Consider the following 54711-nt stretch of genomic DNA (forward strand, 5'->3'; position numbering starts at 1 on the left):
CCATGTCCCTCACAGCCCCGCGGGGGTCAGCGCTCCCTGTGTGGGGGTGTCCCAGCATGCAGAGGCTGGGAAGCAGTGATGGAGGCAGCAGAGGAGTCTGTGGGGTCCCTCATGGCTAATGCCACGTGCCGGCGGTGTGTGCCACAGCCCTCTGCTCGGCATCAGCAACAGCTGGGATCCCACCAGCGGTTCAGGCTGCATCCCACCTCAGCTCAGAGCACGCCAGCCTGATTCTGTACCCACCATGGCCACGATTCCCCACCGGAGCGGTCTGGGCACAGGGAACTCACCCACCACCAGCAGCCATCTGTCCCTGGCTCTTGGAGCAGGAGGGACATGATGGAAGAGGCTCCTCTTGCAAGAGCAGGTGCTGGGGCTGCGCTGGACCACGAGCCCACATGGGGACACAGGAATGGCTCCAGCAGGACAGAAGCAGCACCAGATCCCAGAAGCATCCGCCAGAAAATGCCTCTGAAGCACCAGAAGCCACACATGGACATTGCATGTGCCCCAGGAACCATCAGCTCCTGTTAACAGGGATGCTAAGAAATCCTCTCATACACGAGCTACACCTTTTTCTTTTTTTCTTTTTTTGTGAGGTCTGTTTGTATTTAATTATCAAATTGCAAAGTATTTACACCAACATCAGAGTTTCAAAGCATCTCCACCCCCCCACCACCACCACCCACAAAGCTGGACCTTCTCAGGTTTTTTTTCCCAAAGTTTTATTATTATCCAAAAAAAAAAAAAAAAGCTAAATATTTTACTTTGACACTGAAAAAGGCAGGTGGGGGGCGGAGAGGGGAGCTGGGGAGAGAGACACAGATCCACACGTTCTCTGCATAGTCGGTTGGAGATCTTACAAAACACTGTTTAAAAAAATGATAACAGCAGAGGAGAATAATTTGTAGGGCGTTATTGACCCCGGGAAGCCAAAGAGCATCCTTAGGTGGGGGCTCCCCCTCTGGAGTTTATTGGCTTAAAAAATAAATTGGCAGATGACAACGGTGATGGAGGAGGGGTTCTCGGTCCCCGGGGCCTCCGGGTCATGATGGCTGCAGCGGTGAATCTGGAGATGCTGGGTCCCACCAGCACTGCTGCATGGACACAGGGATGGACACACGGCGGACACGCGGACACACAGCCCCAGCCCCGTGCAGGGAGGTTCCTCCGGGATCACTTCGCCATCTTCTGCCCTGAAATGTCCCCAGCACGTCTCCTTTGTCAGTGCTTGCCAAAAGCCATGGGGAATTAAGCCAGCCTGGGGTGTTCCTTGTGCCAAGGCTGTGTTCCTGCTCCGCTGCTTGCCCGAAAGAGCCAGAAACCGCCGGGTTAAGCCCGTTCCCGTCCCGCTGCGCTCATGCAAGACCCTCTACGTGCTGCAGAAAACCAAAGGCCAAACCTCAACATGTGCTCTTGCCTTCTCTCTCCCCAGCTTTTGGATCAAATCTGGCTTCCACACGTTACAGTTTTAAGAGGTTTCTCCTGGGGGGGTTGTGGGGATTTTGTATAATTTAGGCAGAGCTATGGCACAGGCCACCCCTCGGACCGGCTGCTGCAGGACGGGGCTTCTCTGGCAGCACCGACGGGGACATGGCAGCCACCCATCCCAGGGATGCAAACATGGAAAGACCCAAAACATCGAGGTTTGGAGAGTCCCTGTCCCCTGCAGGCACAGCAAATCTGCTAGGAACAGGGGTGGGGGGGAAGAAAAGGCTCCGAGTCCCAAAATGATTTAAAAAAAAAAATCCATTAAACCAATCGCTGTTCTCCAAGCCAGCAAAGGCAGGATCTCTCCATATCACTGAAGAGCCCGTTCAAGATGATTTTGAAGGTTTTACTCATTAAAAAGGAGCCACCGACCAACCAAGTGAGCACTCGGTTCATAAATAAGCAGCCAGGGAGCTGCGGCAGCGAGTGGGAGGCAGCAGCGTGCCCGGGCCCTGCTCCGATGGGGATTTGGGTAGGAAAGGGGGTTTTGGCCACCCCCCTGCCCCTGTTCAGCTCCCACCCAGCTTTGACAGGACACCAGCACCACGGCGGGGGCTGGGGAGAGGTGGTTTGGGTCTGCTGCCTGCAGGGAGGCTGTGCCGGAGGGAAACCCCATCCCACAAGCCATAGGGAGGCCAAGAAAAACCACAGCCTGAGGACCGAGAGGTGGGCAAAGCCGCTGGCTCCCCTTCTCCAGGTCCTTCCTGAAGGCACCCTTGCACTGCCGCATCACTGCCCCACAGCATTCTCCAGTCTCATCCCACCCCTGGTCCAGGAGAGCATCCAAAGAGCCCCCAGGTCGTGGCTGGGACCCGAGAGGTGAGGGAGTGAAGCCTCGTAAACCACCACGGCGAAGGTTTTCCAGCTGGGTACAGCCTCAGGGGGGGAGAAAAACAGCACATGCAACTAATTCAACGTTTGGGAGGGTGCAGGGGCCGCTCGAGGGCTATGTACAAGGCAGGCGCCGGGCGGGAGAGTGCAGAGGCTGGGCACAGATAACCCCCACCGCCGAAACGTGGCTGAGAGCTTTGGGAGCCAGCAAGGGGGGAGATGAGAATTCAAGTGTCTCCCGTGTGGCACAGTGCTTCCCAGGACTCTCCTTCAGGACGACAGTCCATGGCTGGGGATGCTCCCACCACGTGGGGAACACAGCCCGGCAGCCGAGACGTGAGGGAGAGGGGGGGAAGGCAGCTAAAAACGTACCTGGTGGACAAAAGCATCTGTGAAAGACGAGTATGTCCCCCAAAATGCTCCCACACCCTGAACAACCACCCGTGCCATTCTCCTGAGCCCTGTGGTGCCACCAGATTTGGTGGCAGGGCTATCCCATGGGACTCTGCTGGTGGGAAAGCTGGTGGTAGAGCTGCTGGGGGGGTGGCTGGGGGGATCTGTGGTGCACTTTCAGGGGGCCAGCTGGAAGACCAGGACTGGCCACAGGCAGGGCGAGGGCTCTGCTGGCACCCCTGGGTGCCGCTCTCAGGAGAGACAGGACTGGTCCCCTGGAGGGACAGACGCAGCTGGAAGACTCGAATGTGCACCTACGGGATGGTGACGGCCACCGGAGCCAGGAGCAGCCACGTTTCATGCTCCTGGCGCCCACTAGCACGGCTCAGAGCCCTGCCACGGCGAGGCTGGAGGGATGCCCGAGGAAGGGGCACCGCCAGCATCCTGTCATCACCCCACGCTGGCACCACCACCCAGCACATCGTCCCATCTGAACCAGCCAAGGCTTGGTGAAATGTCTCTGCCAGCACCTTCGGGAGAACCGGAGCCGAGGGGGACAGCGGGGAGGGCGAAGGGGCAGGGAAATTTGTGCTGATTTAGAGACGGGGTGTAGAAGGCCAGGGCCACGTGTTCGAGGTGGGGGGTGCTGCCCTCCAATTCCTCTGAGCTCACCCCAGAGCTGCTGGGTGGGGGGGGAAAGGTATCCCAAAAGCCAAGTCTCTTGTCGGGAGATGCTCCGCTCGCCCTCCTGAGACGGCTCCGCTGGTGCCCGCAGGCTCCTCTTGCCAACGGGACGGTGCCGCTTCATTAAACACAGGCCAGAAGTCTTAATGAGTGATGGGGGGACCCAGCACCTCCCCTGGCCGCATCTGGAGGCAATGCCCCATCCTGCTCCGGGGCTGCTCCGCAAAAACCGGCCCCTCGGTGGGGAGGCCAGCCCTCGGCGTCCCGCGGCGAGGACGGCGGCGTCCCTGGTGCCAGGAGCAGCTCCGGGTCTATAGGTTCTCGCCGGGCTGGTACTGGGGCTCTGTCGAGGTGAAGTAGTCCTCCAGGAAAGCCTGCAGGTACTCGAAGGTGGGTCGCTCCTCCGGGTCCTTCCGCCAGCACTGGCACATGAGGTCGTGCAGGGACTCGGGGCACTCGGGCGGGCAGGGCATGCGGTATCCCCGCTCCACCTGGTCCAGCACCTCCCGGTTCACCATCCCTGTGTGCGGGCAGAGACACAGCGCCGAGTGAGAGATAGGCCAGATCCTGCACCCTGCCTTTCCCGGACGGGAGACCGAGGGCATCACCCTGGGACGAGCCTTACAGGCAACCCCAGTGACTTGACGCAGGGAAAGAGGGACCCCCCAGCCCAACAGCACTCGTCCCCGCCATCCCATCACCTTACTTGGAGACCAAAGTGGGACAGGGTGGCTGTGACCTTGCATCCCAGCCAGGCTCTGCTCGCCCTGGGAGGGCAGGACTCAAACTGGGCAGCGGCAGCTCACTCCTGAGCCCACCCTCTCTGCCCAAATAGCAGGAGAAACTTTGCACCAGTTTGCTCCTCCACAAAGATGGCTCTGGGGGCCACAGAGTGCCAGGAGTGAGGGCTGGGCGAGGGTGGCTGGCCCTGGGGCACCGTGATGGGGTATCTGCTGTCAGGTGCCAGCTCTTACCTGGGTACGGCACTCTGCCCTTGGTGGTCAGCTCGGTCAAGAGGATGCCGAAGGACCAGACATCAGACTTGATGGTAAACCTGCCGTACAGAGCAGCTTCGGGGGCCGTCCACTTGATGGGGAACTTCGCACCTGGATGGAGAGGGAGGGTGAGGGGCTGCTCCTGGCCCCAGGGTACCCGAGGGCACATGGGCTGTGAGTGCCTCCAGGACCCCCATGTGCTGGCTCCAGATGCAACGCACGCCCCTGGGGACCGGGGACCACGGAGTGGCCATTGCTCTGGTGCCACCTGCCTGGGCACGGTGCCGGCAGCCCCGGGCACGCACCTTGCCGAGCGGTGTACTCGTTGTCCTCGATGAGCCGTGCCAAGCCGAAGTCAGCCACTTTGCACACCAGGTTCTCCCCCACGAGGATGTTGGCTGCCCGCAGGTCCCGGTGGACATAGTTCATCCTTTCCACATAAGCCATGCCAGATGCGATCTGTGGGGACCGGGACATGGGGCATTGAGGCTGGCGGGGTGACACAAGGGTCCCCCAGGAGTGCCTGGCACCACTGAGAGGAATGGCTCCGCAGTGGGACCTAACCCGGGATGTGGGAGCAGCTGGTTGCTCAGGAAAACCCAAGGAGATGCAGGTTTGCTGGCCAGGGAGAGCGGGCAGCAACAGGAATGGGCGAAATGATGGTCCCTGACTGCAACCCAGCTCCAGCTGAGCACCCAGCGGGGACGGCAGCACCTAACCCAAGCCAAGCGAGGCTGTGGAGCACCCCACCACCCTGCCACCCGACAGCCACGACAGCCCAGCGAGGTGCTCGGGCAGCCTGTGCCCTTGCAGGGGGATGCAGGAGGCCCGGGGATGCGCAAACCCACCTGAGCTGCCATATCCACGAGCTGGGGCAGCCGCAGGTACTTGCCCATCTCACCCTTCAGGAAGTCCAGGAGGCTCCCTGCGAGGAAGACCATGGTCATGGCAATCCGGAGGAGCAGAGTCCCTCAGCCGCCCCCCCAGTATCCCTCCTGCGCTCACCCTTGCTCATGTACTCGGTGACGATATAAATGGGCTCCTCCGAAACCACAGCGTAGAGCTGAACCAACTTCTCATGCCGGAGCTTCTTCATGACTTGGGCTTCCTGCAGGAAGGCCTCCGGGGACATGGTGCCGGGCTTCAGCGTCTTGATTGCCACCCGGGTGGTGCCATTCCAGGTCCCTGTGGCACAGGACGCATTTATGGAGCACATGGCCGTGTCCCTCACCTGCTCCCCTACCCCACTGCAGGTTCCGGGCAACTGCAGATGGCTGGGGAGAGGAGGCAGGTGGTGACACCGGGGGGACAGCAGGGTGGGAGCAGTCCTTACCCATCCACACCTCTCCGAAGCAGCCCTGTCCCAGCTTGACCTCCAGCCGCAGCGATTCCCGGGGGATCTCCCAGGCATCCTTGGCAAGACCTTGGGTCTGGGGCTTGGACGTGGGGCAGACATTGGTGAGACGGTGGCACAAGCCGTCGGCGTGTTCTAGTGCAGGAGGGGACACCACCAGGGTGACACTTGGGCATTTCGGCACGTGATGTCTTTACCCCACATCTTCCCAGCAAAACACCTCGGGGACCCGTACCCAAACCCTCACCCTCTTCCCTAAAACCAGCTTTTCACCAGGGTCCCCCCCAACTGGTTTGCAGCCCGCCCAGCAGCAAGGGCAGGCACAGCACCCAGGGTGTCACCCAGACCCCAAGGGGACCCCAAGTGGCTACCCACTGGAGTAATAGGCCACCAGCTGCTGCAGGCTGTTGAACTGGGTGCGGGAGGTGATGTAGAAGCCGCCACTGTCCAACTTGCGGATCTTGTAGTGCTTCACGTTGAGCCCCTTGGCGTTGTCGAAGTCCGAGACGGAGAGGCAGTAGGCACCTGCGGGCAGGACAGAGGGGTTGTGGGGGAGATGCACCGCAGATGGGTGCTCCCCACAGCGTCCCCACGGACTGTGTCCCCCCCGCAGGCTGGCACCGAGGAAGAGACCCCGCTGGGTTTGGCGGGTCCCAGCAGGCAGGAAGGTGAGCAGCCCCCGGGGCAAAGGGATGAACATGGCAAAGAGGGGATGCTGAAGCAGGGGAGAGGACCAGACAGGAGGCAGGCTGGGCCACAACTCCAACATCTCGGCATCTCAGAGGGGAGCCAAGGGGCTGGTGGGCCCAGTTCCCTCCTCGACAAATCCCACCGTGGGCATCACTTCGGGTGCGTGTCTCTGCTCGGCCCACACGAGAGCAACACCGCGCTGCTGGGGCCCCAAATAACCAAAGGGAAGATTTACGCCACTGCTTCAACGAGCTGTTTCCACCAGAATAAAATAAACAGTGACATCAAAACAGAAAGGAACATCAAGGATCTTTTCCCAAAGGTGCATTTGGAGCCAAACTAAACCACGTTTCCAGGTAAGAAATAGCATCCTCAGGCAGCCAAACCGCGAAGATCACAACTTGCACTTTCAGGAGGTACACAACAGGCATCGAGTTGTTAGACTTGAAAGAAGAACCTAAAGATTCATCAGTGCCTCTGCCTGGTTGCCCAGGAAGCACGTGTTCAAGATTTTGCCACTATATAGGGACCAGGAAAAAACAAAAGACGTCTACCTGGGGGTGTAAAAGAAAACCCCAAACCAGGCAAATAGAGCATCCTGCTTGGTGGTCCTGCCAGAGCTGGTGGGGCACCCGGCTCCCACCCTGCCATGAGCTGAACCATCTCTTGGAAGGGCCGTGTCTCTCCAGCCCTGTGGGCTCACTGCTGTAACGGTGCGTTCGGCACAGAGATGTCACCAGGGATTTAACTGGTGCATCAGCTCCTGCTCCCTGGGGACCAGCACTGGCAGGGGAGACCCCAGGATGCTCCCCGTGCCGAGGCGCATCGCTCATCGACCCCAAACATCGGCTCCTGCCTACAAGGGACGAACGACTCTTTTCTCTTTCTTCCTCCCCGTGCACCTAAGCTGGGGGAACCGGGACCACGCAGAATGACCGAGGGGACCGGGGTCCCTGTGCGGATGCCCCCCCACCCCCCACTCACCTTTCGTGGTCTCACTCTCCCGGACCAAGAAGGTTCCTCGGGGGTTTTCGGGGTTGAGCAGCAGCCGCTCGGATTCCCGGCGGGTGATCTTCCCAAAATACCACCTGCAAGAGCAAGTCAGCGGCTCAGCACCCAGCACTCGCCCCCCTGACTCCATTGCCTGTCCAAGCTGGGAGCTCAGCCCCAGCCCCCCTCTGCTGCAGGTTTTGGAGACCACGGGCTGCGTCTCCAGGCTCAGGCACCCCCGGGTGCACCATGTCCCTGTACACCCCGGGCTGGGCATCACGCGAGGAGCAACCATGGACTACATAACACTTTCACTCCAAAAACCTCCCCAAATGAGAGGCTCTGGGGACCCCTGAAGCCCCCCGAGCTCTTGCTGGGGGTGGATGCCATGCCACTGGCTGGGGACAGGCTGTGGGGACGTGGCTGGCACCTCCTGCTCTTGGACTTATGGCCAGCTTTGCCCCTGCCTGCTCTCCCTGTGTGACAGCCGCCTCCGTGCTCAGCCTGATCTGCAGAGGCGGAACCGGCAGCATCCTCAGGCATGGATGTGTGTCCGTGCAGAGGAGTAAAAACCAGACCCAAAGCATCAGCTCCTGCTACGCCACCGCTCATCCCTCCACCGCGCAAGCACGCCGCACCTCCGCGCTTTATGGGCCTTATAGAAAGGCTGGAAAACGCTTATGGGGTGTGCAAATTCAAAAGGGAAAAATAACAAAAAGGAAAAAACCCGGAGGCCTTGCGAGTTTTGCCCGGGAGAGGGGCAGGGGGAGGGTGGAGCGCTCGGGGTGCATTTGCTATCGCTCGTCTTTAAACTGTCTCAAAGATGGCAATTACTCTTCAGCCTGGATGGAGTCTGAGGGCGCGACATAGTTACTGGGGATGTAGCCCGTCTGTCCTGTAGTGAGGGAATGAGCCAGCCACCAGTCACCTTCCCTGCAAGAGAACCAAAACACACTCAGTGTGAAGCCAGGAGCCCCCTGGCCGGACCCTCTCCTGTCCGCAGAGCCCGGCCAGGAAGGGGTGCAGCCCCCACAGCCCCCAGCCCCGCAGCCCCCAGGACTCCTGCTGCCAGCTCCTGCCAGTGGCTCCCTCTGGGCAAGCTCTCGGTATTGGGGCCACCCATCCATCCGCATATGGGATGCTTTAAACTTAAATGGGGCAGGGCAGCCGGCGAGCCAAAACACCTTCGGAGCCACCTGAATGCGAACGGGGTCTGGCTGGAGCTGGAGGGGTACTGGGGATCCGAGGGCAGCGGGGAGCGACAGGCGAGGGGGAGGAAACGGGGAAAAGCCACAGCATGATGGTAGTGATGAAAAAAAAGCACCAGGAAAACCCAAGAGAAAGCATTTGTTAAATACAGGCTGCAGAAAAGCAACAGGACAAGGCTGAGATTTGAGGGCAGAGGGGGAGTGATGCCCAGCCTGGATGCAGCGGGCTCCATCCAGCCTGGGCACATCACCTCCAGCCCCGGGATGGGCACCCTGCACGGCCACAGCCCCTGACCACCAGCTTCCCCCAGTCCCAGCAAGGGCTACGACTGCTCGCACAGAGCCACGCACACCCGCTGCGCTGGCCCCACGGCCCTGAGCACGGCTCTGCCCTGCAGGAGCCCCCACGCTGTCCCCAGAAACCCAGGGCTGACCTGCTGTCCCTCCTTCCCTGGGCACGGCGGCCACAAGGATGTCCCCAGGAGCTGGCAGGGTGCGGGCGCCTTCTCACTGCTCTGCCCCCTCCCCGCAGGGTCCCGCACAGGATGGGGCAGGAAGGGACAATAAATAGAGAAGAACAAGGGGACGGTGGGAGGTGGCTTCCCCTTCCCCGCAGACAGCAGGACTTCCTCCTGCCACCTGCATCTTCTCGCCCATCAAAGACGAAGTCACCTAATTTATCCTGACCACGAGGGAGACGAGGCTACAGGAAAACTGCAGATCCGTGGGAACAGCCCTGCAAGGACGCAAGAACTTGGCAGGATGACCTCCACAAACACTTTACAGAAATACCTTAATAACCTCAATCACCACTGCAAGATCCAACAGACCACATCCAGACCCCTGCAGACCTGTAAACTTCCATCCTCGCTCCAGACACACCAGCAGCTTGTGACTTTTTGCCTGTCCCAGCTAAACCAGTGATGCTTCGAAGCGCCTGGGAGAAGCCGGACACAGCCCCTGGCTCCTCATGCTGGTGCCAGCAGGGCTGGGGAAGGCGAGGACCCTCTGGTCATCTTCTCCCAACCACACAGCCAGGCCCTGCTGCCTGCCCAGAGCCAGTCCCCAGCTTCACAGTAGCCCCAGTTTGTATTCTAACTTCTCCCAGTCCCGCTGCATCTTGTGTCAGGTAGCTTGGGCTCCCCAGCCGGAGCTGCTGCCCCAGTCACCTTTACTGGGGCGGCTCCGAAGGGGACGGGAGGATGGTTGGGCTCCTTTCCCACGGGACCGGAGAAAACATCCGCTTGAGAAATGCCCAGCTTTTGACTTGTGGCTTTATTCCAGCTTGGGCTGCAAGCTGGGAATTCGGCAAAAACAAACTATTCCAAAAATGTCTCAGCGGGGGAAAAAAAAAAAAAATAATCACCATCATCAAAACAAAGCATTTCAACAATTCCCTGCACAATCTTACCCAAAATACCCCACCGCATCCCTGCTGGCTGCCAGCTGGCTGGGAGGAGACCTCCTCCTGCTGGAAATGGTACCACGGGAGCCCTTCTGCACTGGGGTGGGTGGATTTGGCCCCATCTGGGAGGCCGAGGGTCCCTGGAGACAGCTGGAGCTTTACTGGGATGCGGGAGCAGGGAGGTGAGTGATGCGGGGGCTTCTCCTCTCGCCCTGCGCAACCCCAGCCCCGTTAGAGCAGCCGAAACCCGAAGCCACCCTGCAAAGCCACTGGTGGCCGGTCATCCTCATGTCCATGTGCTCCTGCTGCGCCTGGGCTGACCCCAAACACCCTCCCCACAGCCCCAGGGCACCAACTGTGCCCCCTCTGGGAGCCAGAGGAAGGGGACATCGCTGCCTGCCTTTTGTCGTTCCCAAAGCGCGGCAGCCCGAGCTGCTCCCGGACCGTCCGAGCACCTCTGGGCATTCAGCAAGAAGAGAGATTTACCCCCCTGAGCACCACACAAACTGCACAGATTTCTCCACCACCCCCCTCCCTGTGGATATCCCCCCCATGCAGCTGCAGCAGTCACCGGGAAGGTCAGCAGCTAGATCCTGCACCCTCCACCGATGGACCGCCATCGCCAAAAAAAAGGCCTTTTGCTCCCCAGGATGCTGCAGAGCCCATCACACCCTGACCCTTCCCTCTGACCAAGCCTTTGCCAAACAACAGCAGAAGAGGAAAAGAAGTGTGGAAACCCCAGAAGGGGCTTAGAATCACAGAATCATAGAATTGCTGAGGTTGGAAGGGACCTTTAAGATCATCGAGTCCAACCTTTAACCTACCCTGACAAAAGCCACTTCTAAACCATGTCCCTAAGTGCCCCATCTACCCTTTTTTTAAACACCTCCAGGGATGGTGAATCCACCACCTCCCTGGGCAGCCTATTCCAATGTTTAATAACCCTTTCAGTGAAAAAATGTTTCCTAATATCCAATCTAAACCTCCCCTGACGTAACTTGAACCCGTTTCCTCTCGTCCTATCACTTGTCACCAGGGAGAAGAGGTCAGCCCCCATCTCTCTACAACCTCCTTTCAGGTAGTTGTAGAGGGTGATAAGGTCTCCCCTTAGCCCCCTCTTCTCCAGGCTAAACAACCCCAGCTCCCTCAGTCGTTCTTCATAGGGTTTGTCCTCCAGACCCCTCACCAGCTTAGGCTTAAGGCATAAAGAAACAAACCCTCATACATGGACACAATCTGGACCCGCAACGGGCAGAGCTCACTTTGTAACAGCCCAAACCAGAACCCAAGCCTGGGGCTAGTACGCTGCCAAGGCTGTGAAAGCAAGAAGCACCAAACTCCCCAAATTCAGGCTTTTCCTGCAGTGCTGAAGCCCTGCGCATCCTGGACTTCATTGATTAAATGAATCGCCATTAGCAAACAGTGTTGGAACAAGAGGAACACGGATCAGACCAAAAACATGTTTGTGCAACGTTGCCTGACCGCTGCAGGAGAAATATCAGCCCTGGGATGTTCCCTCATCGTTCCACCCTTTGACTTTGCAAAGCTGTTTTGGGTGCCCAGGTTGGAGGCAGCAGCGGAGGGGCCAGCGGGAGCTGCGGACCCCAGGGACCTCATGGCAGCGCTGGGGACAGCCGAAGGATGCTGCAGACCATGCGTGCCAGCACAGACCACACGTGGGTTTAATACAGGACCATGTTCAGTAGCATTTTCCAGCTGGTCACACTGCCCTGCTCTACGCAGCAAGCCATGGGGGTGCTGCTACGACCAGGATGGAGAGCAAACACGCGGGAGGCAGGCTCCTAAAGGAAGTGCTTAAGCACCCTGAGCCACTCACAAAAAATATAAAAATAAAATTAAAAAATGCAACAATCAATGCAAAAAAGGCCAGGAGGGAGAAGACAGACAACTGAAAAGGGACTGCAGAGGGGTGGCAGGTGCAGACAAGGAAAGCGGGCCAGGTTCAGAGCTCCTGGGTGGAGACACAGCTCTGGATGGAGCAGCTCCCCATCACGGGAAGGGGCTCCCTGCTCTGCCCCCGTTGAACAGGAGGACAAACCCAACCGACCACAAAAACATCGAGCAACCATCTCTTCCCAGCCCCCGCTCCACCCAACCTTGCCCTAGTGTGGGCAGCAGACAGGCTTTTATCGGGTAAGATTGTTAATAATAATAAAAGTAGTAAAAATCTGCCATACACACCTGACATCCACTTTTCTCCTAAACGACAGCGTGGCACAGAGGAGAGAAAAAAAGAGTCAAGAGAGAAGCTGAGATCAGAGACACCGTGCAAGCCCAGGGGAAAGCACCCGTGAAGTTGAGGAGGTGTGTCCAGGCAAACGAGAGGGAGCTGAGGCTCATGGCGACAGGAGACCGGCGGGGACACAGCCCCACACTGGAGGGCATGGACTGGCCAGCAAGCAGAGGTGGCTTGGTGACAAGGCTGCAAGGCAACGGTGACCAGGAACAGGGCCAGGAGGACGCGGGAGAAGGCAAATGATTGTCTCCAGCACTGATGTCCTCGGACAAGTCATTGCGTCCATGTGAGTTTTGGCACATTCCTCTTTGAGCACCCGTCCCCGGGGAGAGCTGGCCCTGCCGGGGCCGGGCTCGGGGGCTCCGCGGGAGGGAGGAAGGTGGCAGCTCACCCATGTGGGCTTGGCTGCAGGGACAGGGACACTCACGTGTTGTTGACAATCTGCAGGCGCTCTCCCTTCTTGAAGGACAAGTCTGTTTCGGTCCGAGACTCATAGTCGTAGAGGGCCACGAAGGTGGTGACTCCACCTGCGACAGAGACCACTCAGGATGGGCACAGCCACCAGTGCTGCCATGGCACGGCACTGGGTGCCCCTCACCAGGGGCCCTCCTCTCCCACCATCCTCCCACCACCTCCCGTTTAGGGGTGCCTGGCACAAGCTCTGCTCCCCTCCCAGCTCCCTTCCCCATGGCGAGGGCTTTGCCTGACCATGGCGCCTTATTTTCCAAAAGACCCAACCTCCACCTACTGTTTTCCAGCTCCAGCTGAGTCCCTCAAAAGCAGGAGACCCCATCATCACAAGAAGGAGCTGGAACCAAACCCACCAAGACCCAACTGACGAACCCCCCCTGCCCCACCAAGCCCCAGCCCACACCGACCAGCCAGCGCCCCGGCACGCTGCGGCGAGGTGACCGTGTCGGAGGTGTTGAAGCCTCCAAAGAGCTTGGACTCGGCAGCCATGGTCCCGAAGGAGCGGCTGGGAGTGCGATGGGCATCGGGAGCGGCCGCCTTGCTGGGTGTCTGCGAGGCCGGGTAGCCCCCGTGGTGGGTGTTATCGGTGGGCTCCAGGCTGCGCCGGCGCTGGCTGGGGTCTTTGGGCTTGCTCTTGCTGCTCCCCATGGTCCCGGGCTGCAGGCGACAGACACACATGCATAGGGCTTCTTTTGTTATTGCTATTATTATTATCATCATTATTATTATTATTAAGCTGCCTTCCAGGGCTTGTGCGACAGACGCCTGCCCACTAGGAAACAAAACAACTTCTGGAGTCTGTTCAAGCATCAGCTGCCGGAAAGTCTGGCCATCCTGCCCTTGCCCTGGGACAGCATCGCCCCTCATTAAAGCCGAGCCACCTCCCGCGTGGCCGCAGCAGCCAGCGCGACGCCGGGAGTGGAGCTGCCAGGGAGCTTTGGGAGCGGAGGGAAGCACGCTCAGCCGTGGGAGCGAGGATGCCGAGCGCGGAGCCTGGACCGGTACTCGGGAAGGCGACTGCGGATGCTCCAGGGCCAGGAACCTGCCGTGGGGTGTAGCTCAGCATCCCATACAGCCACATTTCCTCCCAACGCGAGGGCTTCTACCAGGGCACGGACACGACAAGACAAGATCCAAATATTCACGAGTTTGGATTACTCAGACGGCAGAAGTTTGGAGAACCCATAGCTGCATCACTCTGCTTGCTCAGGGTGGGGATTTAAACACTCGGGATGTTCCTGTGAAGTCCAAAATGTGCAGCAAATGGGATAAAAGTTTAAATCAGGAGCAGTTTCAGGCTGTTAGCAGCTAAGGACCAAGGGATCTCAGCTTTATATATAGTCATGCCTTCCTTTCCACTCAAGATCACGCTCTATAAATACCTTCAAGGTAATGATATAAATGAAGGAAGGGAATTATTTGCAGTCTCCAAAGATGGCAGGATACCCAGCAGTGTCCTGAAGCTATGGAAGGAAATATGCTAGATCACCCATGGCAGGAGGGAAAAGGGAGGTGGAGACAACCAGGGAGGAGAGTATCTCTGATAAGAACAACCAAGCAGGGAAGGAGCAGAGGAGGCAGCCGCTGCCCGCGGGGCGAGGAGCTGGATGCAGCCTCCTGTGAGGCTTTGCCGAGGGCTCAGCCTCACCCAACAGATGGTTTTTCTAACCCGGCTTCCGAGAGAAGCTCGGGCCGAGCCCCCCTGAGCCGGGTCAGAGCCACAGGGCAGCTCCAGCAGCCCCCACAGCCCCGACGTCGGTGGGCCAGAGCCCACCGCCTCCCGTTTAGGGGTGCCTGGCACAAGCCCTGCTCCCCTCCCAGCTCCCCTCCCCACAGCAAGGGCTCTGCCTGACCATGGGGGTTTATTTTCCAAAAGACCCAACTTCCACCTACTGTTTTTCCAGCTCCCAAATCGCACGGATGACCGGCAGCATCCCCTGTCCCGCTTCCATGCAGGTTTGCTTCAGCTGCAACCGCGCTGGTGGGATCAGACCCTGCCAGGGCTTGGGAGCTGGAATAAACTGATTTTTTGGGCTGGGTACAGCTGTGGCAGCCATTCCGGCAGGGAGCGGAGCCGTCCCTCCTCCTACAGGTGCAGACCATGAGGAGGGAGCGATGCCTTTATCTGCCACGGGGCTTGGCCCACGCAGATCTGTGCCAGGCTTTGGGGGCCTCGGAGCAAAGGAAGGTCAAATCTAAGCTTTGCACTCACAAATCATCACCAAGAGCAACCCAGAGGCAGAGCCCGCGGCAAAGGGAAGGGGGTCTGTCCCGTAAATAAATGGACTTTTAAACCCCGGGTGCAGAAGATGCTAAAGCAGAACTGTGGGAGGAAAGCAGGACCTTAAGAAAGAGGAGAAAAAGCCCCCACCGCTAAGGAAAGCAAACCTCCCCGTCCCCCCGCCAGCCCTTTGCTCACCTCTGCCCAGGGCTCCGGCACCCGCTGGTATTCCCGGGATGGCAGCGGCAGCGTGGGGAGGAAAGCGGGGGTATGGCGGGGCTGTGACCGCCCGGCTTGTGACTGCCCACGCGACCGTGAGCAAGGGGCGCAGCCGCTCAGAGTTTCCCCTGGAAGCAGCACTTCCCCAGGCAGGAAAACACCCCGGCCGGGGCGGCGGATTTAGCAGCACTTTGGGGACACAAGTGTCCCCTGAGTGCACCCTGCGGGGCTGCCAGCCTGGCTAACCTGGGTCAGCAACTGATTTATCAGCGCGCTGAGAGAAAACGAGTATAAAATAGTCACTATGCCCGGAGATTAGCCAGGAGCAGAGCACAGACAGGGCAGGTTGGGTCCCCCCCCAGGCACTTCCCCAATGTCCCCAAAGCAGCCCTCGCCTTCCCAGCCGTCAGCCTGCAGGGACAGGACATGCATCCTCCAGGCGTGTCCCGGCCGGGGACCCTGGGGACCATGAATTCATCCCTCCTTGCGCAGCGGTTTTGGGGAGGGAGAGCTCTCAAAACACACATCACAAGCTCCCAGCTCACGCCTGAGGGCTAACCCTCCTCGGCAAGGGCTTTGCTGGGTCTGTGCTGCTCGCTGGGACCTGAGCTGCAGCAGCCGAAGATGGGAGAGGAGGAGGAAGAGGAGGAGGCACGAGCCCGTGGTCCTCTGGGGAACGGGCTGCAGAGGAGCAAGCCCCGCTCCGAGCTCTCCTGTTGCAAACAGCTTTGCACCTACACACCAGCACGCACCAATTTTGACTGGGCTAGTGCAAAACGTCATCTGGCAACCCCAAAATGTGCCCAGAGGTACTGGCACCCTTGCACCATCCCCACTCCGAGTCACAGGTAACTCAGCCAATGTGACTGTGTGGCTTTAGCCCCCCGGCGGCCCCGGGGATGACATTCCCCACCTGCCCCCAGGGAGGGCAGGGGGTCCCAAGAAACCCCCTGCAGCCACCAGTGAGGAAAGGGTGCAGATTGCCCTGGGAGGATGCAGGGGGTTGTGCAAGAGCCCCGCAGAGAAGTTATTAACGATGGCAGGAATGTGCTGTGCACTCAGGTCCTGGGGGGGAAAAAGGGCCCACACGCCATGGGGAGAGACCCCCCTGCCTCCGGCAGAGCCGGCGACAAAACCCCCCCAGGGCCGAGGGGCAGAGAAGGAAGTGGGTGAATGCACCGCCTGGCTCCCAGCACGCCCCAGCGGCGTCACTGGGAGCTGTGGGACAGCATCACAGCGGCCAGATTGCAAAAAAAAAACCCCTGCCAGCAGCTGTGCTGTATTTATGTCTAACGCACGGTATTTCTACGTGTAACAGGCTGCAGGGACGCTCAGAGACACCAACATCCAGCCATACACAGCACGGCAGCGTATTTCCCTGCTCCCATGCTTCTCGCAGCCGACAGCGCTGGGATGGCGGGGGGCCCAGCACTGCTCCCCGTCCTGGCCGGTGCCTTGGCTTTCGGCAGGGCTTCCCTTCCCAAGGTTTCCAGCGGCAGGCTGGAGCATGGCCAGCATTCCCGGTGCTCGCCTCCGACTGATGCGAGGCGGCAGCTTTCCTGCGGCGGGGATTAGCACCCCGGGCACGTCGCAGCCTGCAGGAACTCCCCTGCTTTCCGCTCCCGGGGGGGTCAGCGCCGGCAGCGTATCGCAAACCACTGCGGTGCCAAGTTGCGAGGCCTCAGCTCTTGTGGGGAGCGCCAGGGGGTGGGAAGGATGAAGCGAGGGCTCTGCCTTTTGCTCTTGCTCCCAGCACCCTACCCACCCCCCAGATGCTCAAGGGCCAAATCCGGCTGTTCCAGAGCACCCAGTACCCGAGATCAGGGGGCTGGGAGGTTTTCCCTTCTCCCGGGTGGGTTCATTCAGCGAAGCAGCCTGGTCCCCCCCTCCCCGGGCTGTCGGAGATGCCTTACCAGCACGTTCTGGCTCCAGCCACTGGCGAAGTCAGCTCAGCTCCCGCCGCAGCCTGCGAGACAGAGGGGACGTCAGCACCCGCGGCACCCGCCGCCATCCCCACACCCCGCCGCCCTCTCCTGCCCGTGCCACGGTCTGGCGCCCAGGGCTGCCGCTGTGTTCCTCCTCCTCCTCCTCGCCATCCCTCCAGCACGGGGCCGGCAGCTCGCACCCGCTCGCTCTGATCTCTCATGTGTGAAGAGGGGACAATTCTCTGCTCCACTTCATCAAACCCCCCCAGGGATGGGAGAGGAGGTGGCTGGAGCCGCCCCGAGCGATGTCGCAGGGTGAGAGGGGAGCACAGGCACCCCCAGCCCGCCGAGGGATTTTCAGGGGAGAAACGGAGACCGTTCCTCCGGACATACCAGCATTCCCAGCTCCACCGCTCTGTCTCCAGAGAGCCAGGACTGGTGGCAGAGAAGGTTGGCCACCAACCAGGGACCTTGTCCCCAGGGATGCGAGTTGCCTTCTCCATCCCCAACGGCACAGATGTGCTACAGCATGAACCATGCACAGGGTCTGGGAGCACCTCGTGCTGCCCAAGCCCTGACTCAGCCAGAAAAGCAGGTTTTAGCCAAATCTTTCCAAAGAGACGGTTTCCTGCTGCAAGTGTGCATGATACAGGGACGCTTCTCAGCAGCAGTGGCTCAGGGCAGAGCTTTGGGTCCCACAGAGCTGGGGCAGTCACTCGCCTGGCTCTGCCACCCCCTCCCAGCCCCCAGATCCTGCAGGAAATGCCCCTTTTCCCCCCTCTCCTACCAAAAGAGGAATCTCTCTCCAGCCAGCACTGGTCGCCCAGTGCTGGGCAGAGGCTTCAGCTGCTCCCAAGGGGCTACTGCTTGCCTGGCATGGAGGGGACTCAGCTCCCGCCCTGGCACCCCCAGCTTCATGGCCCTGAGCAGCATCCCAACAGGCTCCTGTCCCGGCTGGAGCCCAGGTTTCGTGTCTCATCCAGGGGGAACACAGAATCATAGAAGGGTTTGGGTTGGAAGGGACCTTAAAGATCACCTCGTTCCACCCCTTACCCTGGGCAGGGACACCTCCCACCAGACCAGGTTGCTCAAAGTCCCCTCCAGCCTGGCCTTGAACACCTCCAGGGATGGGGCAGCCACAGCTTCTCTGGGCAACCTGTTCCAGTGCCTCACCACCCTCACAGATGGATGGGGATAGGGCGGGCAGGTTTTTGCCGCCCTGCCATCTAACCCTGCTGGGAACAAGCCTGGAAGCCAGATCAGCCACAGCCTCCTGCCTTTATGCCCTCGGCTACCAAGGCACAGCGAGATGGAGGCTTGCACAGAGACAGCAGTGGAGGAGGAAGAGCTGCTGCTCCCTCAGCACCGCTGGCTGCCATCACAGCCTCCCCTGCCCCAGCTGCCCCGATCCACCCGGCCTCTGCATTACCCAAATTACGGCACGCCGCCCCACCACGGCACCACCATGCACATTGCACACACCACGGAGTGATGGTGGAAGCCACCCAGCAAACCCCAGTGGGGTCAGTGTGACACTGGGCGGCTGCTCTGTGTCCCTCGGGCTGCCAGGCAGAGGATGTGCCACCCCGCGGGTTTATTTTGATGGCCTCCCTTTTCCCCTTGCTAATAAGTTTTTGTCACTATTTTTAGTGCGTTTGATTAGGATAACAAGCAGCAGCTGATTGACAGCTCTTTAAGACTCTGAATGGTTTGTAATTTGTACTTGACTAATATTCGCCGGCAATAATTGCACAGCGGGATGGAAGGTGGGGGAAGCTGCAGTCTCAACTCCGGGCTGCAGCACATACAAATAAGGCTGCGCTGCGTACGCACGTGGTGCCCGTGTCCCCGCCGCCCGCGCACGCTGTGCCACCCGGGCTGAGTGAGGCCGTGGCCGTATTTAGACAAAATAGCACCAAAAAAGCCACCGGGGATACCCAAAACATGCCTTAGCCTGGGGTCAGCCACACGCCAGGGTGGCAAGGTGGAAGGTCCTCCGACGCGGAAGGGACGTGTCCCCGCGCGGCTTGTCAGGCGGATGGATGCACTTGCATCCCTCATGCTCTCAGGTTCGGGCATTTGGTGGCTGAAAGCGGCTGCTCCGGCAGCAGCCTGGCACAGCCCTGCTGGCCGCTCTGTCACAGGGCCACCATCCCAGCCAGCACATCGCCGCCACGCTGGGCTCAGGCACCCTCCAGCACTGCCATCCCCACGTACTGCCGGGTTCTGCGTTCGGGGGTCTCCCTGGCCCTCCCCAGACCCCCCCCAAGCCGTGGCCGGGCTGAGCGGCAGGCGGAGGGGAGGGTGCCGGGGCTGAGCCCAGCCGCACAGCCTGCCCGGGGCAAAGGCTGCAGCAAGAAGCCACCCCCACCCTCCCCTCTCCAAAAGCAATTAAAAATGAAGCACACTCAGCTGCACAACTCAGCTCGCATCAGATCACGGCACGCGAGACGGCGGCCTCCCCCGCCGGCGCTGGAAATGCCGCCTGCCCTGCCCAGCATCCCCGCTCCTCCGACACCCACGGCACCAGGGATTCTCAACCCCGCCTGTCCCCGCCAAAAAAATATTAACTGCCAAGTCGAGATGCAGGAAAAGGCTCGATCCTCTGCCCTACCTCCCCACGGCAGAGATGCTCTCGGAAAGACAGCAGCAAGGGGAACCGCTGCTCCCTGGCAAAGTCCCGCTCCGGCTGTTTTCCACGGCGCCCAGACTGCTCAAGGATGGAATGGCCGTGGTAGCGCCAGGCTGATAGCGGGGCTGGCTGTGGAGGGGGGAGCGATCTTATCTTCTTTTCAAAGACACTAACAAAAGACACTGATTGGGAGCAGACAAAACACTCGCAGCACGGCGGCGAGGCAGAAGCAGAAACCTTGGGAAATGCCGCGCCAGGCTGGGGCCCAACACCAGACACGGAGCCTTGGGGAGGAGAGACATCTCCGGCAAAACAGGCTTCGTCCTTGGGGCTGCTGAGGAGCTGGGGGGGTGCCGAGCGGCACCGCGGGCAGGCGGGTGCTGGGGGAGAGGTGGGCGAGGGGCCGGGGGCACCAGCACCCAGCGGCCGCCGGAGCGAGCCGAGCAGCATCCCCGCCTCGCAAAGCCCCGCCGAGATTCGTAATGGCCCCTGTCTCAGGCCAGACTGAAAAATGAAGCGTGCAGGACGGCGGGCGAGACAAAGCAGCCTCACAGCGCCCAGCCCACCGCAGCAGGCAGCGGGGATGGGAAGGAGCAGAGAGCGGCGATCCCAAACCCACCCCGACCCGCTCCATCCCCCTTTGCACACAACCGACCCCCCCCCTCCGGCACATCCACGCAGGACAAACAGAAGCCGCCCACGAGGTGTGCCGTTAAAAACAGATCCCAGGCTGGAGCCAAAGGGCATCTCGCCGTCCCCCTGAGCAGGCAGCACGAGGAGGTGGCAGTGCTGTCCCCACCATCATGGCAGCATGACAGTGAGACGGCGGCCACCAGGGCAGGGGTGATGAATTGCTGCTCCATCGGCGCTGCCAAAACCATTGCGAGGGTGGTACCCGAACAGCCCCAGCACCCCGTCCCCCTCCCTGCGTCGCCCCCAGCTTCCTCCCTGGATTTTGGTAGGAAACGCAGCCCCGGACACGCACACACAGCAGTTTCCCCCGAGGTCCCAGGGGATGCTACTGAAATTTTGCCTTTTCCCACGGCTGGGGGCCAGCACACGGCAGCGCAGCCCCCGGCGCTTTGGGGAAAGCCTCGCTGCCCCGGCTCAGCCCACCATCCCCTCCTGCCACCCGAATACACCAGGTCACCGCGTCCCCCATGGAAAAAGCAATTCCCGTCCCCTGTCCCATGCCATCGGGCTTTGCCCGGTACAAAGTGGGAACACAGGGACACGTCTCTGCCAGGCTGGGACCAGCTCTGCTGCCATGAGTCCCAGGTGCTGGTGAAAAAGGGGGGAGCTCCTCCCCCAGCCCCACAAACCAGGGTTCGATGCTGCAGATCCTCTCCCTGCTTGGCTGACGGCGCGAAGGCACGCCTGGGTCGCTCTTCTCCTCTGCAAGGACGCTCAGTTTCTCACCTGCACTGATTCCCAAAACACGGAGAGATGCGGAGATGCTCACTTCATCTCTCAGCTCCAATTCGGGGACCAGGGAAGCCGTGGGGAGGTGCCCCCGCTGCCCATCCCAGCTTCACCCAGTGACTGCATGTTGAAAGCACCTGATTAAAGGCTCCCCAGCCCTCCCCTGTCTCCCCCCGGATGATGGAAAACTCTCCCAGATGGAAGGAACGGCTGGCGAAGGAGAGGGGAGGGCGGCAGGGCTGCTGCGTGGGGGCCCAGCTCCGCGCTCCCCACACATGTAAGTCCCGGCCCTTCCCATCCGACCCTGTCAACTCCCGTTAAATTGAAAACCACCTTAATTAAAGCTCCACAGCCCAAGCTAGAGCAGGAGCCAGTGGGTCACGAAAGGGGAAAGGATAATTAAACCAACCATCCAAATTCAACACCCCGAGCACGGGGGAGAGTCACGGTCGGGAGCAATGCAACATGCCTCCAAAGGGACGTGTCGAAACAGGGAGTTTAAAAGACCAAAACAACCCCCTGAGAAGCACAAAAAGCAGGTTCTGGATGTTTATCTGGCCAAGAAACTGTGAAACACCAAACACCCCCACACCGGGAGCCATGCAGGGAGCTCGAGCCCTCCCCACCACCGCGGGGCCGGCCCCTTGACAAGCAGTTTTGGGCTTGTTGGGGCGACGGGCAGCGGCTCTGCTGACACCAGCGGCTGCACAGCGCTGCAGGCAGTGCCCCCCAATACCCCCACAGCACCCCAAAGCCGGGTGAGGGCAGGGGAAGCCTGATGGCGAGCTCCCACCAGCACCGTCTTGCTTAAGGCTGGTGAGAAAAGGTTGCAAGCCTTATATTATTCCCCAAAATAACGCAACCCGGGATGCGCGGCAAGTCGCGCTTGCTGGTGCCAAGCAGCTGAGGGCTCGGTTTTAAGCGTTTTTCTCCCCCAAGAGATGAGAAAAGGGAAGGTGGCCATTGCCACGCCGTGTCACACCCCCATCACCAAACTGCAGCAGAGCTGGGTACCGACGGGGCCACATCTTCAGATCCCCCTGGGCTGACCCACCGCAATGCTGGCCCACAGCTCTGCAATGCTGGCCCACAGCTCTGCATGCCAGGTCCCTGGGAGCTGGCAAAGCTTTGCATGCTCAAAGCTTCCTCCAAGGCAGCTGTTTTTTAATGTACATCACCAAGTGGCATGGAGAGCTCCGGAGGGAGCCAGCAGCCACCTTTCCTGACCAAGCAAAGCTTGTGGGAGCTCCTGGCGCACCATTCCCAGCATCACGCACAGAGCCGTGGGTGCTGGGAGCTGCTGACCCTTGCGAAGGGCTGCGAGGGGAGCCAGCGGTGCCCCATCACCCCTTTCCATCACCCCTTTCCATCCCCATGCAGCAACCAGGCACCCCAAAAATGAGGGCTGCCACAGCTCTGCCAGCCCCATTGCCCTGATCCAAAGGAGACGCCCCAGGTTCAGGGTGCTGCTAGGAAGTGTTTGGGGTCAGGGAGGAAAGGAAAGTCAACTGAAGGCTCCCGGAGCCCCTGCTGTCCCCCATCGTCCATGCACAAGCGCTTTGGGACAGGCGGAGAACAAACACGTGGGTCCTGCAAACCCTGCCCGAGTCTGCTGGTTGCAGGCATAGAGGACTGGGGAGGCACTGGGGAGAGGGGAGCACCTCACGTCCCAGCCAGCACGCATCCCCTGTCCCCTTCTGCACTGCAAGGGCATCCCGGCAATTGGAGATGGAAAAATCAGCTTCCTCACCAGGAGGGTGGGCCAGGACAGGAACAGGGGTTGGAGAGATGGTGGGATCTCCAGCAGGAGATGCTCAAAGCTGGCTGGGTACCACTCAGCCTGACCTTACTGGGGCTGCTCCGGGTCGGAGCAGGGATGCCTACTGGTGCCACTCAGCCTGACTCAGCCTGTGCTTCCAGCATTCCCGCCAGGACACCAGCCAAAGCCAGGAATTGCCCAACCAGCTCCAGCAAATGCTTTCCAAAGGCACACAAAGCCTTTGGCCTGCCTTAACCCGAAGCCGGCTTCTCCCAGACAGGTGATGAGGGCACCGCTCTCCTCCTGCCAAGTGCAGGAGAAGGAAACAGAAAGGAAAATGCTTCCAAGGGCAGGAGTGCCCGCGGGGCTGGGAAGCGCCGATGTTGGGCAGGGAAGCACCGATGTCGAGCTGGGCTGGCATTAGGAGCTGGAACTCCTGGCCACCGGGACTACCTGAAGCCACGGGGCGATGCTTTCCCAACCCAGCCCTCTAGCTCAGCACCGGGAGTTCAGAGCCCCTCAAAGTGTGCCTTTTTAACACCAGCCCCCGGGCACGCTGGCGTCCTTCAGCTCCCCCCGCCTGCCACCTAATTCTCCAGTTTCCCACGGCCCCATCACATCAATGCTGTTCCCGTCCTTCTCCAGGTGAAGCACTGGGATAAGGGACTGGCCCTGCTGGAGGGGGTGACGAAGACGCGGTGACACGAGCTGGCCTCTCGAGGAGGAGGAGGAGGAAGGATTTCTGTTCCCCATTTCTGCAGTGCCTCTCCCAGTGCGGCTCCAGGAAATGGAGTTTGCTTCTCCTTTCTGGCAGCGGACATCTGTCCCGGGTGTTCCCCGGGGATGGCAGTGGCACAGCACCCAGCCTGCCCCGTGCCCAGCTCCTGGGGAAGGGGCAGGCGGCAGCGAGAGGCTGACGGGACTCACGGGTGGCTCAGATTCGGCCAAAATGGTGGTACCACCTGCGTGTGCCCCGGCTCGAGGGGCTGCTGCACCCGATGGCACCCAACGGCGCCGCAGGAATTTCAGCCCCGGGCGAGGACGGCAGCGCAGGCAGGCGGCACTTCCCCAGGGCAGGGGAAGGAAGGGGGCAAGGAACACGCAAGGAGGCAGAAAAGCTCCAGATCTGAGCAAGTTACAACCATCCCTGGCCATGCTGGCGTCACTACTAAAACATTTCCACTGTCAGAGAAACCAGCCCATCCAGTCCGGCGAGGAGAGGAGCTCCCCGGGGTTCCGCCGGCCCTCCGGGGCTGGAGCTGTAGCCCCACCGGCCCTGCAAAGGGGTCCTGCAGGACCCCCATGGCAGGAAACCTCCCAGCAACCCTCCTGACACGGAACTGGAACTGAAACACTCACTGGTAAAAAAAGGGAAAACGCAGGGAGGGTGTTTGCAGCCTCAACACAAACCCTGTGGGGCCGGGCATCGCCCCGCTCCTGGCCAGGAGCCACGGGGACTCGGCAGGACACGTGCCAGGGCTCACTGCCACAGGAGAAGCCAAGCACAAGCCAAGGGTCTTCCCTCTCCAATTTCCAGCATTTCCCACTTTGCAGACCCCCAAACAGTTTCAAACAAATAAGAAGGATCCCGCGCAATAAATTTATGCTGATTATCGGCTTGTTTTCCCAGGTTACTTTGGGACGCCGGGGCATCTGGGGCGTGCTCTGGGGAACTGCGGGGCCACCAGCCCTAATACACACATGCTACAGGGGCAGGCGGTGGCTGCGGGTCAAGGATGGCTGATGAAGATCAGCCTCCAGCAACACACGCTCAACTCCCGCTTTCACCTCCACGGGCATGGATGGGACCGGGACCGGCTCCTGCAGCAGCGGGCACAGCCCACGGCTCTGGTCTCGGCACCGTCAGACCCCACGCCAAGGCATGGCCATGGAGCCTGGACTTTGCTGGTGGCAGAGCCCCGGGAGGTGCTGGTCCCCACAGCCACTCCCATCTGCGCCACCAAAACAAAGCAACTCGCTCAGGATGCGCCAGAAGAAGCAACCTGGGAGGGTCTTGAGGGGCAAACGGAGAAGATCAGCCAGTCCCGCACAGCATTTCCACACCCAAAAAGCTGTGTCGGATTCCCCAGCCGCTCCTGGGGTGAGCGGGATGCTCAGCAAGCTCTGACGGAGCCACCGGGAGAGGAGCCGGCCAGGAGGTGCAGCCCCAGACGGTGCTGGCTATAAACAGCCCAAGCAGATGAAAAACAAAGAAAAACGCTGAGCTGGTGTCTTTTATCCCCGCCGCTCCTGGAGGGGAGAGCCGGGCTCCGCACACCTCCAGACCCTGCTCCGCTCGCTGTGGCGGTGGTGGGGATGGAGACGGGCTATGGGAGAGATGGCTGGGACCTGCTCCGAGCCACCGACGCCAGCCAGCGGCGTGGGACGAGCTGCATGTGGACCTTGCACCCTCCCGTGGCATCTCTCCACCCTCACTTGTGTGGCTCTTCCTACCCAAAATAAGCACCCCAAGCTGGAGCTCCCGGAGCCTACGGGAACGGGATGAAGGGAAGAAGGGCATCTCCTCTGCTTTCCATCACCTGTGGCTCACGGTGGCTTCAGCACAGCCCACCCAGACCACAGCGCGAGGACTGTCCCCATCCCCAAAGCACCAAGAAGAGCTCAGGTCAGCGTACGTACACACACGTACATGCACATCCACACACGGATGGAAAAACTTCCAAACTCAACCGTCCGTTATATCGGAGCATGAAGCTCATCCCAGTCGCGGTGGCTTTTGCAGCCGCACACGCGCCCTTCCTCTGCCCCGGTCCCGCGACACCCTCGTGCCCGGCACATCCGGGTGCTCACCGGCAGCTCCCCCTCAGCCCCACCGAGGCTTCCCGAGGAAGGGGTCTGGCTGAGCCGGGAATGACTCCAACAGCCTCTTCGTGTTGATTTTTTTGTAGAAGTGACCAAGAACACGTTTCCTCCCCAGGAGCAGCCAGAGCCCCCGATGGCAACCCCCAACCCCGCTGCCACCGGCACCGGCTGCAGCCCAGCAGCACCGCAAAGCCATCAAGCTGCAAGGGCTGGTTTCAGACGGGGAAACCAGCGCTGAGTTGGGCCATGGTCTTGGGGGGAAACCCTCAAAAACACCATCTGAGAGGCTGTGGCTGAGCGGGCGAGGGAGGCGGTGGTGCTTGATGGAGATTAGATTATATTTACCCTGTGTAAAGAAGAGCTTTGCCCATGGTGCATGGGGCGGGAGAGGGGAGAAACTGAGGCACGCACTTGTTGTAAAGCCTCCCCAACCTCGGATGGCAGTGGGGACACCCTCCCTGTCCCAGCAGCTTCCCAAGCACCGCTGGGGGAAACTGAGGCATGCGATGCTCCTTACCAGTTGAGGAAGCGCGGTGGAGTAGTGAAACCCAGGCACAGCGCTGCACCTCCACCCCCAAATTCCTGCCAAAGGGTGTCCCATGATGAACCATTTTTAGGACCGATTTAGCACCGACCTGACTCCATCACGCTGCCCACAAACAGCATCGCGTGGGAAGAGGGATGCTGCGCGGGAAGGGGGTACGTGGCTCGGGACAGGCTGGACTTGTTGACCTCACCCGTGGCAGAGGGGGCAAGGCAGCAGTGAGCTTTTACCCTCATTTCCTGGGATTTTTGGTGGCTGAGACTGCCAAACGCGGTTGGGAAGGCCGGGAGCAGCCCCGGCGGGTGGAAGCTATCGCCGCAGCACGCAGTCAGGTTTTCCTCTGCCCATCTATCCCAAACTCAGTGGGCTCGGGGCCAGCCGAAACCTCACGGTCACGGGAGCGAGACTGCGACAGGTCAAGCGTGGGACAGGGCTGGGAAACCAGGGCAGTGGCAGCGCAGGGAAGGAAGCTGAGGGCAGCCCGAGTCACACACGTCCCCCTGTCACGCGTGGGCGGAGGTGCTGAGCCAGCAAAGCCCGCTCGCCCTTCGCCGCGGTCCCCAAAGCCGCCCCGGTGCCCTCCTGCACACCCTGCCCAAACCTCCGCCGGCTCCCCCGCTGCCAGGAGAGGGACGTGCCCCATTTCTTACATTTTTGCCTTAAACGCCGGGGCCCGTTCTATTCCCCAAACTCCTCCAGACAAGCCCATCGATCCCACATACCAGCCTATGGATATTTTGGCCGTGGCATCTCCACCAAGACCACCTGGAGCCGAGCGGCTCGGGCAGATTTCTTTAAGTTCTGAATTAAAATCCACAACCGCCCCCCGCCCCTCGATGTCCCGTGGCAGCCCCCCAACCTTCCCAAACACCTCCCCGCTCTGCAGCCAGCGGATCCGTAGCCCGGAGGGAAGTAAGTCAGCGCGAGACGCAGATTTGCAGGTCCTGGTTCCTGGCCCAAGTTCAAACCGCATTTGTTCCCGAAATCTGTTTCAGGGCTTTATTTTCAAAGCCTGCCCGTGCAGAGGCATGTGCAAAGCAGCGCCCGCTCCCGCTGCGGCCTCGCGCCGAGGTCGCCTGTGCCAACACGGGGACAAGTCGGGGACCTGGGGGCGCCCGAGCACCGACTGCAGCCCACGCCGACATAGCCATGCTCAGCTAATTAATTATATATATATATTTTTTTTTTTTTCCCCCTCTCCTAAGCACACAATATACCGGACTCTCTTACAGCTTGCTGCCGGTTTAAAAGATGACAGACCAAAGGCATTACTATTTTTCCGAGGCCGGCTTTAAAATAGCCCCACGACACGCTGCGCATTTTTTTGCTGATGGGCGGAAACTTCAGCAAGATGGGAGCCCCGGGGGAGTCAGTCCACAACCACCCGCAGCCACAGGCGGCTGAAAAAGAGCAGGAGGTTGGACTGGAAACGGTGACAATCCGCTCTCCCGTCCCAGGAACGGCCGTGCAAGGATGGTTATTTCCATCTAGAGGTCCGAGCCGCTCTCCGGGCGTCGGATTAAAGGCATCTCTCCCGCACAGAGCACCTGCCCAGGCCGTTTCCCGCAGCCGGAGGGATGCGCGCTGGGACGCGTCTCCGGGCGGGCTCTGGGGAGAGATGCGGAGCGCTGCGGAAGTGAGCTCAGATGGGAAATTGTTCCGAAAGATAAAAGAACAAGTTGGAAACCGAGCTGCAAAACAGACAGTACAGGAAACAATAGCGCTTCAGATAGGCTTTCAAATTTCCCCCAGTGATGCCAGGAGCACGGTGCTCCGTCCCAGCGATGCTCACGGGGTTTTTTTTTTCCCCTTCCCTTACACACGCTGGGAGGAGGCGCAGGCTGTTTGCTCGCTCCTACCTTTTCTCTTTCAAGATGTTTGCTGGTCATTAAAACAAGACGTTATGGGCCAAGCCCTTCAGGTCTCATTAGATAAGACTTTTAGCTCTGTGATGATCCTGGCACCAGCGGCAGGGAGAGGCAGGCGGGATTTCAGAGGCAGGGGAGCCGCACGGTCCGTCCCCTCCTCGCCTCGGAGGTGCCCATGCTGCTAAAGGCCACCCTCGCTTCAGGACCGCTGATGTCCCCTCCATGCCACCAAGGCAGCAAAGGAGCCTCCTGCCTCCGCAGCAGAGCCTCCGCGCAGGTCGGTCACCACCAACCGCAGCTCTTTTCCTCATCTCGCCCCCCAGCTCCCCGGCCAGGGGCTTGGACGGTCCTTTCTGCCTCCCCGCCGTACCTCCATGATTTTCCATCACTCTGGCACAAAGTCGTTAAAGGGCAGAGCTATTGTTAGGGCATCTCCATCACACAGGGAGCACTGCAAGGCCACTAACGATCCAGACAGGGAACATTGGACTTCCCTTCGCTGCTGCTGCTGCTGCGCTGCCCCATAAATAACCCCATCTCCAGAAAAAAAAAGAAAAAAAATAATCATGGGGCTGCGTTTTGGCAGAGCCACCGAGGTGAAGTGTTTGGAGAAGCCTATGCCCTGCTGCTCCTGGGTCAAAGCTTGGAACCGGGAACCGACCCTCGATCTTCCAAGCAAAGGTGCCCTTCTCTGACAAACGCGCACTAACTGGCTAATGATTACAGAGACGCGGCTCCCCGGGGAGCCACCACACCAGCCTCATCTCAGAGACACCCAACGGCCAGGGTTTTGCTGTGGGCCAGATCCTGGGCCAGCACCGCGTGGTGCAGAACACCGGGCAGAGAAGCATCGGTCTCTCCGCCTGGAAAAGTGTCGGGAGCAGCCCCACGGTGGAAATAACAACAAGGATATCGCTTTAAAATGCAAGATTGCTGATGTCCCCCTACACATCCCCATCCTCCCCGGAGAGCCCTGCCAGCCCCCTGCCCTTGTTTGACCAACACGTGCTACACGGGGGGCCGGGTGCGGAGGGGGGGCGGTCTCTGAGCCTGGCAGGGACAAACGCCTTCCCACCATTAACGGCTGGACCTCGGGTTTGTCGTGACTCGGTTCTCCCACCTGCGCACCAGTCACTGGGGGCCATGGGTGTCTCCTGGGCTGAGACGAGGGTGACAAAGCCCTCCAGCTCCCTCCTGCCTCACACCTCTTCCTCTGCGAAGCACCGGCCCGGCAGGAGGAAGGAAAATCAAGTCTTTTGTTGCCACCTTCCCGCAGCTCTGTTTGCATACGGCACTGCTGGGTACGTGCCGTCCTGTCCCTGCCCCAGGCAGGAGCTTGCCCCAGGAACCCTGCCAGGAGCTGCACCCTCCACTGCCCCCAGCTCTAATGCCACGGGGAGGTGGCACATGTCTTGGGGACAATGAGCGGCCACATTATGTCCCTTCCCTTGCCAGGAGGACGGGCGAGCCAGTGGCACACACAGGGTAGCACAACCCACTCCCTGCCACCTACGACCTTTACTGACCCCGGCTTTGGGACCAGGAGCAGGACCGGGACCAGGATGGCAGGGTCCGGGGGGGCTGAGCCCTGGCACACCACAGCAGCGGTGGCCGGGGTGGGGAAAGGCCGGGGGAGGAGTGTGCTGGGCAGGGCCAGCAAAACGCGGGGAGATGCGGCAGATCCCCACTCATTTCCCGCAGGAGGCTGTGCAGCTCCCCGAGACGATGATGCTCGGCAACAGGCAGGACCACGCCAGGGTCAGCGCCACGATATGACACTCCCCGCTCCAGCCCCCATCCCCAGCACACACAGCCCTGTGTGGTGGGCACCATCCCCGCAGGCTGCCCCCCGTGCCCATCCCAAACGGCACCGGGACACAGCACAGCCTGCCCGAGCTCCCGCCCGCCCCCCCTGGGCAGCAAGCATGGATAAAAGCCCACCCTGACCCCTGTGTGGCTGAGGGCAAAACCCATGATGCTCTTCCATGGCACCGGGAGCTGTGACACAGACAGTGGGGGCATGCCAATGCCACTGCTCGCAGCCACACACGGGGGGGTGGATCGCCCAGGCTGTGATAGGGGAACTTCACGTCTGGATAAATCCTTTCATGGGGCAACCCGGGGCTCTGCAGCCCCCCAGCAGGCGGGAGCCAGGCAGCTGCGGCAAAGGGCACAGCGAGGAGCATGGCCGGACACAGCTCTCCGGCCCCACCAGGGCTGGACACGAGGCCCAGAATTACCGGTGAGCAAACACGACAAGGGAAGCGGATCAGGAGACATCAAAGCAGGGGGGCGATGAATATTTCATGTCCTGGCCTACATACAGCCCGGCTCTCCCCGCCCTGCGCTCCCGGGGGTCCCCCGCAGCCCCTGATCACAACAAAGGGGAGTTGCAGGCAGGCGGTGCCGCCCCGACAGACCCTCAACATCCCCAGCTGGGCCCATTGCTGCCCCGCTAGACCAGTGGCAACCCCAGCCAGACCCACAGCTGACCCACCAGACCATGTGCATCTGCTGCTGGACCCATAGCCACCCCACCAAAACCCATAGCCAGACCACGAGCATCCATAACCAGCTCACTGGACCGCGGGCATCCCCTGCTGCTGGACCCAAAGCTGCCCCACCGGAGACTGGGACTCCTCGGCTGGACCCACAGCCTCCTGGCCAAACTGCCAGCATCCCCGACCCGACCCACAATCAGCTCACCCGACTGCGGGCATTCCCCCGCCGCCCCGCCGGAACCCACGGGCGGACCCCGAGCATCCCCTGCCGGACCCGTAGCGGGGTGCTCCCCGCCGGACCCCGAGCATCCCCGCCGGACCCCAGGGACGGACCCCAGGCATCCCCCGCCAGACCCATAGCGGGGTAACCCCCGCCGGACGCCACGGGCGGACCCTGAGCAACCCCTGCCGGACCCATAGCGGGGCACCCCCCGCCGGACCCGCCGGGCGGACCCCGAGCATCCCCCGCCGGACCCCCCGGGCGGACCCCCGGCACCCCCCGCCGGCCCCGCAGCCGCCCCCCGCTCACCTCCCGTCTGGTCGCGCAGCGGGGCCGGCCCCGCCGCTCGCCTCCAGCGCTCGGCCCCGGCTTTGTCTCCGCGCCGGGGGCGCGGCCGCCGCCGCCCCCCGCCGCCGCCGCCGCCGCCGCCGCCGCCGCCGCCGCCGCCGCCGCGCTGGGTGCCCGCACCGGGCCGGGCCGAGCCGAGCCGGACGCTCAGGGCTGCGCCGCCGGCAGCAGCATCGCGCAGCGCCGCGGATCCGGCGCTCTGCTGCCTCGCCCGCCCCCGCTCACCCCTTCTCCGGGGCGGGGGGGGTGGGGGGGGGGAACCCACGGGGAGGGGAAAAGGAAAAAAAAAAAAAAGGGGGGAAAAAAAAAAAAAAGAGGAATATGGCAGCAAACCGGAAACGGCGGATGGGGGAAAAAGGAGCAGCCCCTCCCCTCCCTGGGTTTTTTTTTTTTAAGGGAGAAGGCTCCGGGCAGCCGGGCTCCGCGGGGCGCGCAGCGGGATGGGGGCCGCCCCCGCCGCCGGCTCTGCCGCCGCGCCCCGGCCCGCGGCGGGGGGAACCGCCCGGTGGCGGCGGGGACACGCCTGGGAGCGGCGGGATCCGTCCTCCCCCGGCGCGGCCCCCCCTTCTCCGCGGGTGAGGGGCTTGGGGGGTCCCCGCGACCCCGGGGTTCTCCCCAGCGGGCCGCGCCGGTGTGCTTACCTGGCAGCCGGAGCCGGGGACAGGAGTGATTTCCAGGAGGGTAAAACCCGGCTGGTTTGGGGTTTGCTTTATTAAACGCGGCCAGTAGCAGGGAGAAACGCTCTTTTGTCACATTCTGCGCTTGAATCTGCGTATCCCCATCCCTAGGAGGGACACCTGGCCGTCCCAGGGGGATGCAATCCACGCTCCCCCCGTCTCTGAAGACTTGAAGAGGCAAATTTAAGCGCAGAGGAAAAGCAGGGAAAGATAAACCACGTCCTGGGCCTCCCCCAGGGTGCTGGGGGACCCTTTGGAGGCAGTGCTGGTGGGCAGCAGGGGCCGTGCCCTGCTGGGACATCTGCCCTGTCTTTGCCGTGTCCCTCACTCACCTGTGCTGTGACAAACCCCTGGGGTGGGGGTTAATGCTCCCCCAGGTCACCCCTGCAGCTGGGTCCAGCCTCCGAAAAGAGGCGGAACGGAGCTGTGGGTGTTCTGGGGATGCCCGGTCCCCGGCTGGCAGCGTCACCCCATGCAGGACTGGGTGAGGCGTGGGTTCCCCTGTGTCCCACTCGGGCAGGTGGGCACACAGGGACGGTTCCAGCCGTCCTTCCCCTCGCTCCTCAGCACCTTCCCCTTTCCGTGAGGTGGAGAATGACCAGCTTTCCCCTGCACAGAGCAGTGCCAGGGCGCACACATGGGCTCAGGGCTCGGCTGGGTGCCCTGACACCTGCGCCGGGCGCCCCGACGCCAGCACTGAGCCCGTCGGGGCTGCCCGACCAGCTCAGCGGCGCTGGCAGCCCTCCCGCCTCCCCCATTAACCATCCACTAAGGTATTCCCTGTTGCTTTATCCTCCAGGAAGAAATGGGGTGAAGCAGCCCGCTCCTTAAACCACCGTTTAGCCGGTTTATGAGGCGCGCTCAGCTGCTGGCCGGCTCTGCTGACCCGTGGGCTGTATTTCCACAGCCAGCACCGCCTCCATTGTCCCCTGCCCACCCCTGCGACCAGCCCTTAGAGCCACTCAGCAGGGACTGCTGCAAACCCCATCAAGTCCGAGCGAGACCTGACGCTTCAGAAACAATTTGGGAAGTTAACAAGTTTCAGAGAACTATGTGGCGGAGTTTTTCTTTCTCTTTCCTACCTTCCTCCCACCCCCCCCACCCCCCCCCGCCCCATTCTGCCTTGTTCTTTTGAGTTATTAAAAAAATATTTCCCATGACACTGGCGAAGGCCAGCGAATCCATGAGTCACCAGGAACAAGGAGTCACGCACACACGGATCCATCACCCCTGGCCAGCACATGGTGGAGGGGCCCTTCCCTGGGAGGAGCTGCCCGCTGATAAGGTCCCTACAGCTGGGCAGGGCCGATGCTTTCCCTCCTGCCTTCCCCCCTGCTTTCCCTCCTGCCTTCCCTCCTGCCTTCCCTCCTGCCTTCCCTCCTGCCTTCCCTCCTGCCCCTCGGCTCCTTCCAGGGCTGGGAGAGGGCAGCTGGATCCCCGCACACCCATGAGTCCCAGGGAATGGCTGGGTTGGGGATGCTTGGTCTTTGCCGGAGCATCAAACCGCAGCCTGGCTTGTACTGAGGCTTTTTTTGGGGTGTTAATTCATAGCCACCCCCTCCGCTACCTGGCTGGCGTGGGGACATGGAGGGAGGGATTCCTCGACCCAATGTCTGACGTGGGATTAAGGAATTAAGGATGAGGCGTGGGGCAGCCCCAGGGTACCGCTCTGCTCGCTCATACGTAAATCCTTCAGACATACCGTAGGGCAAAGAGGGGGGCACGTCGATGCCTGGGCTCGCTCACGCCTTCACAGGGACACGGGGACGCTCCCCTCTCCCTCCTGATCCCAGGAACACTCGCTCTGCCATCCTGGAGCTGCTGCCGGAGGGGAGAGCACCCTGGGGGAGCGGGGACCCGGCCCCAGCCCCGGGGGAGCTGGTTAGGATGACTCAGCCTCGGCTGGATCCAGACCCGAATCTAAGATGCAATTATGACTTATAAATATTTTGAATTTTGTTTTCCTCTTTTGCAATCGGCTCCTTTTCTACAGGCTGCCCTACAATCGTTTTCATCTCCGGCGGTGCTGGCCTGTTGCTGGAAGGCAAACAGCAAAGGCACCGCGCCTTTTCACGCGCCAGACCAAGTCCACGACATGATCTCTTCTTCGAAGAAGATGCCAATGTGCAAATTTAAAATGGCAAATAGATACTCTCTAAAAACCAGCCTCTTATCTTTTTGGGCTCGGATTCAGGAATGTGCCCTCACAGGACTCTGACATTAAACATGCAGCGCTTGGCGATAATGCGATTTAAGACCATTTAAGTTTAAGCAACCCAGTACACCTCAGTGCGCTCCTGATTCAGCCACGGAGCCCTGAGCCTGACGGACACCCCCCCGCCGCCTGCTTTCCCTTCCCTCCTGCCCCACTCCGAGTATTTATCTTTAAACAGTCTAATCCACATTTTTATTTTTTTTTTTTACCCAACTAGGGATTTCAGTCTCTTCCCTGAAACTTACTTTCTTGAGATGATTTTTTGTCTCCGCTTTTAAATAGCACCGATAAAACCCACCCCGGGGAGAGGAAGAGGATTACAGAAACTGAAAACCAGGTACTTTCGAATTAAAAGGAAAAAAAGTAGAACTGAATATTTTCTGGTGCCTCGGTTATTACAGCACATCTTGAAATGATATTCCGACAAAAAATGAAGCCGTGCTCAGGTATTTCTGTGCTTTCTCGCTGACCTTTATGCATGTTTCATCAGGCAAAGGAGGAATGAGAGTTTCTGTGGGCAGAGCGCTGTCACACTCATGAGTAAGGACCGATGTGGCTCTTTTCCCTCCAGGTATGTACATCAAACTGCTCCCAAACTGCTCCATGGGGCTCCCGAAACCTTCCTGAGTCATAAGAGGGTGCTTTTTGGGTCCAGAAATTGGTCTGAGTCCTGACCTCTCCACCGTAGCTGTGGCTTTACAACAAAACATCTATTCATCTCTAGCCAGATTTATTTTTAAGCATCCCCTTGGCAGGCGCGAGTTAAGTTGTGTCTAATGGATTCTGCTCCTGAGGCTCGCTGCATTCTGCTCACTGCAAATTCCAAATATATTTGCACAAATTATTACTATTAATAATGTAATGGTTGCGTTTGAGATGCTGGACAGCCGCAGAAGCAGCCAGGGCTCTTGCCCTGAGATTTTTACGATCATTGAGCTTTACAGCCCTGCAAATAGCGAGTGCGCGATGGCAAACGATTGGCACCCCCGGCCCCGTTAGGGAAGCTGCAGTTACGAGCTGATTTACTAAGGGGGATTGGACCAGAATAACTCCTGCGGTATGAGCCATTTGGCAATATTTCATGGTAGAAATGCTAATTCTGGCCATTCTCTCCCACACTGAGCATCAGGGCTGCGGAAAACGCCAGCGTCCCGCAGGTTGTGGGATAAAAAGGAGGGGGGGGGTCTGGGAAGAAGTCACCAGGAGGGCTCAGGACCCGTCCCGTCCCTCGGTGTGGTGACAATCTGCTGTGCAAAAGTGGCCCTTGGCAGCCCCAGCCAGGAAGTGTCACTGCAAAATTCCCTGGGGGAAAGGACCGTGGGGAAACCACTGACTGGGTGACGTGCGAATGTTTGATAAGGAGCCACCAAGTCCAACAGCTGTGGGGGGGAATTATCTGCACGTTCAACAGAGGCACAACACTTCCCGTCAGGTTTCTGCCTGATAAAATAACGACGTTTCGATACAATCTGAATTAGGTATCTTGGAATAGCTCATTTGGGCAAAAATCCGACACTTTCTGCTCCTTGCCTCAGCTCAGCAGAAAAGCTGCATGCAAAACGTTCGCATTTTTGGCCAGTCTTTGTATCAATAGAAAAGAGCGGTTCAGAAAAGCCCACAGAAACTCGTCCAGATGAGATTTACAGCCCTCGTTCCGGCTTGCTTTGCTAGCAGAGCAGCAGAGGGATGGCTGGCTAGCGCAAAGCTCTGGTAGCCACATCCAGGCGGCCTTGCCCTGGAGGCTGTGGGTTCCGTCGGTGGCAGAGGAGTCCCAGCCTCCCTGCCAGCACCCTGCAGCCCGCGCCAAGCAGAGCCGGAGCAGACACGAGGGTGTTTCCCCTTAATCATCCCGTCTTGGTCCTTCGAGCGAGGGATGGGCTGAGGAGGCCAAAGTCTGAAGCTGAAAAATTTAAACCATATGATGTTTGGATCCGTGCTCAGTTTAAAGTGAGCTAAATAAGGGGGGAAGGCAGAGAGCAGAAACAGTTGCAGCTTCTCCCCTTCTCTCAAAAACTGCTCCCCCTGCGGTTCCCTTCACCGCAGAGGCCTGACACTCGGGGATATCTTCTTCAGCCATCCAGAGGAGCCACCACAGCATGACAAGTAGCCGCGCCGTGGGGACCACAGCCATGGGGACCCTCTCCCGTGCAGACCCCAACAGCCACAGTCCAGCCGTTCAACCGCAGCGTGGGCCCACCCCGCACATGCCGATGTGCCAGAGCCGTGTCCTTGGTGAGCTGGGGGGATGCGAGCCACCAAGCCCCACGCCGGCAGCACAGCTCCAGCACGGCTCCTGCCCGCGCTGCCCGCACAGAAGCACAAATAACATCAGGAAACGCCTGGAGCTGGTTCCTTGAGTGCAGGGAGAGGCTTTGCCCTGTGAGAGCTCGCTGGTGCCTGTCGTACTGCGGACTTTGGCTTTTGGCAAGGTGAATTTGCAAGCTCAGGGTGGCTTTTGCAGAAGCAGTGGCTGAAGGGAAGACAGTAGGAATGGCCTATGAGACATCTCAGGCCAGTGCTGGTGCCTTCCGTGGTCCCTGAGCTGGGAATGGCTGAACTTGGCACTTACAGGGGCGGTACATGAAAGGCTCGGACAGCCTTCTGGCAAGAAACAAGGGGATGGTCCAGAGTGAAGGTTTCACAAATAAGGAATGCTGCATTTAGCATGTAAATAGGACTTTCAGTAGGGCATGGCACTAGGGACACAGCTCCTTGCCTAGACCTGAAGACAGGAAGAAGCGAGAGCCCTTCCACCCCCTCCACCCACAGCATCCCCCATCTGGGAGCTGAGCTCTTCAAGTGCGGCAAGAGACATCAGCCAGGCAGCAGATGTTTTTAAAAAAGCCAAGCAGATGTGATCCAAAGCAGGTTTTACCTTCTACCTACCAGCCAAAAAGGCTGGACGCGAGCCACGGAGGAACCTGTCAGCCTCTCTGCTCCAGCCACCCGCTCTGCGTGGCTGTGGTCCTCGGCGGGACTGCGGCTTCCCGTGGCGTGGCTGCTCCCGCCTCCAGCACAGCAGGGTGCAAGGAGCACCAAAGCCACACCAGAGCCCCCAGGCACTAAATGAAACCAGGGAAGCTGGGAGGAGGGAAGCGAGTACTGCAAGAGGTTTGGGATTGCACAAGACAAATCTGCGTGTGCTGGCGAGGAGCACAGGACGGGTGGCATGAAGGATGCACAGCACCGTAGCACTTGCTTATGGCAAGAGCTCGGAAGCGTAATATTTAATCATTTTAGCTCCTCGTGGCTCAGGGGTAGGCTGATGCGCATGGCACAGCTTTCCGGGTACACCTGGGGCTGCCAAGGTGGAGAGCTGTCCTTCCCCAGCAATTACATCTGCTGGTTGAAAAAATCATCAGGGAAGAGAAACATCCTGACAGGGCTGATGACAAGGGGACACCTTTCTCCACCCTGGATGCATCTCCATGTGTTCTTTTTTTGTATCAGTCCTTGTAACAGCAGGTGATACCCGCCGTCTGTCACTGGCAGGTTAAATTTGGCTTCAAGGACAGAAGAATTGCAATGGACATGAGTCTACAGGGAGGAAGCAACAAGAGGGAGCATAGAGGCGAATTACGGTGACAGAAAAGCCACAAATTAGGGACAATCAACATGAAACGGGAAAATCAGCTGAATTTCATGGGAGATGCAGGAAGCTGAGTTCATTGCCCTACAATTGCCAGCTCCAAGCAAGAGACATTTAGACCAGCTACTGCACACTGGCCCGGGTACCGAAAGCCAGAAAACACCCCCACAAACAACAGCTCAAAAGCCACAAACTACTAGGGGAGCAGAGCCGGACCTTGGACCTGCAGTAACTGCCAATTTAGGAAATGCAAACATTGATTACAGCCCGTGTCTCTTGCCAGAGAGAAAGGGAATGCTCCCCAACCAAATCATCCCTTCTGGTTGGATGAGTAGGAGGTGGCGGCTCAGGTCCCTTCCCAGTGCCAAAGCTGGCAATCCACCTGATCACCAAACAAGCAGCCATGCTCTGTACTCCAGCACTCTCCATTCATCATCCCATTTTCTTGCTGCAGTCAGTCTCTGATGCCTCACGAGATTAATAAACAAACAACTAAATCAATACAGTCATCTCGATCCCTGCAGGCCACGGGCTGTGAACAACACAACTTCTGCCTGGAAGAAGTATCAGCGTGTAAGAGAGGCTCCCAAGAGGTTAGTCCAGCACCCCAGCTCCCAGCTGTCCAAAAATTAATACGCGCACACAGGGGAACGGTTCAGCAGAGCCCTGGGAAACAGATACTGAGCAGGTCCTCCCCTCCTGCAGCTTCCTTATTTTCTCCTGAAGCATCATCAGATCCAGCCTTGACCATCCCTGAAATCCAGGCACTGAAGGAATATTTTCAGATTCTTCATGACCAGCTGGGAAATAATCTTATTGACTCAACAAGGGGGTTGCTCTGCAAACATCAGTCCTCTTCAAAGATGGCCTCAGGCTCTTCGGTTCCTGTCAGTAGGGAACCTCACCAGCATCTCTCTGAAGCGGAGAGAAGTGTGTGTATGAGAATGAAAGTAAATTAGGTCTGAACAAGATTAACAGGGATTTAATTGAACTATGTGAACTGGAACTCCAGTCACGAGCTACTTATTAGTCCGTCTCAAGGGATTGTGCTGCTTGCACTGGAGGAGCACAAGGATGCATTGTGAGTGTGGGACAGCTCAAGGGGACAGCGATGGCCACAGCTCTTGAGATGAGCGTGGCCGGGAAGGCAGAGCTGTTTCAACACCATCAGCAATGAAGCAAGGAATTCCCAACTCCCAGCCATGTTTTCTTCAGAGCCGAGGCTTGGCCTGTTGAGGGAAAGGAACTTCGTAACAAATATTAGCAGAGGAAACCCATCTCTCAGCCCAGCTCCTGGGCTTCGGGTGGCAGAGCAGGGTGCTGCTCACAGAGGTGCTGCCTACTGCCTGGGATCTGGAGGCAGACCTTTGAAAACCTCCCCTTCAATAAAAGTGACTTAATGAGGTCTTCAGCTCCCTTTGGGATGTTAATTACAAAACAGCCTGGAGAAAAGCGCTTAGGAATTAAAGGAGTCACCACACTAGTCCTTCTCTTGGTCTTCTGGTGAGGGAAGCAACAGACACTTGCCAGAGCTTGGCTACCATGCCGGTCTTACCACAGCCAAGAGCCACCAGACAGCTCCACGCTCCAGCCACGTAAACCTGAGCTGCAATCACGCATCGAGGGGCTAGTGAAAATCCTGTTTATCAGTCTACTGAATCCCCATCTAATCCCCTGCTTGTGTTATTAACAACTGATGCCTTTATTATTGCTACCTTCATGGGGGCTCTTGGAGCCAAAATCTCTCCTAAGAGGCAAATTAATTTGGTCACCGCACCTTTTCCTCCTTCCTTCCAGGAAGGTGAAGCTGCACTGGGAGATAGTTTGCTACTTCCAAGTCAAACACAGATACACACACGCCTGACAGCATTAACTAACCAATTTCTCACAGATTAAAGGATCTGAAAGGCTTTCCCTTAATGGATCATTTTTATGAATAGGTTATTTATGTCTCTGTGTTCCTATGGTCTGAGAGTTCTGGCAGCTTTCACAATGAATGCACAGAAAGAGGCAACACAACTTTAGAGTTCTTTTTAAACAAAGAGATTCTGATTGTATTTATTACACATTTCAAGAGAAACTAAAATATATGGGATATTGCTAATCTCTATAAACATACTGTAAGTTCAGCTAACAAGAGCATTCAAATAGGTAACAAGCTGTCAGGAACAGACAGGGAAATTTACCTTAATCCCTCTTCCCTTTAACAAAACCAAACCCCAATATCCAGGATTTCTACTTAGCAATGAGTAAGCCAGCCTGCAAACAGCTACATGTAGGTGTCGATGTAGTAGCCTGGTATTTCATGTAACAACCACACAGTGCTGATTGCTAACTGGTTCTCAGCTGTAGAAGCACTTCTGTATTTCAGGTAACGTGTGTGCTACTCTTTCAATAGTTGCAATTCCGTTAAACATTAACCCCCTCTCCTTTAGGTAACCTGCAGAAAGCCAGAGTTGTTAGACTAAACAACCACCATCCTCATTTATTAAAACGGAGGAAGTGCCCTGCAGTACCTATCCAGGGCAGCAGCAACGCTTTTCTTGCCCTTGCAGATCACAGACAGGAACACAGGTCTGTAATGGAAACTCATAGCACAATATTGTTCTTTGTTATTTGCGTGGGAAATTTTTGTAATGTTTCTTTGTACTGAGAACTTAAAGCAACTTCAGAGTGCTGGTGTCTCCCATGCTTTGTCCCATCCTCCTAGTATTGCCTTTATGTAGCTCAAAAAAAAAAAAAGAAGAAAAAGAAAATGCTGAATTTAAAGCAGAAGCCTACACTGGATTTTAAGCAGCGCAACTAGGTGTCAGCATTCTGGTAAAGAGAAGCAGAGAGCCTGGAGCAGGAAAGCAGCGAGAGGTTAGAATCAAAGGGATCCATCTGACGCCCACCAAAAGCAAGAGCGAGCAGAGAACGTGGCCATTCTCAACACTGATGGTTCCTGTAAACGTGCTATTCAACTCCTGTTGGAGAACACGCAGTGCAACACTGCTACCGTATCTGGGCTCACAAGGCGTTTGTGAAATTAAGATGGGAGTCTATGTATGCAAAAAGGATCGCAGACTTGCAGCCCTGCCAGAGAACCCTTTCCTTCAAAGCCGCTCTGAACCCTGGGTGCGCCTAAAAGAGCAGGTTCTCCTCCCATTGACTCATTCGTGATCAAACAAACCAAGATGTGAGCTGGCATCAGGAAGCTTGAGCTGCCCTACAGAGACTCTGTGGCTACGTCACCACCTATCTCTTTCCAGTCCTGTCTAGCCATATTTAAATCTAATACTAGATTGTCCCTGGGCCTGGAGAACCAGAGCCTGAAGGAACATAGTGTATATGTCTCTTGCCGTATAGTCATGCTACACAGCCAGCCTGCCACCCCTTGGATCTTAAAATACCACATCTCCTCAGGCTGAGATAGTACTTAACTTCAGGAAGGATTCAGCAAGAGGAGATGCAGCAGACTGTAGCAGGTAAGGCTGGGAGGGAGTTTGCAAATGCAGCAAACTCCCGCTGTGCTGAAATGGAGCACACGGTTAGGACTCAGCTGGCTGACAGAGGGGTTTGCCAACGATACAGCCAGGCAGTGCTGTTTGATACACGAGCAACGCAGCACTGCGAGACTCTCGCATCCGACCAGCTTTTCTCCAACATGCAGTACCGGGTCTTCCCAAGTTTCCAAGAACACCCCATTAGCACAGGCATTAAATTCTGCATCTTCCAGAATCAAATTGTTCCCTGATCCTTGTAGTCATTGCAGTCCCCACCACAGCCTCAACTCCCTGAAATGTACCTGCTTTCAAGGGTGGGAATAGAAAGGAAAACTGCATGGGTGGGGAAGAAGAAAGAGGTAGCGACGCTGGGGAAATGAAAGCTTTCATCTACAGCAGTCTGGAATCTGATGAGTTATTACCTAAAGAATTAAAGAATATGACAAAGACATTATTATTAAGCCATAAAATGCAGCTATGTATTTCAGACTAGATGACAACAGAGATGAATACAAAGCTGTGTAGTGTGGTATCCTTGATGCACTTAATCCCTCTGCCTTCAAAAAGTACAACACAAACTGGTATCCAAAGTAGCAAATCCATGCTCCACCTTCCACAGGGACTTTACAACATTGCCTAGCCAGCATGGAGGAGCTAAAACAGGCCTCTCTACCCATGAGAAATGACAGAAGTCACTTTAATGGTGACTGACACATTAACAATGTCAAACAAAGTCCTGGATATGTAAAGTCCTCTTTGCTTGTAAGAAATCTATTGCAGAAGCCTGTCCCCTCCACTCTCAGAAGTACCTTCTCCCTTGTCCCCAAAAGGTAAAGCATGGCAATGCCAGAAAACCATTTAATATAGTTAGCTGCCTTTGATGTCATCTCCGAGGAAGCGTGATTATAGCTGATTATTTTGTCTTTTGAGGCTCATCAGTCATGGCTTTATCGTTTCTTTTTGGTTTCCTTCTTGGGTTTCTTGCTGATCTGTGGAGCAGTTGCCTTTGGCTTCTTCACTGTCTCTGAATTCTTAGGCTCAAAACTGTCCGAGTCCTACAAGAATCAATTAAGAAACAGTCAGTAACTTTTTTTTTTACAATTTGCTGACAGATCACTTTGGGAATCTGAGTAGAAGCCAAAGGAAGCAAATGCTGGGTATCTCTGTTGGAACACATTTATATCAAACTGAGTCCACATTTAATGAGACTTGAGCAGCACCATCTCTGCTTCTTCCGCATGTGCTTTTTGATGAGTGTGAGTTTATGCACAGAAACAGCTTGTTACCAGAGAAGCCGTTAAAAACTTAAGTGCCTAAAACAGGCTTTGGAGAAGAAAAACAAAACCAACTTTAAAGGCAAGAAGAAAATGAACACTAAATGAAAACTATTGAAATTAGAAAAAGGAGAAGATACCATATAATAACCAGTGTGCGTTGAAACATTCAGCAGGTATTCCTGCCAAATGTTAATCATTATCATGTGCAAGACAAAAAAAAATTCCCCAAAACAGTAGTAAGAATGTAAAGTTCAGAGCCCCTAAACCAAGCCCAAAATCCAGGAAGGGAACTGCAAGCAAAGTTTTCTTCACCTGGACTAACAAGGAATGCTTAGGTATCCTGCTTGTTTCCTTTAGGGGAGATGACAGATAATATTTCAGCCATGGGAAATAAAGTCTAGTTATCTTGTAAAAACACAAGGGAACAGCGCCAGTCTCATCTGAGAAAGCACACACATGCAGATTGCCTCCTTTCATTAAATGCATTTGAGTATAAATATTGCTTTAGCATCTTGGTTTCTATCAGTTAGAGCGTGCCAACTGGAAAAGGACACACAAAAAACGGCTGAGCAAGACATGCTAGTTTCAAGCTTCCAAGACAGCGCTCCAGATAATGGAGGGGGAGGCGAGCATCTGACAGCATCCTTTTAATCAAGGAGCTTGGTTCAAATGTCTCTCAAGTTACTGGGCTATTACAGTTCACATCTGTGTGGCTTTCCAAGGAAGGAGACTTGGCTGGCTTTCCAAAGGCTGTAATCGGCGCATGGGGAGCTGGCAGGCTCTGGAGAAATGGAGCAACATGCAGTTATTACTCAGGGATGCAGTGTGCTGCTGCTGTAAAGTGAACACTGCTGCCTTCTAATGTTCAAACCAAGGTAGACTTCAAAGCCTGAAGCCTCCAAGACAGAGAAGCTCTTCAATATCCTACCCAGACTCAAGCATCATTCCCAAGATCTGGAGGAGTAGCCTCCGGTGTTTACAGTCTAGTAAGTTAGTCATATGGACAGTAAATCAAGAGGACAGTATACATATGGAGAAAATAAAAAGTAGAGCATGCAAACATCAAAGCATGCTTGCAAACTTAAACAGTAACAGGTCCTTGAGTTTTATCATTTTAATTGGGGGCCTGGTCTTCAGTTTCCCACTTGAAACTAAAGCTCTCACTCTTTTCAGCTTTCAAGAATCAGGCTACTCAAAAAATTTATCAGGGGAAACCATGGACTCTGACAGAGTGGTGCTGGTGGCTGTATAACAGTGCAAGATTTGTGATGCCACTGCATCGTGACCAGCGGCTACCTGCTTCATCTACCTGCTGGGAGCTACAGCTACGCACCCATGCTGGGGCAGTGTCACTTATCCAGTACATCAACACAACTTCACATCACACTGCCACTTAAAGGTGAAAGAGTTGGGTCATGAACTGTACCCTTCACACTGTATCTCTCACCCTCAGGCATTCCTTCGCCAGAGAGGCTGAAAATTTCCATGCTTCCTCTGCACAAGAGGGAGAAAACATGGCAATAAAGGTAGCCTGAAAACAGAAGTTCCCATGCTGAGTTCTTACTGAAAATACACCATACACATTTAGACAAAATCTGTATCAAACGACCGAACTTGCAGCCTGATCACCAACACTGAAATATCTGTCCCCAGTACCACAGATACTACCAAGAACATGGAGCTCTTTTATCATAAAAAACAGGTAGACGCAGGTCATCCCACTGTGGCCAGTCTAGAGGAATTTGAGTCCTGTAGCTCACCTCAATGTTTCACTTCAACCTTCTGTATTAACTGCACCAAAGCACCCTCCCATTTCCCAGCGCAGGATTTGATGTCAGGACTGACAACTGCCTTTCTCACGTTAGAATATACTAGAAATGTCACCCGTATCTTGTTGCCAAAGTACCACACAAACTAGAGGCCAGAGTCATTCCCTGAAAGGCAGGTTCTGCAAAGGGGACACCCTGCCTGGCAATTCATAAAGCAAATCAGCAGAAGGATGACAATATGGGTTGGGACTAAAGCCTTCTCATGTGCAGGCAGGAACAGCATGTACATTTCACACACCTTGCCAGTGCTTCAGGTCACTTTTTTCACTGACATTCAAAGAGACCTTGGCTCAGGTATTTGTTCCTGACTTTCTAATCTGGGGGCAAATCACAAGACGAAAGCTGGAGGTGGGAAAGCTAGAAGGAAGGAAAGAGAATGACAATGAAGCCGTCACCAATCCCAGGGGCCGACCACTGTGTCTCCACTCAAAGTTCCCTCCCACTGTATTTTCTCTGACTCTGCCCATCTATGTCAATATTAAAGAACACTACTTACTGTCTTATGGGACTTTGAAACTGGCAGGATTATGGCTAGCACACAGATAAGCTGGAAAATGGCTCCAAAGAAGAGTCCGTAGCGTAACACATTCTCCATGAACGTGGGCTCAGGGATTTCAGGCGGGGAGAAATCCAACTCAGCAGCCATTGTGAGTGCACCCTTCTCCTCTAATCCTCTCAAGAAGACTGGTTACTATAAGGGGGAAAAAAAAGAGAGCAATTATTTTTGCATCATACTTTCCGGTATTCACTTTCTATTACCAAAAAATTACAGACTACCTCGTGCAGTTTTTTTAAGACACCCTTGATCTACAGACCCAATAACAAAGAGCGAAATGAAACTTGCATTTTGTTTAGATGCTTGTCTTTTACCACCTGCCTAAGCAAATATTCCTCAAATGCCAGTATTAGTCCATTTGCAGGTGAAGGCAAGACAAACAAAAATAGGAACAATATTAATGAAACAATAAGGGAAAAGCTTAATAAACAAGAATATACTTCTCCCTGAAGTTGATCATGCATGCAAGGCAACTATTATTCACTTTTACTTACCTTGTATATGTGGTCACAGCCTTGTTGTTTCAGACGATGTAGAAAACCAACTACTACTTAAATAAACCACACAGAAGGCAGATCTATTGAAGACAGAGGAATGAGTTATGTGTTTAAACTTAAGCATGGCTTTAGTGGCCTGTTACACTAAGCCCTATATACCTTGCGACGGTCACATAGGTAGTTTGTGGTAGAGTTAAATATTGATCTCCTGGGTCCCAAGCTAGTTTCTCAGCTACGAGACCATCCTGTCTTCCTTCCTTTATCTTTTGCTAATGGAGTTGTCAATTCATTCTATGAATGACTAATGGCTTTCTACAGTAACGGAGAACCCTCCTGCCAGAATTGGTGGAGTACGCCACACAAAGTCCCAAAAGGGAAATTCAATTAGTCTGAGATGTGATCAGAACTCAGTTGTGATTAGTGTCTTACTCAGTTTTCCTGACCTGTATGATCCCAGTGTGCACTTATTGAATCAGCATTACTTAGATACTTATAATTCTCTAAAGACTAAACTAACTAAAGCTTGGGTGTGAGATTGTGCTGCGTGCACGTTTCAGTAGAATAGTAGTAATCTGCTTCCTAGAAATTATCTCCAAAGCTGGCTCTGTATTTCTCAGGCTAGGAGGAGATCTCTACAACCTGCAGATGTGACCCAATTCAGAAAGATGGTAAACTTGGAGTATAATTTAAGTATAGTTGATAAATTTGACAATCAATCAACAACTCAATGCTGTTGCATAGGAGGCAAATGTCATTTGGGGACATACTAAAAGGAGTGGTGTATAAATTACAAGAAATAAGTATTTTATTTTAATTCAGCTGAAGTATGGGATCTTATTTTGAATTTTAAAAGAAAGGAAAAAAAAGAAAAAAAAAACTGGCACAGACCGCCAGCCATTGGAATAGAGAGACTGTGGAATCCCTGTTACTGGTGATTCAGAAGAGCAGATCAGATAAGCATTCGTCTGGGACGGGGTGTGAATACATATAATCCTGTCTTTGGATCAGGAGATATGAATAAGTGACCTCTTGTGGTCCCTTCCGGGTCTGTATTTCAGTGAAAGAACATTTTTCAAATTCTGATGAAAATTCAATAAGCAAGGGCTGCATGGGACCTGTACATGAAGCCAGAATACACGCTGGGCCACTCAGGCTCAGCAAGTCCCAACGCAGACCCAAAGGCTGCACTGGACATGCAATGGTGTCAACAAAGCATGCATAAAAGTGGCTCATCCCTAACTGCTTTTAACTTCTAAAACGTCCTCTCCCCCAATCCACTAAGGCAGCTATTGGAATAGAGAGACTGTGGAATCCCTGTTACTGGTGATTCAGAAGGGCAGATCAGATAAGCATTCGTCTGGGATAGGGTGTGAATACATATAATTATGTCTAAGGCAGCAGTTCCTAAGCAAGAAACAGAATCATGGGAAACTTCACCCCTGAGCTGCATTTTATCTCAACTTTATTTACTGGGATATGTTTTGAAAATGCTATTCTTGCCCACCCCCTTCCTCAAACAGAGCAGGAAGTGATGTTGCTTTATTACTCACCCAGAGTTTTCTCAGGACAAACTCCCACTGATAATCCTGATTCATACACCTGAAACACAACGCAAAAAAATAAACCATAAAAAGAAACTGATACAATGAAAACAAGAAATCTCCGTCCTCATCTTCCACGAGTCTCCCCGCTTTTCCCCTTTTCTATTCCACCTCCCCTTGAGGGTATTAGCTATTCTCTACCAAATCCCAGGTGACATGACCAGCATCAGGAGCTCTCTGGCAGGCTCGTAGCAGCTGCCACTACCATTTTAAGCACTACCCCATGAAATATGCTCAGAGAAAACCTGACAGCATACTCCAACTAGTCACAGTAGAGCGTCCGTGCTTGCACAGAAGCCCCAGCATGCAACCCACATTTGGACCATTAGTTGCCCTGATATCAGTGGAGCTGAACTAATACTAACAAAATACTTCCCCGTTTTGAAAAAAATTCCTGTGGTTAACACAAGGTCCGAACCTGCACATGCACGGAGGCTGAACCTTAGGCAAATTATCCCCCAGTTGAACACTGGGGAATCCGGGCTCAGTGTCGGGCACATCACCTTCTGCACTGAATGCAAAACTTGCAAAGTGAGTTTTCTCACCGAGAGCACCACCTCCTTACACTGTGTCTTGCAGCTAATCCAGCAGGTCCCTGGATGATAATGAAGTCTTCCTCCCTGCTCCCAAGAAGTGAACAGTTTTACCACCTCTTCCTTGGATAACAGCTCTTCTTCCCCACAGGTTATCAACCACCTTTTTCCTCAGACCGCCTCACCTATTAACATGTCTACACTGAAAGTAATTGTTCTTAAATTGCATCTAAGGATCCACACTCCTATTACAGACCCTGAGAGGAAGCTTTTCCCCTCCAGCTTACTCATTTGGTCTAACAGCAGCTACCACCTCTCCCCACAAGCCCAGCCATCTCACTGGAACGTAACACCAGAAATAGGTCACAAACAGTTGCACTGCACTACAGGAATTGATTTTGACTATCTGTTTAGAATACGGTCTTGACTCTATTAGGGTTTTACAGCAAGCTAGCTACCCCCACACAAAAGGACTTGGTCCTGTAGCAAAGCCAGAGCTGTATCACAGAATGAGCAAGGGGCTGCTCAGGGCTGCAGGCTCATGCTTTTGCTCAGTGCCACCACTGGAAGATGATGCAGCTGTCCCCCTGGGTGCAGGATCGGGCCCTGTGATCAATAACCATATGTTTTCAGGATCAGGGCCATAAACTAGCCACCTCAATAAGCTAGGACAGACTCAAAGCCTTCTTTTTGCTGTCCTGTGTTTCCCAGCAGGCATCTTCAAGACCTAGCACTGTATCATTAGCACAGAACAAAGCCACAGGAGCACTTCCAGTAACATATATTAGCTTTTCCTTGGGGTGGAAATAAAACAGCAACAGTATTCCTACAGAACATGAAAGCTTCTGACAAAGGATGAGGCAAAAAAAAAGCTGGTGCTGGATTTCCAAAATGATTTAGTAGGTGTTGGGATGGCGAATGGCCAATTCATAGTGGCTTCAGGGGGATTTGCCTGTGCCTGGCACCGCTGACAACACAACCGACCGTCAGTGAGGCCGAGGAGCTTGTCTGTAGGATTACAGACTATTTTATACATATATATATATTACAGACTATACAGATTTCAGGATTACCCGTCTCCGGGTTTGGCAGGCCGGAGGCTGCAAGGACCAGCAGCTAAGCAGCCTCAGAGCAGGGGATACCCCGAATTCCTCCCCCCTTCTCGAGAGGGCGGCTCTGTGCCGTTCATTGCTGCCAGCAGAGGCGGCCAGCCCTGACTGCGGCAGGCGGAGCGGGCCGCCACGGCGCCAGCCAGGTTGCCCTGCAACCAGGGCTCTCCTGCCGCCGGCTGAACCCCCCGCTCCGCCCCTCCCAAAGGAGACCTCTCCAGGAAACCTTTCCACCAGACCCCTCCTGCAGCCCCCGACCGCCCGGGAGCACCCCAGCCTCCCCCTCTCGGCCGCCCATCCCGCTCACCGCCCCTCTCCGCCAGGCCTCGCCGCCCCGGAAGCGGTTCCTCCTGGCCGGAAGTGCACCCCGCCCCATCCCTAGCAACCGCCCGGGGCGCCGCGTTGCTACGGGCGGCCTGCGGAGGGTCCGGGGGCCTGCGGGGGCCTGCGGGGGCCTGCGGGGGCCGGGTTCCTACCGAAAGGCTCCCGGGGCCGCTCGACTGCACGCTGCCGCGGGCCCCGCCCCGTCTGTGGGCGCCTGTGGGTGCCGACCCCCCGGTGGGTCCCCACAGCCAGGCCCGGGGAGGCCCCTCTGGCAGCGAAGCACCCCGGGCCTTTATGCCTCGGAGTTAGTGTTCTCATCCTGAAATCAGTGCAAACATTTTAATCCCTGCCATCGATAGTGTGGCCTTTCAGTCCTAGCGGGCTTCTCTTTATCCACGAGGTTTTGATCTGCTCCCTTGAAGTGCTCTGGCAGCAACAATTAAAACGTGAGCTTCTGGCTTTGCTCTTGCTGGGGGTATTTTTTTTTTTTTAATTTTTAATGTCCTGGTTCAGTATCCAACTCTGAAATGGAAATGTCTTGATAAGATGACCCACAAAGGGAAAAAATGGCTTGCACTCTGTTTTGCTCCTTTGTCGTATTTAAAGAATCCAATTTGTTTTGCCCTTTTCCTAACCCTAAAATATCAGTAGCACCAGGTTAGTTTTGGTGCAGAGCTTTATTATCGGACAACCTAAATACTTTGGGGAAAACCTAATCGGTTACTTATCTACTGAGGGAGTAAGGTATGGCATTTGTAATAAAAGGATTTTCTAGGCTGTTACCAAGCATTTGAATTAAATGGGTATTAACGAAAACAATTTCAAAGGTTTTGAGCAATTGGATTAAAAACCTTTCATCTTTTTTACTGCAGAAGACTTTACAGACAACTGGAGAATGTGTATGGCTGTGAGTTGCAGAGGCCAGAGACACTTGTACAAAGAAATTCTTCTAGCATAAAAATCCTAAGAAAAAAAGGACTCTCAAATAATTACCAGAGCTTCCCCTGCCCCTGGTGAGTGGCTATACTGGCCAAGGAATAAATCCAGAGCTCAGGAAAGGCAGTAAATTATGCCCTTTCAGTTCCCAAACACTGAGTCTTTAGGACGCAAAAGCACTGAGGAGGGAGAAATAATTCTGTGAATGTTGGGAGAGATCCTATCAGTATGGATTAAGCAGCCAGATTAAATTCTTCCCAGCACAGCCAGTACACTGAATTTGGCGGGGCTGCTGTCCACACACACCTTCCCATGGGCTCTGATCCTCACAGATTGAAAGTTTGCAGGCAAAGGGGAAAACATACACTTAGGTTGCACCAATTCTGTATGTTTTCTTCCTTTCTCCTCCTCTCCCCCAACAGAAATGGCACTGCGTCTTCTAGATAGGTATAGGCGGGGGGGGACTGCCAGTCCGTCCGTGTCCCCCGGAGAGTTTCAGTCACTTTGAGAGCAAAGCCAGGCTCTGCCGAGGAGACACTCCGCCTTTGAACCGCAAGCAGGTGGTGCCATTAGCCCGCGTTGGCTGCCTGCCTTCGGCCAGCACCACACTGACCCATGCACTTCACATGATTGTGAAATGATGAAAAAGGGAGCTATTTATTAAAAAGGGGAAGATTTTTGTTCCAAAGCCTACGAGATGTTAAGTGGGTTTCAAAGCTAAAATTGATTCAACAAGCGGAAATGGCAATTTTGTCAGGACCCTGTTCCAAGCAGAGACAGAGCTCAGGCATGAAGCCTTTCTCCAAAACCAAAACCAAATCGTCCTTAGCTTTTTTAGTTCTTTCTACATTTCTTCTTTGGTTTGCATTGCAGTATTTTCTTCATGTCTTTGCAGTGAGATCTATTTATTATCATTCATTGCACGTGTACCACATCCTGGTGCACCAAGGTCTTCTCATCCTCAGGTTGCCTATCGTTATTCAGCTGGGAAAAAATTAGCAACAACTGCTTTAATTTTTCAGTCCTTACTGGAAATGTGGCCCTCTTCACTCCCTCTCCATAAACTACATTTTACTTTCTTGACACCAGTAAAACATCTCACTCAAATTCTGTTTTTTTGAGAAGCCTTCAAAGCACTTTCCCAAGGTGAGCAGTAAGGGCAGCGTTTGGATTCTGATGGGAAACCAAGTCACAGAAAACACGTAGACCAACACCCAGCCTGCCCTGAAGGGATGGGGATTTGTTGGGGTAGTCACTAGAGCTCTCTGTGCAGAGGGCGGGTGTTTGCAGACCCTTTCCTACACTGCCTACTCCATCCCAGAGTACGAAAGTCTCAGTGCTTCCAAAAATTGGGAGTAGTGTCCTCAAGTGGGGCACCAGCACCCAAGAATCAGCAGGCGAAGGACCTCGTGAGCCTCTTTGCCACGAGTCGGTGGCAGGGTTATGACTGAAGCTCTCTTCATTGATTCTGGCTGTAATGTGCTGTGTAACCTCCTAGTGAAGGCTCCTATCCAAACTGAAATGAGAGTGGTAAGACCAAAAATAAACTCCTTAATTACTGAGATTCACTGCTGGCATCTGAGCTCTGTCTGCTGGGGTTGGAAGAGGAAGGAGATGGTATTTAGAGAGCCAGAAATTCAGGAACCAGTAACTCTCAAGCCTGCAGCTGAGTGTAACATGCTGACATCTGGCTGAAACTCTTGGCAGTTCACTTGGGCGATGCTGAAACGCTCCAGCAGCTCTGCTAGGAAATAAACAGAGCCAGACAGGTACAGGCTCTATAAGTGGATCTCACCCGCAGAGCTCATCAGGCCTCCTGACAGATACACATCTCGCAGGCTGGTGCCATTTGTTCTATTGTAGTCTCAGTGATACGTTAATGTTTGAAGATTAAGTAGGCTTTTCAAGCAGGCTTTTAGCAGTGTGAGACAGTCCTTTCTGATAGCACTTCTTGCACATTTTGAATTACTGATTTATTGTGTCTATTTTTAATCCGATCCCTTGTTTCAGGCTCATAGTGCAAATTGTGCTCTCATCCAGAGGGACTTCATTCCTTGAGATTATTTTGATAAATGTTTGTATTCAGCTTCCTACCCATCTGAATTCCTCAAGGGAAAATTCTCCCTGAGAAATCCACTGATGTTCAAAGGACTGAGTATGGAGGATCTGAAGATCCAAATGCCAGCACTTTAACCTTCCAAGGTGGAGAAACCAAGTCTCATATATTTTCTAATGGCAAGTCTCACCGCACCTGCTGGGTTTAAGTTTTGAGTCCTCTGCTTCTCCGTAGAAGAAACTGGCGACACTGGCCAAATCTTGTCTTTCTCGTCTCATTTTTGTTTGCTTGCCTTCCACAGAAATGACTGCAGTTTTGCAAAGAACTTAGGAATGAAAGTTACTGTGTATGCACCAATAACGGACAATGTAATTAAATGATTGATGATCAATTTATTTATAATTTGCCTTAGTTCTGCCACTTGCGATAAGACATTTGAACGAAAATCTGTCCCATCCTACCTCTAAAATGGCAAACCTAGGCAAAAAATGTAACTTCTAATCATAGGCAGTTTGGTTTCATTTACAATTAGGGCAATTGCAATAAGTTAGTCCCCACCACATCTTGCAAGTAAAAGAAAACCAGACAACAGTTGTGCAGGGCTCTCTCAGGAGCGGTGGGGATTGGAAAAGCTGGGGACCAACAGCCACTGACTGTGCTGTTTTGGAGAAGTGCAGAAAAGCTTTTAATAGCTGAGAGTATGGGATGGGGTTTTTTGCCATTTGATGAGATACATCTTACTGTCATTAGTTTCAACCTCACAAGGTGAGCAGGACCATTTCACATGCTGCTCAGCTTATCCGAAGCTGTATGTTACGCACCTGGAATAGACAGGGGCAATTTTTTAAGCACGGCATGGAGACTGGAGGAGGTAAAGCTAAGAGGAAATCAATATCTGGGAAATTGCTGCAGGATCCTAACATTGTGTCCTTTGTCAGTGAAGGACTGGCATGGAAATAAAACTATCCAGCATATGTTCACCCAAGGACCCTAGGGAGGTCGGGTCTGCATGGATGTGACTCTGAAATCCAGCAGTTCCAGGTGCGAAAGGTACCTGTGGCAGCTTTGACCTGGCCGTAGGCTCCATCGAGCTTGCACTGGTGTGGGCTTGGGTTTAGAGGGCAAACCGACAGTTACCCACCGTGCACTGCTAACCTGAAGTGACAGTCTGTGGGGGGTAATTTGGGTGTTACATACCTCTGTTTTGGGAGCCAGTGGATGCTGACAACACTAGCTGTGGCAGGGAGGAGAGGCGGGGAGAAACCTGGAAGGTTCTAGGGACAAATCAAGGGATATTCTAAAGAGAAAACCCCATTTTGCTAAACAAGTCTGTCATCTGTCATGCCAAATTATTACTGATACTACCCCTAAAATGAAGTTCCCATGAGGAACGCTGTCACACAACTAGTTCATTTAGACTTTGAATGCCACTGACACGCACAGAGCAGCTCTCGGGCTGTGAGGAGTGCAAAACTGCAGCCAGAGCCACCCTCCTGTGCATGCAGGGGGTACCAGCTCTACCTGCATGACGACTACACTGAAAAAATGACCCTGAGAACAAAGACCATAGTTGCCAGCTCAAATACACACTGCAACACTGGTAAAAACTGGCTCCAAGCAAACTGGATCCTATCACAGTCTGTACCATCTTCACCCAGAGACGTTAGCAGCCAGAGCACCCACTGTGGGAGTCGAGCCGAGGCTGAACTGCTGGCAGCAGTGGGGATCTAGGCCATTTCTGCTACAGCAGAAGTAGCCTCACTAGCCAGAGGGAGAGCTCAAGGAGTCTGGCAGTGGAACTCTACAAATGACCTTTCTGGGTCCTGGGAAGATACGAAGGTTTTGACTAAAGCTGGGACAGGAAATCCTGGGGACAGAAAAGCTACTCTCTTTATGCTATTTCAGAACTCCTAAGCCGTATATACCCAACAAGGCCTGGAGGATTTTTAGAAATTTCTGCTGCCTCCCACAATTAATCTGAAATCATAAAGAGAGCTTGTTGTTGCGTGAGTCTTGCTGGGTCCAGCTGTGCATGACAGGAACCCAACCCCAGCCGCGCAAGGAAACCCCTAGGACGACAGAGCTTTATATAGCCGCCTTTGAAAGCGGCTCACTTGAGATACGAACACGAATCACAGCCCTCCTAATCCAAGCTGGGCAGCAGGCAGGTATAAACAAGTCAATTATAGACTGATTCCCCTTGATCTGTGAGATATTGCCCAGTATCTTGCAGCAGCTCTGTGTAAGGCAATGGGCCAGGTGGGTAGAGAATTAGCTCAAAACCATGCTATAGGATAAGACCTTGAAATAGCATAGGCTCTCGACTGGTTTAACGACATGGTCTGATTCATCTGTTCAGCCAGTGCAGCACCAAGACAGTGGAAGAAAAACAAGTCATGCTGAAAAATTGGTGCAACCGGCCTCACACATGAGAGAACACGAACAGATTGTTTCAAAAAAGCAAACAAAAATCCCTTGCCAGTTTGCAGAGACAGCGCGCACCAGTACAGGGGTTTTGGAAAACTTGCTCTGTGCTACCCAGAAATGCCCTTCTCTGGTGTTCACGAGTAGGTGATACAAGCTATATACCTCCCTAATTTGCACAGCAGCTCCTTCTCCCCATGAACAGGCCAGTCCCATTGTTTTTAAAAACTGGAGGAAGGCAGTAGTTCTTGCTTATTTTCACGTCGTTGTTCTGTTTCTCCATTCCACTAGAAGGGCGCTGGTCAGTTGCTCAGTTCAGGGCCAGCTCGAGCTCCTGCTTTGGTCCGTTCAA

General features: G+C 55.7%; 2 protein-coding genes across 9 annotated transcripts; both read right to left on the reverse strand.

The window, feature by feature from the left end:
• Window positions 1-361: 361 nt before the first annotated feature.
• SRC (SRC proto-oncogene, non-receptor tyrosine kinase) lies at window positions 362-31915 on the reverse strand. 3 transcript variants are annotated; one of them, XM_074605014.1, is made up of 14 exons: window positions 31213-31915; window positions 17123-17175; window positions 13177-13426; window positions 12726-12825; window positions 12244-12261; window positions 8263-8361; window positions 7423-7526; window positions 6124-6273; window positions 5728-5883; window positions 5400-5579; window positions 5243-5319; window positions 4700-4853; window positions 4374-4505; window positions 362-3919 (listed from the first exon to the last, which is right to left on the reverse strand). In XM_074605014.1, the coding sequence occupies exons 3-14, from the start codon at window positions 13415-13417 to the stop codon at window positions 3711-3713; spliced, it is 1620 nt and encodes a 539-aa protein (XP_074461115.1). In that variant the 5' UTR covers window positions 13418-13426; window positions 17123-17175; window positions 31213-31915; the 3' UTR covers window positions 362-3710. The 3 variants fall into 3 exon arrangements, with proteins under 3 accessions (XP_074461115.1, XP_074461113.1, XP_074461114.1); XM_074605012.1 differs by lacking the exons at window positions 17123-17175; window positions 31213-31915 and having other exon boundaries at window positions 13177-14457; XM_074605013.1 differs by lacking the exons at window positions 12244-12261; window positions 17123-17175; window positions 31213-31915 and having other exon boundaries at window positions 13177-14456.
• Window positions 31916-39767: 7852 nt separating this feature from the next.
• MANBAL (mannosidase beta like) lies at window positions 39768-48971 on the reverse strand. Of its 6 annotated transcripts, XM_074605169.1 has the most exons (6): window positions 48927-48961; window positions 47523-47597; window positions 46927-46975; window positions 45374-45456; window positions 44820-45014; window positions 39768-42272 (listed from the first exon to the last, which is right to left on the reverse strand). In XM_074605169.1, exons 5-6 carry the CDS (start codon window positions 44967-44969, stop codon window positions 42165-42167), a joined length of 258 nt encoding a protein of 85 aa, XP_074461270.1. In that variant the 5' UTR covers window positions 44970-45014; window positions 45374-45456; window positions 46927-46975; window positions 47523-47597; window positions 48927-48961; the 3' UTR covers window positions 39768-42164. The 6 variants fall into 6 exon arrangements, with proteins under 6 accessions (XP_074461270.1, XP_074461269.1, XP_074461271.1 ...); XM_074605168.1 differs by lacking the exon at window positions 47523-47597 and having other exon boundaries at window positions 48927-48970; XM_074605170.1 differs by lacking the exon at window positions 48927-48961 and having other exon boundaries at window positions 47543-47560.
• Window positions 48972-54711: the final 5740 nt, after the last annotated feature.

Source organism: Larus michahellis, chromosome 12 (genome assembly GCF_964199755.1).
Source record: "Larus michahellis chromosome 12, bLarMic1.1, whole genome shotgun sequence".
Taxonomy (NCBI): domain Eukaryota; kingdom Metazoa; phylum Chordata; class Aves; order Charadriiformes; family Laridae; genus Larus; species Larus michahellis.

Coding starts and splice junctions, on each gene's coding strand:
- SRC (XM_074605012.1), bottom strand. CDS start 13,636: ATGAGGGGCGATGCTGTCCCAGGGCAAGGGCAGGATGGCCAGACTTTC. Junction 7,527..8,262: donor GACTCCATCCAGGCTGAAGA/GTAATTGCCATC, acceptor TTGCTCTTGCAG/GTGGTATTTTGGGAAGATCA. Junction 5,580..5,727: donor CTTCGGAGAGGTGTGGATGG/GTAAGGACTGCT, acceptor CCTGTGCCACAG/GGACCTGGAATGGCACCACC.
- MANBAL (XM_074605172.1), bottom strand. CDS start 44,969: ATGGCTGCTGAGTTGGATTTCTCCCCGCCTGAAATCCCTGAGCCCACG. Junction 42,273..44,819: donor TTTCAAAGTCCCATAAGACA/GTAAGTAGTGTT, acceptor TGATTCTTGTAG/GACTCGGACAGTTTTGAGCC.